Below are 72,089 nucleotides of genomic sequence, written 5' to 3' on the forward strand. Positions count from 1 at the left end.
CAGCACAATATTTGGCTCATAGTAGTAATTCAATAGATTTTCTATGGTGGCGCCTGGTGGCTCAGTTAAGTGTCTGACTCTTGGTTTTGGCTCAGGTCATGAACTCACGGTCTGTGAGTCCGAGCCCCACATTGGGCTCCATGCTGCTGGTGCAGAGGCTGCTTGGGATTCTCCTTCTCCTTCTTTCTCTGCCCCTCTCCCACTCGTTCTCTCTCTCTCTCTCTCAAAATAAGCAAATAAACTTAAAAAAAAATAAACATTCCATGACTTGATGACTTAAATATGCCAGGAATGGATTTGCAGAAAGACTTTAGCCTCTACAAAAGGATTTTTGTTGTGTCTCACAGTCATGCTTTCCTCTGTCTTTATCCCATCAGTGCCACAATCACCCCACTCCAACATCCCCCAGGCCAGGGGTCAAAAAGAGTGGAGTCTGAACAGTATATTGTCTCATGAGCCAAGGAGAGTATAATTCTGTCCCAATGCTTCTGCAGGCAGAAGCCAAAGGAGTTGTTTTCAGTGAAGGAGTTCATAAAATGTGAAGATACAAAGCACTGCTTCTTTGGTATCCATAAGACTAAGTGTGGTGTAGAAGGGGAAGAAGAGTATTCCTCCATGCCTAGAGTAGAACATAAACAGTTTTGGCACCTATCTTCAGGTAATGTGGTTTTTTTGTTGGTACCTTAAGTGTCACAGGTTTGTATTTTTTTATTTGTTTGTTTATTTAGAGACACAGAGAGCAGGGGAAGGGCAGAGAGGGAGACAGAGAATCCCAAGCAGCTTCCACGCTGTCAGTGCAGAGCCTGATGAAGGGTTCAGACTCATGAACCCATGAGATCATGACCTGAGCAGAAATCAAGAGTTGGACGCTTAACCAACAGAGTCACCCAGGCTTCCCCTTATTTAGATTCTGATTTGAACAAGCTAATAAATGGTTGAACAAACTAATAACTGAGCCACAAAAAAGACTTTTAAGGTAATTGGTGAAAATTGAACACATACTGGGTGTTCATGAAATTTAAAAATATAACTATGATAATTTTTTTTTCTTTTTTAGAAAAAGAGAATTCAAGCAGGGGAGGGGCAGAGAGAGGAAGACACAGAATCTGAGGCAGGCTCCAGGCTCTGAGCTGTCAGGCATAGAGCCCAATACAGGGCTTGAACCCACAAACCATGAAATCATGACCTGAACTGAAGTTGGACACTCAACTGACTGAGCCACCTAGGCACCCCTGATACTGGTATTTTTAAAGAATCCTTATTTTGTAGAGCCTCATGTGGAAATTCATATGGGTGAAACCATATGATATCTGGAAATTTATTTATTTATTTATTTATTTATTTATTTATTTGTTTGTTTATTTATTTTAAGTGGGCTCCACACCCAGTGTGGGGCTTGAACTCATGACTTTGAGATAAAGAGTCGGATGCTCTACTTCCTGAGCTAGCCAGGAGCCCCTGGAATTTTATTCAAAAGACTCTAGAAAATATAAATAGATTAAAAGTTAGTGAATGGAGATTAGAGTAGTAACATGCTAGTAATTGTAGATTTTAGGTGACCAGTCCTAAATGGTTTCTTCTGTTTTTTCTTATGTGTATTTGAAAAGTTTTAGGATAAAAAGTGAATTAAAAAAAGCTTTCTTTTACAGATGCACATTTAAAAAATATATTTTTGTGAACTACTTCCTTTCCACAAAAATTTAGTCTGTATGCTTTGGATTTAAAACTGTGGCAATGGAAATGGATTTGGTTTTAAGGAAAACAGAATCACCATTGAATTTCCATTTCCTTTTCAGCATTCATGACAAGCGTACCAATTCCAGAATCTTCTTGGAGTTAAATGACAAGAGGATCTTTACACTAGGTATCATGTGAGAAAGGCTTGCCTTCTCCAGGAACATCATTTTATTTCTTCAGCAGCAAATGAACTTCTTCTACAGGCAATTAGTGGGTGTTAGTAAACCCTGCTATGCTTGTATTTTAATCTGAAAAGTATGGGAAAAGGCTTTATTTGGTTCCATCAGCCTTTTATATATGTACTACCAGATATTCCATCTTGCTTGAATAGTTTGTAAACAAGCAACTCCAAATCTGAGTTGACAAAATTAATATTCTGTTTAATTCTGCCTCACAGAAATAAAAAATTCTCCAAAGGGTTTTTTTTCTTCAAAGATTTTTTAAATATAAATCAAATTAAATAGCTAAAAGTAAAATTCAATTCTTGAAGATTATTTTGTTTGATGCTATGAATTCTAATATGTCAAATGGTTCTACCAAAGTTCTACAAAGATTACAACTATCATGATGATAAAATGCAATCTCTATTATTTATTATTATTCACATTTTTAAAAGTTTATTTATTTTGAGTAAGAGAGAAAGCGCGATTGGGTGAGGGACAGAGAGAGAAGAGAGAGGAAGAATCTAAAGCAGTCTCTGCTCTGTCAGTGTGGAGCCCAATGAGGGACTCGAACTCACAAACCATGAGATCTTGACCTAAACCGAAACAAAGAGTTGGACGCTGAACTGACTGAGCCACCCAGACACCCCATATTATTCACTTTTTAATTAACATTTGTTAGCTAAAAATTGATATAACATTCTTCTTAAAGTTAGCAAATATTTTCTATTAACAAAATTCAGACGTTGAAGCCCAAACTTTCAATGGGACTGTATTTGATTAAGGTCTTTAAAGAGAGAATTAAGGTTAAATGAAGTAATAAGGATGGGACCCTAATCCACTATGACTGAGTCTTTATAAGAAGAGGAAGAACCCCCAGAAATGCGAGAGCACAAAGAAAAGGCACAGACAGAAGGCAAACATCTGCAAGCCAAGGAGTGAGGTCTTAGGAGAAACCAATCCAGCTGACACCTTAATCCTGGATTTCCATCTTCCAGACTGTGGAAAATTAATTGCTGTTGTTTAAGTCACCCCATCTGTGGTATTTTGCTTTGGTAGCCCTAACAGACTAAAATATCTGACGTATAGTAAGTGTTCAGATTCTGCCAGCTCTTGCTAATATCTATTATTTTCTAAGCCCCTTAGGGGTCTAGTACCTCTCTTGTTAGGTTCTCAAGGTTAAAAGGCTGCTCTAGGATGGAATTAAGATGACGAAGTAGTATGGGGACCCTGAACTTGTCTCGTCCTAAAAGGCTGCCCTATCTTCCATACTGACCTAAACCCAGGTATCACTTTTTACAGTTTTCTACTCTCTGAAGATATCTTTGATTCTGTATTCATTCCTTTAAATGGTCAGTATCATGTTTTTAGAGTCTCCATGTGGTAATTCCAATATCTGAATTCTCTGAGGATCTGCTTCTTGCTCATGGTAGTTAATTTTTTGAGGTGCTTGGTTACGTATGGTTCCTGGGCATTATGTTTGAAAATAAAATACTTTGAAGTTATGTTCTTCCAGAAAGATTAGTATTTGTGTGCAGGCATGTCCTGCTCAAGTTCATGTCTTGACTTTTTCTGGACTTACCAGGGAATCTGACTGGGCTATAATTCTACATGGGCTCTTTCTCAGTTTGAAAGAAGTCCCTGTTTATTGCAGGGATGATCCTTTAGAGCACAGCACAACCTCCAAACCCTTGTTCCAGAGCTGATGGATTTATCTGCCATGCAGTCCATAAAAATGTCAAATTCTACTCTCACTCTTGATCTTGGGAAAATGTTTTTGGCCAAAAGCAGCTTCCTTTTTAGAGTAACTCTGTAGATTTTTACTTTTTCCTTCAAATTTGGCCTAATAATTATTTTCAATAGCTTGCTATTTATTCCATATTTTTAAGAATATGTGGAAGCCAGACTGGAAAGGAAGGTCAGGGTTCTAGAAAGGTAACAAACACCTAAAGGAAACGTGGAAGGGAGAGAGAGAGTTTGGCAGCTGGTTCAGACAAAGAGTTAATCAGCTCCATTGAGTTTTTCTTCAGGGGAGTTATGGTTAGGAGGTAGGCTACAGGGCTCTTTGTGTCTCACACACATGAAATAAGAAGAAAAATTGCCCCTGGGCTGCATTCAAGATGTCAAAGCAAGGACATGATGGGTCTTTGGGTGCAAAGTTCCAGATTTCCCTGGGTCTTCTGGTAGGAGCTGTGATCAGCTGTGCTGACAACAAAGGAGCCAAAAATCTGTGTATCATCTTTGTGAAGGGGATCAAAGGATGACTCAATAGACTTCCTGCTGCTGGTGTGGGTGACATGGCGATAGCCACAGTGAAGAAAGGCAAACTAGACCTCAGAAAGAAGGTACATTCTACAGTGGTAGTTCAACAATGAAAGTCATACCAGAGAAAAGATGGTGTGTTTCTTTTTTTTTTTTTGAAAAGGATGTGAAGTTCATAGCAAACAATAAAGACAAAATGAAAGGTTCTGCTGTCACAAGACCAGTTTCAAAGGAGTGTGTGGACTTGTGGCCCAGGATTGTATCCAATGCTGGCAGCATTGCATGACTCTTTGGTATATTTCTTTTTAAAAAATTAAAAATGATTTGCTCCCCCAAAAATGGCCTTCCAAGAGTGAGAAAATCTACAGCCCAACAAACCAATCTTATGTTAATACTGACACCTGATATACACTCAGTAAATATTTGCAAAATGAGTAAATAAAGGTAATAGACTGATTACACTTATTTAATGCTCCTCCCCCCCTCCATTATCATCAACTAAATGACAGTAAAGAAATGCATAACAGTAAATAAAATGGGAAAGTGGTTGATTACTTAACCAGAGTTTTCAATGAACTTCTGAAAGATGGAAAATGTTTGGTAGTTTCTTGACAAATGATACTTGGAGAAGCTTTACAAGGAGTAGAAAACTATAGTGTGATGGAATCTGTCTTTCCAGTGGAAACTAGAGAGGCTCTAGTTGTGGAATTGCCATGTTCTATCAGGATAGTTGTAAGTTCACTTCTGAAATAGCTGTTCGGTTTGTCCTGACTTTACTCTCCCTGTAGGAACAGAGTAATTAAAAGCCCTGAATTTACCAGTAGGGCTGAGTGGAGGCAGTTTTCTAAAGAAATTTAAAGAACTTCCTAGGGAGGTCCAAGGCTTCTAGTATAAGAGTTCTAGCCCAGAGCAAAGTAACCCCCTCCCCACTCTCGACTCTTTAGTGGTTCTCCAAACTGTCTTCTTGCTCTCTATGTGAAAAGCCTAAATAAAGTTGGCCAACGAATACCTTTAACTCATCTGCATATACTAGTCAGGCCTACTGGAGAAACAGCACACAGCAGTAGAAACCCATGCAAGCATGTATAAATCAATCTACTCTTTTATAAACATAAAAGGACAAATATATATCCCAGAAATATGAAGAAAATTAACAGTCTAAATGCAAAAGAGCAAGATGAACAAACAAACAAACAAACAAACAGAAAAGGTGGCAAAAACAGAGCCAGTTTGTGATAGAGAACCTATAACACTAATAAAACTTGGGTATGGGGGCACCTGGTGGCTCATTCGGAGCCTGCTTGGGATTCTCTCTCTCTCTCTCTCTCTCTCTCTCTCTCTCTCTCTCTCTCTTCCTCTCTTTCCCCCTCCACCCACTTGAGAGCGTGCTCTCTCTTTCTCAAAATAAACAAACAAACAAACATTTTAAAAATTGGGTCTGTACTCTCTGAAAAGTTCAAAGTGATATTTTATTCATAAAACTACTATGGACTATGCCAGAAACTATGAAAAATAATCAGAAGACACAAAAACTTTTGAAAAAAATTATTTTTAAAAAATCAGTAGAAAGACTGCAAGAAAGTCTCCCAGAATGAGAAGGAAAAAGATAAAGATGGAAAGATGGTATTTAGAGGCTCATTCCAAGAACTCCAACATTTGACAAACCTATATTTCAGAAAAAGAGAACTGAAGAATTAGGGTGGAGGAAATTATAAAAGAAAAGAAATGTTTGGGGACTGAAAACAAAATTTTTATTTTATTTTATTTATTTATTTATTTACTTATTTAAATGCTAATTTACTTTGAGAGAGAGAGAGTGTGTGTGAGTAGGGTGAGAGGCATACAGAAAGAGAGGAGAGAAAGAGAGGAGAGACAGAATTCCAATCAGGCTCCATGCTGTCAGCACCAAACACTCAGGACTCAGAGCTCCATCTAACAAACTGAGATCATGACCTGAGCCGAAATCAAAATTTGGACACTCAACCGAATAAGCCACCCAGGTGCCCCTGAAAACAAAGTTTTAAATAGAAAATACCTATGAAGAATTGAGTAAGCTACATGTATATAATATATATATTATATATAATCTATATTATGTATAGAATATATAATATGTATATAATATAAAGTTATATATATAATTACGTACACATATGTCCTCTTTATATTTCAAATTACCAAGAATAAAGATAAAATTCTAAAAGCCTCCACAAAGAAAATCCAGGTTCACTAACAGAGTAATGAGTATCCAACTGGTATCTGTCTTCTAATTAGCAGCACTGGATATGAGCAAATAATAAAGAAATACGTTTATAAACTTCTGGGGGAAATGATTTTGGACTCAGTATTTTATGTCCAGTTAAATGTCAGTATTTCATGTCCAGTTAAATTATCAGACAATTATGAGGGCAAAGAATACATTTTCAGACATGCAAGACCTCAGAAAGTTTACCTCCCAATCATCTTTTTTTGAGGACGTTATTTGAATATGTACTTTAGCAAAACAAGGAATAAAGTGAAAGATGTGGAAAGCATTAAAACAATGAAACTAAGCCATAGGAAAATCAAGACAATGTTTGTCCAGATGGAAGCAGGAAATCAGAAGATTCCTGGGATAGTAATACAACAGGTAGTAGTACGTACAAGGTGGGTAATCTTCAGCATGTGGTGGAAGGTTATGTTTCTTTTACCAGCAAGGCAAAAGGAAAGCAATTAGAAATAACAGTGAAAAATAAGAGCCTTATTAGAAACAATGGTTTAGGGGCGCCTGGGTGGCTCAGTCAGTTGAGCTCTGATTCTTGGTTTCTGCCCAGGGCATGATCCCAGGGTTGTGGAATTGAGCCCTCTGTGGGGCTCTGCACTGACAGTGGAGCCTGCTTGGGATTCTCTCTCTTCCTCTTTCTCTCTGACCCTCCCCTGCTCAGGCACGCATGCTATCTCTCAAAATTAAGAAATAAACATTAAAAAAAAAAAAAAAGATTCTCTCCTTCTCTCTCACTCACTAAAACAAAACAAAACAAAACAAAAAAATCACAATCTACCCCCAAACAAAATAAAACAAGTTTAAATATAGTAAACTAAAATACGGAATTATTTGAATATATGATTGAATGTGAGAAGAGGAAATATTTTATCAATGTTTGGAATATCATTTTTTGATGGGTGCATGGTAATGATTTTGGACTTATAAAGATGTATATCATCTAGTTTACTGTTTAGTAAACAATGTTCACATCATTACCATAATGTAAATGCTGTCTTTTGCAGGGAGGGGTTCAATTTTTAAGATCATTCCTTACAAAACACAGAAACCTCAATTGGTTACAAAGCAGAATTAATTATTGGATTAAATTAACACATTTAATTAAATTAATTATTTTAATTACTATACACTTGGAAGGGCAAAATCAGAGGCCAGATGGAGGAAAATGCAAGAATAGCTCATTGAGTATGGAGCCAGTATATATTTTCTAAACTGATGGAATGAGAAGTCAATATTTCAGAATATAATGTTAATTATAAATGTAACCATTTGAAGGAAAACAGCAACAAGAAGTCATTACTTATATAATATTTACTGTGTGCTAAACACAGTTCTTTACATATGTATTAACTCATTTAATTTCCACAGCAATTATATGAAGTACTCAGATTTTCTTTATTTGGGAGTCAGTAAAACAGAGGCAACAGAGGGTTAAGTAACTTACCCATGTTTACCTAGTAATGGTGGATCAATAATGGAAATAAAGCAACAACTTAATTTGGCAGAAGGTGTGGATGGGAAAATTAGGATGATAAGTAATTTGTATTAGGGGTCAAGATGTAGTGCACATTAAACAAAGATGATAAATCTAGAAGTAATGAACTATTTAGAGTTATGGAGCTATAAAGGCAATTATTAGAAGGACTGGGGGCAGAGCAGCAGAGTATTTTCCGTTTTAAACATTTACTTAATATGTGCATAATAAGTTTTTCTTTAAATTTAAACTCATCGCTTCCTCCCAAACTTCCCACTCAGTCACATTTAATAAAATGTCTCATAACTGAAAGACAGCTTCCTCTCAATCTTAAGTATTAAATTATGGTCATACTTGGGAAGATTGCAAATAACAAAATAGAGCTCTTTTGTAAGTGGCCTCTTCTGCCATGTGTCTGCATAGAATTCGTTTTATGTTCATAAGAGATGACATTAAAAATATATTACAAAGCTTTGAAAGTGTGTCATCATATCACAGCAGTTATAAAGGTAGCATAGAGAAGATCTCATAGCCTTAGAAAGTTAAGATGATGGAGGCATTATAGCAAGAGCCATACAGTAAAACTACTAAAGAGTTAAAGATGCCAAATGAAAGAGAAACCAAAGCAGTCATCACAGAGTTGTAGAAAGAAAGAGAATGTTTATTCACCCTCTTTTTTAACCAATATTTCTTTATTTATATGTTCTTAATATTGATCAGATGTCAAGTGGTGGGCTTATAAAAAATTAAAAATACAACTTGTTCTTAGCTTACAGTCTAGCAGAGAATATGAAGGATGTGTGTATACATACCTTTTTTATATGAGGGAAATTGATAAGTACCATCAGGTGGTAAAAATTGGGTATGATATCAAAAGTAAGGGAAAGATGATCCAGGAGATAATAAAGAGAGCAATTTAGCAACTGTGTTTGCATTATGTGCTCCATGACACTCAGAAATCAAGGTAAGGTCTATCACTGGGGTGGACAAATATGAGTTACGAGATAAGAAAATATTATGCGATGCTGCTAATAAACCAACCACATGCAAAAGTAACATGTATTCTTGGCAAAAGACTCTATTTCCTCCCATTCTTTTTCTAGGACAGGATAGTTACCCACAACTCTGCTGGAGACGTGGCTTACCCAAAGCAGGGATACTATAAAAAGAATAAGGTAGGAGAAAAAAATACTACTCTTTGGCAAAATTACATACTAGATTCTGTATTAAGGGAAAGATTTGTTGTTTTCATGATTTTCATCTCAAGGTATTCAATTTTCCCTCTTCTCCATTGTGCGTAGGTTTTGATAGCCTGTAGTGCCCACAAACCTCCCACCCTCACTTTGTTTTCTCATTCTCTAGCTCAGACAGTTAGTTTGTCAGATTCAGAAGGACTTTGAGTCAGAGAATGAGGAAAAGGACGTAGGATGGTGGGACTGGGGAGGGAGAAGGTGGGAAGGGGTGAAGGACTGTATAAGGATCTTAAGGGAGGAGAGGAAGAGAGAGAGAGACCATGAGAAGGTAGCCTTAGTGCCCATCTGCAATAGACTCAGGATGATCTGACTAGTAAGAACGTGACTCCTTGCAGGTTTTTGCTCACTTATCTGTAAGATTTCCTTTCTCGTAATGGCTCAACTTTCTTTACCTTTCAAACATGGTTAAAGCTTTCATATTTTATGGTGCAATTAGTTGCATTCAATATTTCAGAGGATTTTGGAAATTGTAAATGTGGACTTTAAGTGAGGAGGGCAGTATCTGCTCTCACTGCATGGATTGTTTAATTTATACCCTGCTGTTCTTAGGGTGACAAAAGCTATTGAGCATACCCTCCACATTTTGCACTTTATAGAAAGGCAGAACTAAAATTCATCAGAGCATGTTAAGAAATTGTTGTGCAAAGATATTTTGAGTTTCAATTAAGCAGCTGTCTTATGATATAGAAGGCTGGCTTTGGAACAATAAAAAGAAGTGGTGTGGTGTGAAAGCCAAAAAGCATATCTAGGTAAGGTAGCTCCGCTGAGTTAAAACTGATTAGTAGAGTAGCCCTATGGGTTTTGAGTAGCCCTATGGACTTTCTAATGTTGTATATTCGGTCAGTTACTCATTGTATTTACTCCTTTCTCTAAATTACAATTTAAATAGCTGAAGACAGTTAACAATAATTACCAAATTCAATAATTATTAATATATTTACTTTGATGTTGTCAATTCTGGCCATTTATCTGTTCAAACAGCCAAGTCCCCTTTTATTTCTGTTATTATCTCTCACAGATAGATTTCTACATTTCCTGGTAGGACTCTGGCTATCTCATGGTTTTATAAAATACAGCCATAATCAAGATACATAGTTTTACTTTAATTTACAAGTTTGTATCCATTTAACATTTATTTTAGTTTTAAAATAAAATTACAACAAAAGCCAACTTAATGCATATACTTACTATATTTTCGTGGGCATATTTCTCACTTATTCATTAATTTATTCATTTAAACACTGTGTCAGGTATCATGCTAAATTCTATAAGTTGTCACATTTGCTAATTTTTAAAAATTAGCTCAAAGCCCCTCTCAATCTGTATTTTAATAACAATCTCAGGGCATCTGGGTGGCTCAGTCGGTTGAGAGTCCAACTTCAGGTCAGGTCATGATCTCGCGGTTTGTGGATTTGAGCCCTGCATTGGGCTCTGTGTTGACAGCTCAGAGCCAGGAGCCTGCTTCTGATTCTGTGTCTCCCTCTCTCTCTCTGTCCTTCCCCCACTTGTTCTTTCTCTCTCTCTCTCTCTCTCTCTCTCTCTCTCTCTCTCTCTCTCTCACTCTCCCTCTTTCAGAAATAAACATTAAAAAAATATTAAAAAAAAATAACAATCTCACCTATGAGGTAGGTAGGAGTGGACAGGCAATTCACCACGAGCCTTGAGCATCCATGTACATTCTTGCTGGGTATGCCAGAAATGCAAGGCTCTTTCTGTTCCTTCCCTGGGACATTTCTCAGGGTTGTGTTTGCAGTGAGTAACCCTGAAGGATGAGATAATGTCTCCCCCAGACAAAGAGTAGGTTTGCTTACTGCTTACTATAAAAGTGATGAATTCCTTATGCTCAGTATTTCTCAGCCTCAGTGGAAACTCACTGCATGCATAGCATCCACCCAAAACTCATGCAGCTTACTGTGCTGTAAAGAACAAAGTCCTTTCTTTCTAATCCATTAGTCTTGAGTTTTGGGCCAGGATCCACAAAACAGTAACATGTTAACTTATTAGTTTGTAAGAAGAGTAAAAACAAATTTTGCAAATCACTTTCTAGGTCCTCAAAACACAGACACCATTGCTTGGACTACTCAATTATGGATGAGCTTTAAGGAAAGGGCAACCAAGTTGTAATGATTTATTCAGTGCCTTCTACGTTTTAGGTGCTGAAATAAGCACAAACAGTTGCTATTATCCCTATTTTAGAGATGAAAAAACTAAGACTCATAGAGGTTAATAACCTTCCAGATCAGGGGCACCTGGGTGGCTCAGTTGGTTAAGCATCTGACTCTCCGTTTCAGTTCAGGTCATGATTTCACAGTTTGTGAGTTTGAGCCCCGCATCAGGCTCTGCACTGACAGTGTGGAGGGACCCTACTTGGGATTCTCTCCTTCTCCTCTGCCTCTGCCCCTCCCCCAGGTTTTTCTCTCTCTGTATCTCTTTCTCAAAATAAATAAATAAACTTTAAAAAATTAAAATGAAATAAACTTCCAGTTTAAATAGCTTATTAGTAATGAAGCAAGGCTCCAAATGCAAGACTTTGTAACTCTAAAATCCAGGTACATGCCATATATTTAGAAGAGAAAAGATATTGCAACATTATTAATTGCATCAATGTCCTATTTGAGATTTGGTAAGTTATAACTACAGAAATTATTTTGCAATGTCAGCTTGAAATAATTAAACCAAAAGAACAGTTAAAGAATATTTAAAAAAAAACCCTTTGTTAATTGGCTTAAAACACTTAACTCTCAATTGCATTCAATCTAGTACCTGTTCTAGTGGACATGAAAAGGTTTTATACCTATAATTACAAAATACCGAGTGGAACCTAAATGTTCAAAAGCATACAAATTGAGAGCATAGCTGAAGCTTCTTAAAGTGCTCTCCTCATGCTCACTCAGAAAAAAAACATTCCAAAATTTTGGCATCAGAAGTTAAGGATGTCCTCCTGAACTTTCTCTGGAGGTTGGGCTCCAAATCTGTGGTTACCATGGCAGTGGAAAACACGTTCACCACTTTTCATTGTGAAGCTTTAGCTATCTTACTCTCCCAGCAGACAATGGGTTCTGACAAGGTTAGATTCAGGTCTTACTTATTTTTCTAATATTATTAGTTTGTGCTATACCAGATTTCTTTTCTTTTCTTTCCTTCCCCTTCCATTTCTTCTTGCTTTCTTTTTTTAAAAGAATGTAATACAATGTTCCTCAAAGGCCAAAAAAGCACAATAGGAAGATCCCTTAATTAAACACAAGCCTTCATTTTGTATTCTTTGCATCATTGTTTTCATTTTCTGTGATTCCAAAGGAATTTTAAGTAGAAGGCTATAAGACAAAAATTTTATAAGTTAATGTTACTAAAAAATACTATAATATTGTGTAACAACTAATAACTGCTCCAATCCCTATAAGGGGAATTATTCTACCTAATTCCTCTTACATTTGTCACTCTAAAATTTCAGTTTAGTGATAGCACAGGGAAATAGTTACAATTTTTAAAAGTAATGCATATGCAATAAGACATATGCAATAAGACAAAATGTTTACCAAGTCAAAGTCATCTTATGCTTCATGTAGTTAACACCACTATTTGGGGCATATAATTTTATGAATTCAAAATAAATAAGCATTCTTTATTTTTCATTTAAGACAGGGAATTCTTTATTCAAATTCATCAGAGAAATGGACAGCTTGGATCTATAACAAAGCGTTGTGTTTTAAAGCATAGGTCAGTAATTGTATATGAGAATATACACTGCTACATAAAAATTAACTGTTCAGAGCACAACTTCCCAATATTCAAAACAGAATAAGCTTCCCTGTAAAAGCAGCACCTTGTGACATTGTTAATTTTAGTATTCCTCTCCTTCTTCTACACCCTTTCCTTCAACAGAATCCACACCAACCTCCTCATAATCCTTCTCGAGGGCAGCCATGTCCTCACGGGCCTCAGAAAACTCTCCTTCCTCCATGCCCTCACCCACATACCAGTGAACAAAGGCATGCTTGGCATATATTAGGTCAAACTTCTGGTCCAGGGGAGTCCAGGCCTCAGCAAGGGCTGTGGTGTTGTTCAGCATGTGTACAACTCACTTCACTTTGGCCAGGTCTCTATCAGGTACCACAGTGGGCGGCTGGTAATTAATGCCAACTTGGAAGTCAATGGGTCACCAGTCCACAAACTGGGTGGTACTCTTGGTCTTGATAGTGGCAATGTCAGCATTGACATCTTTGGGAACCATATCACCACAGTACCACAGGCAGCAAGCCACGTATTTACCATAGCAAGGGTCACGTTTCACCATTTGGTTGGCTGGTTCAAAGCATGCCTTGGTGGTGGTGATCTCTGCTACAGAAAGCTGTTCATGGTAGGCTTTCTCAGCCGAGATGACAGGGGCATATGTGGCCAGAGGGAAGTAGATGCGGGGATAGGGCACTAGGTTGGTCTGGAATTCTGTCAGATCAACATTCAGGGCTCCATCAAATCTGAGGGAAGCAGTGATGGAGGACACAATTTGGCTTATCAGCCTATTCAGGTTAGTGTATTTTGGGCATTCAATACCAAGGTTTATTCGACAGACATCATAGATGTGGCCTCATTGTCTAACATGAATCAGAGTGCTCCAAGGTGGTGTGGGTAGTGAGGATGGAGTTGTAAGGCTCAACAACAACAGTGGAAACATGGGGGGGCTGGGTAAATGGAGAACCCCAGCTTGGACTTCTTGCCATAATTGACAAAGAGATGTTCCATCAGCAGGGAGGTGAACCTAGAACCAGTTCCCCCTCCAAAGCTGTGGAAAACCCAGAAGCTCTAGGACCTGTGCACTGGTTGCCCAGTTTCTGAACTCGATCCAAGACAAGGTCAATGATCTCCTTGCCAATGGTGCAGGGCCCTCAGGCATAGTTATCGGCAGCATCTTCCTTGCCTGTGATGAGCTGCTCAGAATGGAAGAGCTGGCAGTAGGTGCCAGTGCAAACTTCATCAATGGCTGTGGGTTCCAGGTCTACAAACACTGCCATGGACACATGCTTGCTAGCACCTGTCTCACTGAAGAAGGTGTCGAAGGAGTCATCTCCTCTCCCAATGGTCCTGTCACTTGGCATCTGACCATTGGGCTGGATGCCATGTTACAAGCAATAGAGCTCCCAGCAGGCATTGCCAATCTCGATGCCAGCCTGGCCAGCGTGGATGGAGATGCATTCATGCATAGTTGCTGCTTTGCAACTGCTGAGCAGATAGCAGAGAGGAAGGAGAGGTTGGTGCTTCTTACAGTGCAACTCAGGCAATCAGTGTAAGAGAACCTGCCTCTTTTTTTTTTTTTTTAAGTCATCTCTACACCCAACATGAGGTCTGAACTCACGACTCCTAGATTAAGAGTCGAATGTTCTTCTGATTGAGCCAGCCAGGTGCCCCTAAATAAGCATTCTTACCAGATTTATAAAATCATATTTGGAAGCAGTGTATCAGGAGAGTAGGAATCTTTAACCAATATTTCCAAAAAAAATGTTAAGACAGCAAACTCATGTTCAGGTATTAGTTTTTTGTTTGTTTACTTCTTAAAACAAGTAAGCAAATATTTGAACCACGCTGTTGATTGCAATATAAGAATATAATATATATTATTCCTAAATAAATTATATGTACATATTATTTTTTATACTATGTCTTATGTTACATGTATGGATATACATCTATGTATATATACAAATGCATTTTCTCCTTATAATGCCTATGTTTTATGTGATTAAGATAAATCAAATCAAAAGTAATAACACAGTTATCGTGTACTCCTTTTACAATTGGATTGATTTTTTGTATAAACTTATATTGCAGTATAAAAGTTAACCTATTAGGTAAGGAGAACTTAGCACATTATGGCTATTAATATTAAAACAAAAAATATTTCAGGGCTCCTGGATGGCTCAGTTGGTTAAGTGTCCAACTTTGGCTTACGTCATGGTCTCACAATTTGTGAGTTTGAGCCCCACGTCGGACTCTGCTGACAGCTCAGAGCCTGGATCCTGCTTCAAATTCTCTCTCACTCTCTCCCTCCAAAATAAATAAACATAAAATTATTTTTAGTAAAACAAAATAAAAAAGTATTTCATGTATTTAATTTATGCTTACCATCAGATTCTTTTCAGTATTGTTGGGATACCTTTGTGGGCATTGGCCTCAAGATGACATCCAATCTGCTTTACTTCAATTTTTTTTTTCTTCAACTTCTTTTTAAATGATTTTCATCTTAAATTTTCATTATTAAATTTTCTTAAATTTTCAAAATCACTTAATAATAGCAAACTGGAGTTAGGATTTTTCCAATAGTTTTTATCTACTGAGACCATAACAAATAGTATGAGACCAAATAGTTGAGACCAAACAAATAAGTATGATTTAATCACCACAAATCATAACTCAGTTAAAGGAGGGCTAGTTGGAAAATTTGCTTTATACTTGACCCCCAAGTTAAAAAATATCAAGCTCAGGGTGCCTGGATGGCTCAGTTGGTTAAGTGCCCAACCATTGATTTCAGCTGAAGTCATGATCTCATAGTGGTAAGTGGTGGCAGAGAGTGGAGCCTGCTTGGGATTCTCTCTCTCTCTCTCTCTCTCTCTCTCTCTCTCTCTCTCTCTGTCACTTCCCCGCTTGTGCTCTCTCTCAAAATAAATAAATAAACTTAAAAAAAATATTGAGCTCATGGGATGCCTGGCTGGCTCAGTCAATAGAACATATAACTCTTGACCTCAAATCCATGAGTCTGAGCAAGGCATGGGTTGTAGAGATTACTTAAAAATAAAAAACATCTTAAAAAAAATATTGAGTTAATTTTCAGGTGACTGAAGATTGGAGTACTTGCTATTCTGGGCAGTATTACTGGTATTTGGTGGCAACATATTTGTGGAAAATGAGTAGCTTGATTAGGGAAAGAGAAGTGTGGTTGTCAAGCCTTGGCTTCCCCATGGAGGAGGATGTTAATTTCTTAAGAGTGATATAATCCATGAAGTGTATTCTTCTTGATAGGAAAGGACTTCATCAACCAAGAATACTAACTGCTAATGGTGATGGGTCTGGGTAGAGTTATTGGGACCTGAGACTTTTCAAAATTCATTCTTCTATCAGAGCCTAGGTTCAGTCAGGGTCTTGGCAGACCAAATTAAGGAAGGTTGGGTCCCAAGCCCAGATAGATTCAGAGGTTAGAAAAATCCTGGCAGTGCCTTGGTGGCTCATTCAGTTAAGTGTCTGACTCTTGATTTTGGCTCAAGTCATGACGAGATTAAGCCCCATGTTGGGCTCTGTGCTGACAGTGCAGATCCTGCTTGGGATTCTCTATTCTCTCTCTCTCTCTGTCCCTCTCTCTCTGCCTCTCTCCCCACTTGTGCTTGCACTCTCTCTCTAAAAATAAATAAATAAAATTAAGAAAAACTTAAATGAGAAAGATACTTAACCAATACCAAAATCCTCTTATCATAGAGGTGATGATTTTTTAAAATCAGTCTGTGAAGTTATTGCAATTCTTATTGTACTTCCAATGGAACCTGAAAACCCCAGTCGAAAACTCAAATGGAAAAAGCCAAGAAGAACCAGGACAATTTTGAAGAATATGGAGGATTACCCTTACCATTTATCGAGTCTTATAAGATATCTATAATAATTACGGGGTGCCTGGGTGGCTCAGTTGGTTAAGCGTCCGACTTTGGCTCAGGTCCTGATCTTGTAGTTTGTGAGTTAGAGCCCCGCATCAGACTCTGTGCTGACAGTTCAAAGCCTGGAGCCTACTTTGGATTTTGTGTCTCCTCCTCTCTCTGTCCCTCCCCTGCTCACGCTCTGTTTCTCTCTCAAAAATAAATAAACATTAAAAAAAAAAAAAGAAATCTATAATAATTAAAACATGTCCTTGTTACAATCAATTAGATAAGCAAAAGACCAATAAAAAAGAAATAAGAATCTAAAAACAGACCTGTGCATACATGGATTTTGATTTATGACAGAGGAGGTATTATTAATCCGTGGGGGAAAGGTGGACTACTCAACAAATGATGCTGGAAAAATTTACCCTCCATACAGGGGTATAAAAGAATATTTGGCTAACTCCACCCCCAAAAAGCAAATTCAGATGGAATAGATGGTGAATATGGAAAAGGAATGCTGGCATATTTATCTGAATATTTTAGCCACTGTATACTTGAAGAACGAGTTTAGTTTAGAGGGATTGTATATATTATGGCCCTGGGACTTCTTTCTGTGTATTGTTATTTTTCATCCTTCAAACAGTGGAATAATGGCTAAAGAAAGGTTAGGAAACAGGATTTCCAAGAAGGATTAAAAATTAACTTTAAAATAATCAAATCGCACATTAAAAAAAATTGAAACATTAGTTTAACTGAGATTAGTTAACTAAGATGTAATTAGTAACCGGTAAATTTCCAGAGTATTTGCCTTGTTTATAAATAGAAGAATCCCAGTTTAGGGGCACCTGGGTGGCTCGGTTGGTTAAGCTCTGATTTTGGCCTAGGTCATGGTCTCGCGGTTCCGGAGTTCGAGCCCCGTGTCAGGCTCTCTGCTGTCAGCGTAGAGCCTGCTTTGGATCCTCTGTTTCCCTCTCTTTATGCCCCTTCCCCGCTCATTCTCAGTCTCTCTCCTCTCTCTCAAAAATAAATAAACATTTAAAAAATTAAAAAAAGAAAACCCCAGTTTAGGGGATTAATTTAGGCAAAAAGGGGTACTTGTCGGCTTTTGTAAACAGACCCTAACATATCAGCAATACAACTAGCATCAGAGGTATCTGGAACCAGAGACTGAGCTGACATTAGGGTCTCCTTCCTACCCTTTCTATCTTTTTCTTCTCTCCCTAATTCATTTGTTTTTCCCTTGTTTTTGATCTCCACACCATCCCAAAGATTGACTTTCTTCTAAGGGCCAGGAAAACAGTTCTTAGCTCTTAGGCTCACGTCCTCAGAGATAAAGGGATTCTCTTTGAATAGCTCCAATTCCAGAAGTTGTTTCTTTCTCATTAGGTCATACCAGATTCTTCCTTTTGGAAGAAATAGTTTTCCTTCTCTTTACTTCTATAGTACTTCATCTGTTCTTCTAAGACACTTTATCATTCTGCCCTCTACTGCCTCCCTAGAGAGCTTATCTTTCTTAGTAGACTGTAAATTCCAAGAGGATGGTGATTATGATTAGGTTTTGTTCTTTGTTTTGTTTTGTTTTCTAGTTATTATAATCTATAACACTAACAGTAGTTAAGAGGCTTAAGAATATTTCAAATGAACATTTATTTCTAAGGCAGTATTCAGAGTTCAATCTATTCATCCAGAAGATAAACATTCTTCACATAGTTTTGTGATGCAGCAACTTTATTCAGCAGCATAGGGTAAGGTACATGCAGCCCATTGAGTATCTCACTGCAGGGAAGAGTACAGCAGAGTAACAATTCACCACTATGTGGGGGATGGGAATGTTGGTGGGGAGGGATACATGGAGTTAATAGGGCAAGAACACCATGAGTCTATAGTTAGTGATATAAGAGGTTCCAGCAGTCAGACATTTGGTATAGTGGTAGGAGTCACTGAGACTGGAGCACCTGGGTGGCTCAGTTGGTTAAGCGTCCTACTTCGGCTCAGGTCATGATCTCACAGTTTGTGAGTTCGAGCCCCATGTCGGACTCTATGCTGACAGCTCAGAGGCTGGAACCTGCTTCGGATTCTGTGTCTCCTTCTCTCTCTGTCCCTCCCCAAATTGTGCCTGTCTCTCTATGTCTCTCAAAAAATAAATAAATATAAAAAAAATTTTTTTTAAAAAGTCACTGAGACCCAGAAGCATCAATACAGATCTTGGAAAGGGACTGACAATGAAAAAAATGACCTAAGAAAGAATGAAGATGCCAGAGAGATAGCCAAGGATGACCTAAACTGGTAAAATACTCTAGCATAAAATCATCAAAGGGGATTTGCCAGAAATTAGCTGACAATGCTAGAATACAGTGACTGGTGATCCTGTGAACCAGAGGAAGGATTGAGTTTGAAGATGGGGACCAAGGGACTTCACCTATGTAAAAAAGACAGAAACAAGCTTGGGCCCTACGAATATAGTGTAGAGGCAATATCCAGAAACATGTTTGAGAAACAAATGGGTGAACACAGATGCCACCTCTCATTCCCCTCTATTACACCTTCAGGAATTTACCTTTTATTGTGAGTATGGAAACATCATGTGTGGTGAAATAAAAGGGGAACAAATGATACTTCTATCTTGAGTTGTTTTTGTTCTTCAGGATAATTTTTTCTCCTAATCACAAACTCCATCTTGTGAAAATTTATCTTCAATATATTGACAAATTCTTTTAATGTTTATTTGTTTTTGAGAGAGAGATAGAGAGAGAAAGTGGGGGAGGGGAGAGAAAGAGGGGACAGAGAATCTGAGGCAGGCTCTGTGCCGACAGCAGAGAGCCCAATGCGGGGCTCGAACTCATGTGAGATCATGACCTGAATTGAAGTCAAAGTTGACTGCTCAACAGACTGAGCCACCAAGGCACTTGACAATTTCTTTTTTTTGTTTTTTATTTATTTTGATAGAGAGAGAGAGAGAGAGAGAGAGAGAGCACTCACACGAGTGGGGGAGGGGCAGAGAGAGAGGGAGAGAGAGACAATGTCAAGCAGGCTCCTTACTGTCAGCATGGAGCCACTAACCAACCTGAGATCGTGACCTTAGCCAAAATCAAGAGTCAGACGCTTAACCAACTGAGCCATGTAGGTGCTATATGTTGACAAATTCTTAATAGAAAATATCAAACTAAATGACACCATTGGCAGGTTTTTTGGGGGGGCGTTATTTAATGTTCTTATTGCTTTTTTTGATTCAGGGTTTAGTACAGTGCTTTGCAGAGGCTGGTAAAATGTGTCACATAGTACCACCTTCAATGATTGAAGCTTAACTTGAATTAAGTTCTATCAATCATTGGTCATGTGACACAGAAAATATTATTTCATGTCTCTGACGTGGGATTCTTTATCTTAAAAATAGGACTGATACTAAATATCTGGTGGTTATGAAGGTGAAATAAAATGCTATGTTAATACCATTGATACAGGACCTGTCTTACAGTAGATGATGTGAATGCCAGCTACAAATAACTGTCTATGGAATTTAACAATTGTCCTTGTTTTTATCTTATTTTTGGACATAATAAATTTTTTTTAACACTTTATTTTTGAGACAGGGAGAGACAGAGCATGAACAGGGGAGGGCCAGAGAGAGGGAGACACAGAATCTGAAACAGGCTCCAGGCTCTGAGCGAGCAGCACAGAGCCCGACGCGGGGCTCGAGCTCACGGACCGTGAGATCATGACCTGAGCCGAAGTCGGCCGCTTAACCAACTGAGCCACCCAGGCGCCCCATGGAGATAATAAATTTTAACACTTGTTGGTTAACATACTATATTTACTAAATTCTTGGTAACTTGGAAACTGCAACGATATTTCCACTTCCAGTACATGAGGAGTGGTCCTGGGGGAAGTTCTGCTTCAGGTACTGATAGACGAGACCATTATGGTCCATCCTTCTGACTAAAATTGTTTTTAAAAGCTGAGGTTGACAGATAGTCAGTTTGAAGTCATTGGAGAGCAACCAAAGAAGTAAAAATTTATGGACCAAGATTGAGGAGAGGAGGGAAACCAAGAGCGGTGCCTGGCGCTGGAGACTGCTTTCTTCCTTAAGGTGGTTGTCAATTTCAGAAGCAGAAGCTGAAAATGTGAAAAGTTTGGTTTTAAAATTATTTTTGAAAAGGTAACATATTCGTAAAGTACAACATTTACAGTATACGTGGAGAATAGTGAAAGTTTCCTTTTCATTCCTCTTCTTTAGGTACTATTTCCCTTTCCACAAGGCAACCAGGATTACGCACAGTATATCCTTGTGTATCTGAAAATTAGATTATTCTTATAGTAAAAAGTGCTATATATATTTCCAATGAGTGGCATGGCAGATCCGTCAGTATCTGTTTGAAGCCAGTTTACTACTCAGAGCTATTGCTCAGGTTAGTCACCTTCAACCAATATTCTTAGATATTTGTGTAAAATATATTGAGGGGAAACTCATTTCAAAGTAAATATTGTATGTAGACACTAATCCACTTATTTATTTCCATTTGTAACTTAGCCAATGCTCCAAAAATAAATTGTAGAATACTTTCTGTAAGTTTTGTAGTTTTCTTCTGTCTCCTGTTTTCTTTTATGAATTTTCCAAACAACATAAATTTGTGAGAGCCTTGATAGGCATTGTGTGTGGGTCTTGCAAAAATACTCAATGGTATTTGACCAACTGATGCCCGAGTGGCTCAGTTGGTTAAGTGTCCAACTCTTGATTTCAACTCAGGTCATGATCTTCCGGTTGGTGAGATAGAGCTCCACACTGGGCTCTGCACTGACACCACAGAACCTGCTTGGGATTCTCTCTCTCCCTATCTCTCTGCCTCTCCCCCTCTATGTGTGCTCTCTCTTTCTCTCTCTCTCTCAAAATAAATAAACATTAAAAAGATACTCAATGGAGATATGTTGACACAATAAAACTTCTTAAAACTTCTATAACTGTTGTCTACAATAGAGTGGGGTCCATTTAACTTTTTCTTAGTGTTAGTTGCCTAGGAAAACCTGAATTAATTATAATTTATTCTATTGATGACTTAATCCTGCTCAAGTTACCCTCCTAATGTTTTAATTAATATCCTACCTAAATTTATGCTGTTTTTTGTTCCTCTTTTGTATTCTTCTGTTTTACCATCTAGCTTTAATATTAGGAGCCTCCTGTTTTAATTTCCCACCCATTCTAATTTGCCCACTTATTGAGTGCTTTTAATTTTTAATCAACCTTTATTTTTAATATCAATCTGCTTCTTTAAATTTTAATTTATTTCACTAAAAAAATTCTTCTCGACATGATAGACACTTTTCCAAAGAAAACATCCAGATGGCCAACAAACGCATGAAAAAATGTTCAGCATCCTCATCATCAGGGAAATACAAATCAAAACCACAATGAGATACCACCTCACACCAGTCAGAATGGCTAATATTAACAACACAGGCAACAACAGATGCTGGCGAGGATGTGGAGAAAGAGGAACCCTCTTGCACTGTTGGTGGGAATGCAAACCAGTGCAGACACTCTGGAAAAAAGTATGGAGGTTCCTCAAAAAATTAAAAATAGAATCACCCCACAACCCGGTAATAACACTACTAGGAATTTATCCAAAGGATACAGGAGTGCTGATTCTTAGGGGCACATGCATCCCAATGTTTATATCAGTGCTACCAACAATAGCCAAATTATGGAAAGAGCCCATTGTCCATCAACTGATGAATGGATAAAGAAGACGTGGTATACACACACCCACACCCACACCCACACACACACACACAATGGAATATTACTCAGCAGTCAAGAAGAATGAAACCTTGCTGTTTGCAACAAAGTGGCTGGAACTAGAGGGTATTATGCTAAGTGAAATTAGCCAGTCAGAGAAAGACAAATATATGACGTCACTCATGTGTGGAATTTAAGATGCAAAACAGATGAACATAAGGGAAGGGAAGCAAAAATAATATAAAAACAGGAAGGGGGACAAAACATAAGAGACTCTTAAATATAGAGAAGAAACTGAGGGTTGCTGGAGGGATTGTGGGTGGGGGGATGGGCTAAATGGTGAAGGGGCATTAAGGAAGACACTTGTAGGGATGAATACTGGGTGGTATAGGGGATGAATCACTATATTCTACTCCCAAAATCATTATTGCACTATATGCTAACTTGGATGTAAATTAAAAATATAATACATAAATAAATAAATAAAACATTTAAACTTACAAAAAAAGAAAAGAAAGAAATTCTACAATCCAGTGTGTTCAGGGGATTTTCTTAGGAAAATGGTGCCATGAATAAATAAGTTTGGCAAACAATGACTGAAACCTAGATATTATTTACTGCTATATCATTTAGTGCCTTTAACATCCTAATGTGAATTTTGAATCTTTCCAAGAGTACAATATAATATGTAACTATTGAATAAGTCAGTTCCTGGAAGGAAATAGGTGGTACATTCACAGTGGGTAACTGAGAAACATTTAATAGAAGGAAGCCAACATGGGAGAATAGAGTACTGTTACCATCTCCAGGCCTAAAGAGGCAACTAAATGGAGATGACTGTCTCACAGAAGCTGTGACTCTGGTAGGAAGACAGCCAACTAACTAGTGGCAATCCAGCAGAAGGGAAATAAGAGAGTCAGGAATAACTGGCTACCTTCATTTCCCCATCTCCTTTAATGTCCAGCTTATCTCCCCATTCTCCCTCAGCCCTCCTCCCCTTAGCCAAATCCAAGAGGAAGGCAGAGAGGACAAAGGAACCTATAGTCCATACAGATCAGCTCTTTGGGCACAGAGCAGAAGGGAGACTGGTAAAGAGTGGGAAGCAAAATATTCTGTACAACTGTGGATTCCTTTTTTTCACAGATGACTGTTTGGGACTACAGTATTCTGCAGAACACATTTTCAGAAAACTTGACATTATCCATTTATAAAGATATCCAAACTGATACAAATGAACACATGTTTTAAAAAGCGATGACGGAAGGTGCCTGGCTGGCTCAGTCCATTAAGTGTCTGACTCTTGGTTTCACCTCAGGTCATGATCCCAGTCAGGGGATGGAGCCCTGCAAGGCTTGCTCCCTGCTAGGAAGGCACTGGGTGTGTAGCTTCTTTGGGATTCTCTCCCTTTCTCTCTGCCTGTCTCCTGCTCACAAGCGCTCTCTCTCTCTCTCTCTCTCTCAAAATAAATAGTTAGGGGCACCTGGGTGGCTCAGTTGGTTAAGCATCTGACTCTTGATTTTCGCTCAGGTTGTGATCTCACAGTTCACTAGTTCAAGCCCTGCAAGGGGCTCCACACTCACAGTGGGAGAATCCCAGCTTGGGATTCTCTCTCCCTCTCCCTCTGTCCCTCTCCCACTAGTGTTCTCTCTGTGTCTTTCAAAATAAATAAATAAACATTTTTAAAAAGGCTGTTGGGGTGCCTGGGTGGCTCTGCCAGTTGTAGCTCCGTCAGTTAAGGGTCCGACTGTCTTGATTTAGGCTTAGGTCACGATCTCACAGTTCGCAAGTCAAAGCGCGGCATCAGGCCTTGCACTGTCAGTGCAGAGCTTGCTTGACGATTCTCTCTCCCTCTCTCTCTGCTCCTCCCCCACTCATGTGCACCTGTACACACACACATATTCTCTTTCTTTTTCAAAAATAAATTTCAAAAATATTGACCTAGAACTTAAAAAACAAAAGGCTGCAAACAAACATTTAAAAAACACTCGTATAGAAAAAGTGACAATGGAAGAATCTACACTAATATGAAATACTCATTCAATTTCACTTTAATGAATCAAGTGTTGATTTTGGAAGGAGCAGAGTATAATTTCTCCAACAAAATGGTAAGATAAACAACATAATGTCCATTTTCTTTTGACTTATGAACTAGGATCACAGAGTTGGTCATTTTTGCAGAAATATTCCAGGGCTTTAATTTTCCCAGAGATCTTTATTAAGATCTGGTTATTCGGATAATTTGTCTTGAAGCATCTACTATGGCATCCATATAAATTTTCTTTTTTCCAGTTTTTAATTGATTTAACTCTACCAGAAACTCATCTGATAATAACTCTTATGGTGATTTGAGCAGTTCTTCAACAGCACTTTCACTGACTTCAGGCAATCCTGAAACTTAAATTTCACTTGCATATGTTTACATTGTGTGACTGGCTACACTGGCAAGAAAATGACCAACAAATGGGTTTGGTTCTAATACACAACGCTAATGTTATTTAGGGAGAAATACTCATAGACTAATTTTATAAATGGATGTTCATTAATGAAAATACTGCATTTTGCTTCCCTAGAACTTAATTTATATAGGGGATCAAATAATGAATATACACCTTTAGAGCCCTTAGTCCAAAGGAGTGAGTAAGAGTTCAGCTTCTATCTGATCTCATGAGATCTGGATAGGTGTGACTCACTATAATTCTGTTCACACTAGAAGCCCAACCATACTGTTGATAAGACAGAGAACTTCACCAATAACTCCCATTTCTTGTCAGCCAAGAATTCAGTCTGAGGGAAACAACCCATCAGTTGGTTTCTCTGATTGTGACAGCGCAAAACCTATCCTCCCCCCCACCCCCTTTTTAACATATTTAAATACCTGTTTCTTTTGCAAAGGACAGTGTTTCAGGGCAATATCTGCCAGGCTATTTTCCTAATTTGAAGTCAGTCATTAAAAAAGTTAGCATACTAAGAAAAACAGTCTTGTAAGACAAATTGTTCTGTTTTACTAGTTAGTATTTTATGACTTATTATGTTTGCTGGGATTTATTCAAGTATTAAATGCCAAATATGATTACTAGGTGCTTTTTGTCAATTTAATACATACATATTCTTTTAAGAAAGAAGCGGTTTGTTTGTTTGTTTGTTTTTAAATAGAGATTCTTCTAGTTTGTTGGCAGGGCTAGAGGCAAGAAAGCAAAATTCTCCTAGCCTTGAGAGAGCTATTGAGTCTTTCAATTGACTAGAATCAAGAAATTGTGTGTTAACTCCATAGACATTCATGGAGTGAGCATTATGTACCATGTGTTTGGCACTGAAGATGAAGTAGTGAGGACCAACTTGGTCCCTGCCTTCATGGAATTTAGGCCAGCAGATCAAAATTTAAACCTGAACTTCTGGGTATAGCATAATAAAAAGTGTTTCTAAGCAAAAACAACCCCTCCCTAAAGATTCTGTGTTGCAAAAGAAGTGTATTAGACTGCTTCTTTTGCAAAAGTATATTCAAATAATTTTCATGGGTAGCTATCAGCTGAATGTCATTAAAACACAGATTCACAGAAAGCAATATATTTAAACATTAGTGATAGTTGTAGTCATGACTGATACATATGCTGTGCATGAAAATTAATACTGCCATGCTTGTTTGATAGGACTTTTTGGTGCATCTAAATACTCAAATCCATCACAGAAGTGCAGCTTAAACAGCAAGAACTTGATCGGATGAACTTCCAACTTGGCATTGAGTTGCTTAACAAGTTGCACATACAAATCAAGTTGCTCTTTATGGAGAATCTAAAATTACCAATGGTTTCTATTTGGAAAATGATTCTGCCCACCAATGCTACCTCTTGATGGATAAAAACAGTTCATTCTGACAGTGTAATCAATGCAGATCGTTTTTCTGACTATGTTTTCTTCCTTTGAAAATTTCTTTTATACCTGCACAACATAGGCAAAGCTATTACTAGTAACTTTTCATTTGTTGACAATAAGTGGTATCATCAATCCCAAGCATTTGTGACATATTAGATGTGAATATTACAAATTTATCACAAGAGAAAAATATTATTTGTTTGGTGACTTACTTTATTGAAATCCTTCTCACTATTCTCAGTTTTCATACAGGTTGCTTCTTAGTACTTTTTAGGTTTTGATAAGTTAAAGAGAAGCAATTTGCCTCACTTATTGCTTTGCACTCACCTGAGAGAACTAATTTCCATGATAGTATGGAAGGTCAGTTAACAGGGTTCACAAAACTAAATAATATGCTGTTCTTTTGAAATCAGGCCTTCTTGGGGTGGTCTTATTATCCTATCTGAAATATGCAAAAAAAAAATTCCCAGACTCAACAGAAAGTAAAATAGGGGTGTCTGATGGGCTAGGTAGGTAGCACGTGTGATCTTGATCTCATGGTTGTGAGTTCAAGTCCCATGTTGGGTGTAGGGATTACTTAAAAATAAAATATTTTTTAAAAAGTTTATTTATTTTGAGAGAGACAGAGATAGCACAAATGAGGAAGGGGAAGAGAGAGAGGGAGAGAGAGAATCTCAAGCAAGCTCCACACTGTCCATGTGGAGCCCAATGCAGGGCTCAAACTCACAAAACCATGAGATCATGACCTGAGTCAAAACCAAGAGTCAGACACTCAACTGACTGAGTCACCCAGGGGAACCCAAAATAAAATATTTTTTAAAAAGAAAGTAAAATAATTTTTCTAGCCCTCTCAACATTTTGTTTCTTTCACCTCTTTGTACAGTTTTCTTATGTTTTTAGGTTTTACCCAAAATAAGTGAAAGCAAATAATTTTTGAAAGCAAATAATGATACAAGAAATCTTTAGACATGTTGAAACTGCAGTAATCAAGTGGCTTTTCTACCTTACCTGTATTCACTAAGATGAGGATTCTCAAACAAGCCTGCATCAGAAACACTGGAAACCTTGTTAAAAACACAGGTTGCTAGGCCCTATCTCCAGTATTTCTAATTTAGTAGATCTAGAGTGGTGTCTGAGTATTTGAATTTCTGAGGAGTTCTCAGGTGCAGCTGCTGATCCTAGGAAATCCCTTTCAGAACCACTGCCTTAGAAAAAGCTATTTGAATGTGTAAGGAAATGAGAATGTTGACATGGATCTATTATATGCAACCTGAACCATAGCTTCTATGGTAACCCAGAGGACCTGCCATTTACCAAGGCATTAAGAAATAGGTTGGGGAGGGGCTGATTTCAGCTGATCTCATGGGTCATGGGATTAAGCCCCCTGTTGGGCTCTGCACTGGCAGCACGGAGCCTGCTTGGGATTCTCTCTCTCCCTTTCTCTCTACCCTTTCCCTGCCCATGCTCTCTCCCCCTCTCTCTCTGCCGTGAGTGCTCTCTCATAAAATAAGTAAATATTTTTTAAAAATGAAGAAATAGGATGGGGATGTTGACATCACTTTCTGTAATGAGCCCTGTGGTAGGTGTCTTCTGTATACAAGAAATAATATTGCGGGGGGCACAATATTATCAGTTGGTTGAGCATCCTACTTCGGCTCAAGTCATGATCCACAGTTCTTGGGTTCAAGCCCCACATCAAGCTCTGTGCTGACAGCTCAGAGCCTGGAGCCTGCTTCAGATTCTGTGTCTCCCTCTCTCTCTGCCCCTCCCTGGCTCACACTCTGTCTCTTTCTCTCTCTCAAAAATAAATAAACATTAAAAAAAATATTTTTAAAGGATAAAACCAAAAAAAAAAAAAAAAGAAATAATATTGTGGGATACCACAAAGGAATTGGATTGGCCAACTCCAGGGGAACAATGAGATCTTGGAGAGTTAGAGGTCAGGTGACAGTGCTGGATAGATAGAGATAAAATAGGTGAAATTACTACAATAAGCCACAGGGATGAAATGGTAATTAATATTTTGTTTCTGGGTTCTATGGTGGTGACTAATTCCTCATGGAATTCCCAGAAACAAAATGGATGGGCAGCTTACCAAGGTGCCACCTGACATATAGATATAGGTCTTCTGGCCAGAAGACATAATTCAATTCCCTGTAGTGGGATTCATGATCTCTTTCAGTTCCCAAATCTAAGCCAGTTCAGAGTCTGAGGGAGTCCTGGTCTCTTTAAGAAAGGACCTTGCCACTCTTCTATCAGTGTTTATGGTGAATTTTCCTTCAAACCTTCCCGAGAGTCAGTTTAACAGTTGACTCTGCACTGAGGAAAGGGAAATACCCCAAAATTCTGGGAATTATATTAGATAATCACTCTGAACTTACACTGAAACCAGAAACCAGAAATACCATTATGGTCTTTCAGTCAGGGTTTGGGTTTATGAAGGCCAGAGAATGGATGGAAGGTAAGCCTAATCCCATAAAACATTGGGTCAATGTGGTAGCCAGTTTCTAAGATGGCCCTAATGATCCTTATCTCTTATTATTTATTCCCATTAGTGATCCCTTTTTATATTGTGTCAGGGTTGGTCTCCATGACTAATAAAATATGGCAGAAGTGATGATATATCACTTTTGAGATTAGATAATAAAAAAAGACTGCAGCTACCATCTTGGGTTCTGCTCTTTGGGAAACGAGCTGCCACATCTTGAGGACACCCAAGCAGCCTATAGAAAGGAAGGAAAATGAGGTGTTTAGCTAAAGCCAGAGAAATTGAGGTCAGCCAACAACCACTGAGTAAACTTGGAAACAGATCCTCCAGTCTTCTGATGACTATAGACATCCTGAGCCAGAGCCACCAAGCCAAGTAGCTAAGCTACTTCTGGATTCCTGACCCACAGAAATAGTGAGATAAATGTTTGTTGTCTTAAGTTGCTAAATTTTGAGGTAATTTGTTATACAGCAATAGATATACTTAAAACAACAATACCCTACTGGGTTATTTGAAGCAACTGCCTGATAAAACATCATTATATCCAAATATATTTTGATGTGCATTGCTAAATGATAATTTATCTTTTTGAAACGTACCACAATATTATTACCATACCTAAAAATTGGCAATAATTGCCTAATGTTATCCATTCAATCACTGTTCAAATTTTGCTGATTGTCTCCTGAATTTTTTCTTTAGTACTTTAGAGAGAGGGTCAGGGAGAGAGGCCAAGGAAGAGAATTATTTTAAGCAGGTTCCAAGCCCAGCATGGATCCCACCTCAAGGCTCGATCCCACGACCCTGGGATCATGACCTGCACAGAAATCAAGACGCTCAACCAACTGAGCCACCCAGGGACCCCAATCTCATGAGTATTTTTTTAAAATTGTTAAAGATTCACATAAATTCCATGCATTGCAATTGGTTGGCTTTTTTTTTTTTAATTTATAGATTCTCTCTCAATTACTTTCTTTTCCTTTGTAATTTATCTGTCGAAGAAATTAAATTATTTGTCCTTATTTGAATTTTCCTTATTCTGAATGCTGCCTACTGCATTCACATGGTATCATTTAACATGCTTATCTGTTTTGTTTTTTGTGTTTTGTGTTTTGTGTAAAGTGTTAGTGATAAAGATTTGTTCAGATCAAGATTTGTTTATTCATTTATTTACTTTGGTAAGATGTCATCATAGGTACTCCTTTTAAATTCTGAACCATGTCAATATATTTAAAAATAAACATATACAATTTTAAAACCAGTTTTCTTTCTGTGAAAAAAAACAATCATGGTGCTTGGGGCACCTGGGTGGCTCAGTCGGTTGAGTGTCTGACTCTTGATTTCAGCTCAGGTCACGATCCCAGGGTGCTGGGATTGAGCCCTGTGTCGGGTTCCTCGCTGAGCATGGAACCTGCTTAAAATTCCCTCTCTATCTCTTTCTCCACCCCATGACCCTGGCTTGTTCGTGGACATGTGCTCTTTCTAAAAAATAAATAAATAAAAATTAAAAAAAATTTTTTTTAAATCCTTAAGAAAGAAAAGCAATCACGTTGCTCAAGTAAAGCATAGCCTGAAACTTCTCCAATTTATTTGCAGACACTGATTAAGCATGATTTCATTTAAAAAAGGTGAGATTTGCTTGCCAATCCTTAGAGAGCTGGTCTATTGAAAGTTATGATGCTAGGGGTGCCTGGTTGGCTCAGTTGGGAAGGCATGTAACTCTAGATCTTAGGGTTGTGAGTTTGGGGCCCATGTTGAGTGTAGAGGTTACTAAAAAAAGGAAAGAAACTTGAAAAAAAAGAAAGCTATGATGCTAATGAGTGATACGGTAAATAAGCCAATACTTTAGATTTGATAGATTTCTGGAGTGAGCCTTTCAGGACAAATATTCTTCCTCTCCCCCACTTTTTTTATTTTTTATAAGTGTTTATAGATTTGTAAAAGAAAGAGGGTAAGTGGGAGAGGGGCAGAGAAAGAGGGGAACAGAGGTTCCGAAGTGGGCTCCCCTGACAGCAGCAAGCCCAACTCAGAGCTTGAACCCACAAACTGTGAGATCATGACCTGAGTTGAAGTCAGATGTTCAACCGACTGAGCCACCCAGGCGCTCCTCAGGAACTAATATTCTTAGTAGCTGGATTTGATCCTAAAATGAAAGGCCCTATGTGTTTTCTTTTCTTCAAGTCACCTGCATATCAGAACACACAATTTCTTACAAAGTTATACTTTTTTATTTTCTTTCTGTGAGTCTTAACAAAAGTATATGTGGCAAAGATATAGCTGGTCTGAGATCAATATCAACCTCAGAACACCTTTAGCATTCTACGGTTTATTTAACTGGAATATCTTGTCAAATCTTTGACAAGACTAAATGAAATTTCTAGAAATCACTTAATATTTTTCCTGATAAGGGATGTGTATGTTTATTTAGATTTTTTAAAATGTTATGTGCCCCTCAAAGGAACAGTTATTTCTTGAGCCCTGTGAAATATAGTTTGGTAGTGAATTCAAGATGGATTTACCTCAAGTAACTAAGGAATGGAACAATAGCTGCCCTATTTATTGTCTTTCCTAGAGTTAATCAAAATGGAACATATGCATTAAATAACATAAAATATGGTAGTGCTTAAAAATTTTATGTGATGCAAATGATAGAGATTTTAGTCATATTTCTGTCTATTCTATAGATATCGTTAAGTGAAATAATTTAGATAGTAAAAAAAATACAAAAAAAAAAACTCACAAAAAACAAAAAACAAAACCTGGAGTGCCTGGCTGAGCATACAACTCTTGAACTTGGGGTTGTGAGTTCAAGCTCCATGCGGGTGTAAAGATTACTTACAATAAATAATATTTTTAAAAATCCTAAGACACTCTTGATTGCCTATCCTACAGCCACTTCTGTGAACTTCCTTGTACAGAACTCTTTTTTTGTTTGTTGTGCAACAGCTCCAGAGAATGAATCATGTTTGATCTAAGCCATGGGAGAATTTTACAAATACCAGGGCACAAACCCAGAGCAATTAAATCAAAATCTGTGCAAGTTGGGCACAGGTGAAGATATGTTCTAAAAGCTTCCCAGGTTATCCTTATATGCAGACAGGAAGTAGGACCACAGGGCCAAACCAATTATGGCAATCCAGTCTCTTTTTCAGTGGCCAGAGGAAGATGTGTAAACGCTGTTTTGTCTGAAGAGACTTAAGGAAGATTCTGCTAAGGGCTTCTGGTAAAATTTTTCCCTGAAATAGGATAAGAATATAAAAAGAAAGATTTTTACGTGCCAATACTCCTGCTACTTGCTTGTGGCAATGTCATGTGAGAGCATAATGGTTGGTTGGTGGCCATTTGCAGCCATGAGGAAAGATATTATTGAAACAATAAAGACAACAGAGCAGAAAGACCAAAAGATTCCAAGTGTATCAGTAGGAAAACAGACGCAGTGTGAATATAATGAGGATTGGGTATTAATTATAATAAACCCGACCTTACACAAATAGAAGAGTTTCAAAAGTAAAGGTTTGGTAAGGGAGTCAGAGAATCAGAAAAAGAGATAAGGTGTGAGTGGACAGATTGGAGAGAAATCCAACAAAGCAAGTTCAATTGCTTGCCAGGGTGAGACTGCACAGGGAGAACTCACAGAGAAGTCTCTTCAACTTGTCACCCTATAGGAAATAGTAGCGTTTGTGTAACTATCACCTCTGGGTCTGCAGCTGTGTCCAGTGGTGGGTCAGGGGCTGCTATTGGTTAGTAGGACCAGTAGGTGGCAAAAGAGGCAAGACACTGATTGGGGATTAAAAAAAAAAGACAAGGTAGGACTCACTAGGTACCTCTACCATCACCGATTCTGACAGCAATGACCTTCTGAGCTTAATGGTTTCAATTCCATGCACTTTGATACAAACTCTGCTTTTGTCCAATTCTAACCTGGAACCATGTGGGAAAAGGGATTCTGGGAAATACACTTCCCAGTCTTAGCCAAGAAATGGGATAAACAAGCTGTAATCCTTCTGGAAAGTCTAAATTTAATGGTTCAAATCAGTAATATAGACAAATGTCATTTGCAAATGACATATCCCATTACATCAGTTACCTTTTAGTTTTGCTGATTGTTTCCTTAGCCGTGCAGAAGCTTTTCATATTGATGAGGTACCAATAGTTCATTTTTGCTTATGTTTCCCTTGCCCCTGGAGACATGTTGAGTAAGAAGTTGCTGCAGCCGAGGTCAAAGAGGTTTTGCTTGCTTTCTCCTCTAGGATTTTGATGGCTTCCTGTCTTATGTTTAGGTCTTTCATCCATTTTGAGTTTATTTTTGTGTATGGTGTAAGAAAGTGGTCCAGGTTCATTCTTCTGCATTCTATGTCCAGTTTTCTCAGCACCATTTGCTGAACAGACTGTCTTTATTCCATTGGATATTCTTTCCTGCTTTGTCAAAGGTTAGTTGGCCATATGTCTGTGGGTCCATTTCTGGGTTCTCTATTCTGTTCCATTGATCTAAGTGTCTGTTTTTGTGTCAGTACCATACTGTCTTGTTGATTACAGCTTTGTAATATATCTTGAAGTTCGGAATTGTGATGCCTCCAGCTTCTGTTTTCTTTTTCAGGATTGCTTTGGTTATTAAGGGTCTTTTCTGGTTCCATACAAATTTTAGGATTGCTTGTTCTGGCTCTGTGAAGAATGCTATTGTTATTTTGATAAGGATTGGATTGAATATGTAGATTGCTTTGGGTAGTATCGACATTTTAACATTATTTGTTCTTCTAATCCATGAGCATAGAATATTTTTCCATTGTTTTGTGTCTTCTTCAATTTCTTTCATAAGCTTTCCATAGTTTTCAGTGTATAGAATTTTCATCTCTTTGGTTAGGTTTATTTTATAGTTTTGGTGCAAATGTAAATGGGATTGATTCCTTGATTTCTCTTTCTGCTGCTTCATTATTGGTGTATTGAAATGCAACCGATTTCTGTTTTGGGTTTTCCATACAGAGTATCATGTTGTCTTCGAAGAGTGAAAGTTTAACTTCCTCTTTGCCTATTTGGATGCCTTTTATTTCTTTGTGATTGCTGAGGCTAGGACTTCCAATACAGTATGAATAATAGTGGTGAGAGTGGACATCCTTGTCGTGTTCCTGACCTTTGGGGGAAAGCTCTCAATTTTTCCCCATTGAGGATGATATTAGCATTGGGTCTTTTGTATATGGCTTTTATGATCTTGAGGTATGATCCTTCTATCCCTACTTTCTTGAGGGTTTTTATCAAAAAAGGATGCTATATTTTGTCAAATTCTTTCTCTGCATCTATTGAGAGAATCGTGGTTCTTGTCCTTTCTTTTATTGATGTGATGCACACATTGATTGATTTGGAGATATTGAACCAGCCCTGCATCCCAGGTATAAATCCCACTTGGTCGTGGTGAATAATCCTTTTAATGTATTGTTGGAACCAGTTGGCTAGTATCTTGTTGAGAATTTTTGCATACATGTTCATCAGTGAAATTGGTCTATAGTTCTCCTTTTTAGTGGGGTCTTTGTCTGGTTTTGGTATGAAGGTAATGCTGGCCTCATAAAATGAGTTTGGAAGTTTTCCTTCTATTTCTATTTTTGGAACAGCTTCAAGAGAATAGGTGTTAACTCTCCTTTAAATGTTTGGTAAAATTCCCCTGTAAAGCCATCTGGCCCTGGACTCTTGTTTTTTGGCAGATTTTTGATTACTAACTTGATTTCTTTACTGGTTATGGGTCTGTTCAAATTTTCTGTTTCTTCCTGTGTAAGTTTTGGTAGTGTATATATTTCTAGGAATTTATCCATTTCTTCCAGATTACCCATTTTATTGGCGTATAACTGCTTATAATATTCTCTTGTTATTGTTTGTATTTCTGCAGTGTTGGTTGTGATCTCTCCTCTTTCATTCTTGATTTTATTTATTTGGGTCCTTTCCTTTTTCTTTTTGATCAAACTGGCCAGGGGTTTATCAATTTTGTTAATTCTTTCAAAGAACTATCTCCTGGTTTCATTGATCTGCTCTACTGTTTGTTTGTTTGTTTGTTTATTTCAATAGCATTGATTTCGGCTCTAATCTTTATTATTTCCTGTCTTCTGCTGGTGTGGGTTTCATTTGCTGTTCTTTTTCCAGATCTTTAAGGTGTAAGGTTACATTGTGTATCTGAGACCTTTCTTCCTTCTTTAGGATTGCTATATACTACCCTCTTATGAGCACCTTTGCTGCATACCAGAGGTTTGGGGCTGTCATGTTATCATTTTCATTGGCTTCCATGTACTTTTTAGTTTCCTCTTTAACTTCTTGGTTAACCCATTCATTCTTTAGTAGGATGTTCTTTAATGTCCAAGTATTCATTTTCTTTCCAAATTTTTTCTTGTGGTTGATTTCAAGTTTCATAGTATTGTGGTCTGAAAATACACACAGTATGATCTTGAGCTTTTTGTACTTGTTGAGGGGTGATTTGTGTCCCAATATGTAATCTATTCTGGAGAATGGTCCATATGCACTCGAGAAGAATGTGTATTCCACTGCTTTAGGATGAAATGTTCTAAATATATCTGTTAAGTCCATCTGGTCCAGTGTATCATTCAAAGCCATTGTTTCCTTGTTGATTTTCTGTTTAAATAATCTGTCCATTTCTGTAAGTGGGGTTTTAAACTATCCTACTGTTATGGTATTATTATCAATGAGTGTCCTTATGTTTGTGATTGATTGGTTTATATATTTGGGTTCATCACGTTGGGGGCATAAATGTTTACAATTGTTAGATCTTAGTGGATAGACCCCTTAATTATGATATAATGCCCTTCTTCATCTCTTGTTACAGTCTTTATTTCAAAATTTAGCTTGTCTGATATAAGTATGGCTATTCCAGGTTTTGTTTGTAACCATTAGCAACATTAGATGATTCTCCATCTAATGGAGAGTACTCCATCTAATGGAATAAAGGGATGGTTCTCCATCCCTTTACTTTCCATCTGAAGGTGTCTTTAGGTCTATAATGGGTCTCTTGTAAACAGCATATAGACAGATCTTGTTTTCCTATCCATTCTGTTACCCTATGTCTTTTGATTGGAGAATTTAGTCTATTGACATTTAGAGTGAGTACTGAAAGTTATGGGTTTATTGCCATTGTGTTGCCTGTAGAGTTGGAGTTTCTGCTGGTGTTCTTTGGTCCTTTCTAGTCTTCGTTACTTTTGGTCTTTTTTTGTTTTCTTTCATCTTTTCTCCCCTCAGAGAGTCCCCCTTAAAATTTCTTGCAGGACTGGTTTAGTGGTCATGAACTCCTTTAGTTTTTATTTGTCTGGGAAACTATCTCTTCTTGTATTTTCAATGATAGCCTTGCTGGATAAAGAATTCTTGGCTTGGCATATTTTTCCAATTCAGCGCATTGAATATAGCCTGCCACTTCTTTCTGGCCTGCCAAATTTCTGTGGATAGGTCTGCTGTGAACCTGATCTGTCTTCCCTTATAAGTTATGGACCTTTTTTTCCCTTGCTGCTTTCATAATTATTTCTTTGTGTATTTTGTGAATTTGACTATGATATGCTTTGTTGATGGTCGTTTTTTGTTGAATCTAATGGGAGTTCTCTGTGCTTCTTGGATTTTTATGTCTGTCTTTCCCACAGGTTAGGAAAGTTTTCTGCTATGATTTGCTCACATAAGCCTTCTACCCTTTTCTCTCTCTATCTTCTGGGACTCCTATATTTCAGATGTTATTCCTTTTTAATGAGCCATTGAGTTCTCAAATTCTTATGTTGTGCTCTTTTGCCTTAGTTTCCCTTGTTTTTGTTTTTGTTTTTTTTTTGCTTCATTATTCTCCATAATTTTGTGTTCTATATCACTGATTCGCTGCTCTGTTTCATCCATCCTTGCCACTGTGGCATTCATTTGATATTGCATCTCAGTATAGCATTTTTTATTTCATCCTGGCTAGATTTCACTTCTTTAATCTCCACAGAAAGGAATTCTATGCTTTTTTCAACTCCAGCTAGTATTCTTATTATTGGGATTCTAAATTCTAGTTCAGACATCTTGCTTATATCTGTGTTGATTAAGTCCCTGGTTGTCATTTCTTCCTGTTCTTTCTTTTGGAGTCAATTCCTTTGTTTTGTGGTTTTGGAGGAAATAAAAGAACTAATAAGATTGCGGTGCCTTGATGGCTCAGTTGGTTAAGTAACTGACTTCAGCTCAGTTCATGATCTCACAGTTTGTGAGTTCAAGCCCCACATGGGGCTCTGTGCTGACAGCTCAGAGCCTGGAGCCTGCTTCAGATTCTGTGTCTTCCTCTCTCTCTGCCCCTCCTCCGCTCACGCTCTATCTCTGTCTCTCAAAAATAAATAAATGTTAAAAGAAATTAAAAAAAAGAATTAATAAGATAAAAAGCTATAATTAAAAAAATAAAAACAACACAAAAAATCAAATAAAGGAAGCTAGATCCTAGGTGTGTTGTGGTCTGGTTGTTGAAAGAAGCTTGATGGAATAGAGAAAAAAGGGAAAGAATAGAAAAGAAAAAAAGTAAGAAAACGTTTAAAAATTTAAAAAAATGTATACAATAAAATAGAATAAAATGAAATGAAGAGAGTAAAATAGAATTTAAAAATTTACAAAAAAATAAAAAATGTAGTAAAAAGATTAAAACTTTTTGATAAAATGGAAAATAAAAATAATTTTTTTCTCTTTCTGTATGCAAGAAAACAAAACAAAACAAAAAAACCCTGAATAGATGGACCAGTGAACAGAATGAAATTACATCCAGTTTCCCCTAGAAATCACACTATGAAGCACTTTATAGTCTGTACACTAAGCAGGCAGAGACTTGTGGTGGTCTCTAGGGCATGGTTGGCACAGTTGAATGGGGCTTGGTGTAATGGCTCCATCCCACACTAGGTGGTGCTACTTAGCTTACTGGGGTGAATCAGTGTGGTGTTGGTGGTGTGTATGCATATGCACAGGAGAGGTGAAAATGGCATCACTCGCTTTCCCAGTCTCTAGCTCCAGAACTCTGTGCTCTCACGCCTGGGCAATCAAGCACCCCTCCTTTGTCTCCAGCTTCCATCCACTTCCTGCTTCTACATTGTCTGTGTCCAAGCCTTCAGCCTGTCAGGCGGCACCTCCTTCCAAAATTTTATCTCAGATGGGGCTGTTTCCAAACCCCTCACTTCTGAGGTCCCTGCAGCTTAGACCTGCTCTGACCCTCTGGGGGAGAATCTCGCTGAGCAATGGCCTGGTGCCAGCTTGCCCCCAGGAACGTTCCTGCGATCACACTGCTACGGAGGCTCAGATTGTGGCCAGGTGCCAGCTTGCCCCAGAAAGAGTTCATGTGATCATGTAGCGGCAGCGGTTCAGGAATTATGGTAAATGACAACACACAACCAGTGCCAGGTTTCAGAGCAGGTTGGTGTCTTTGTTCCAATACCAGCAATTGTGGCTTTTCTCCAGGGTCTGCTGAGGCTTTGCCTGTAGGGAGGTTATATAGCCTCTACCAAATGACCTCCTAGCAGGGGAACAGCTTCTCCCTGTGTGGCCCACAAACACCTTGGACTTCACTGCCTGTTCCTGGGGATTCGACCTTCCCATCAGAGCACCACTAGATATTGAGCTGTGGAATTTGCGAGTCTGGTTTCTCCTGTGTATAGAGTCCTAGTGGTAATGAAACCCTCTCCTTTCTCCCCTTCTTGTTCAGTCACTTGTGGGTGTTTCCATTCTCTCTCTCAGCTACTTTTGCAGGGGGGGGGGGGGCGGTGGGAGGGGAGGTGCCTTTCCTGTACTCTCCATTCGCTGTCCTCTCTCCACCAAAACAGCTCCCTACTCTCCGTGGTTTCTCTCACCTCCAGTTCACCTCTCCACGCCGTGTACCTGCTGAATTCTGTGGCTCGCTATGCAGATTGTTATGTTAACCCTCAGATCAATTTTCTAGGTGTGCAAAAATGGTTTGGGCTTGATCTAGCTGTATTTCAGGGACTAGAGAAACAGAGAACTTCCATGCTACTCTGCCATCTTGGCCAACTCATCTGGATTATGAAATTTCTGGCCTTGAAACATACAAAGCCAAATGTAATGGTTCGTAGTTTTGATGATTAAGGGTAATTATAAATACATGTACTTGTTCTGTGTTCTGTAGCACCGATGTGTCCTAAATGGCTACTCTTTGAATTCAGCTTAGTTTTTTTTTTTTATTTGTTTTAATGTTTTTTTTTTTATTTTTTTTATTTTTTTGAGACAGAGAGAGAGACAGAGCATGAGCAGGGGAGGGGCAGAGAGGGAGACACAGAATCTGAAGCAGGCTCCAGGCTCTGAGCTGTCAGCAGAGCCTGAAGCGGGGCTCGAACCCATGGACTCTGAGATCATGACCTGAGCTAAAGTCGGATGCCCAACCGACTGAGCCACCCAAGCGCCCTGAATTCAGCTTAGTTTTTACAGTCCAAGTCTGTCAACATCAGCTTGACAAGTAGATTTTATCTGTGTGCTTCTCTCCCCATGCTCTGCATCTTATCTATTATATCTAGTCTGGCAGGAAGCCAAATTATCAATGCTGGCTAGTTACTTGATAGTAAGATTAAATAGGCTTTATTTAAGCACCTTTGATTCAATAAGCACACACTTTAATGCCTAAACTTCCTGACATCTATTTTGGTTGCTTGGAACTTGACCTCCTATGCTTGATATTTCAGCTATGTGAGACAGTACTGTGGATATACTCTTTAGGGGAGCCTGGCTGGCTCAGCCTGTAGAGCATGAGAATCTTGATCTCAAGGACGTTGACTAAAGCCCCTCATTGGGCACTGGGCTTAATTTTTTCTACTTTTTAAACTTTGAGAGGTAGTGGTTGCTGCTGTGTATTTCTGCCTTTTCAGCACAATAGAATTGCATTTGGTTGCTGGGTGGCTATGTGACCAGTTCTGTGCAGTGAATTTGATAGAAATGTTATGTAGGATTTCTTAGTCAAGAACTTAATTATCAAAGCCCTTTTGGCCTTTTGTCACCACTAGCATTGTTCTAGAGAGAAGATGCTCTATCAGTTTGGGTCCCTGTGATGCATATGAAGTTCAAGGAATAAATCTAAATTATTTTCAGGGTTGTTTCTGCAGCATTATTTTAGCCTATCTTGACTTACTTCAAAAAAAGTGCAAAAAAAGTAAAACATTCAATCTAAATGAAGAACTTTACAAAAATCACATGGCTTTCACATAGAACACTTTGTTAAGGAAAATGAGTTCCATAGGCAGTTCAAGAACTCATAAAACCTTTTGTAGTCAGGCATACGTAGCCATAGCTGTGTGGTGTTGTACAGTCATGTTTGAATCTCTGCATTCTATTTATCAGTTACCTAACTGGAGGCTTATATCCCTTATGTATAATATTGGGAAAACAGGATTTTAAAATAACTGAATTATGAAAATTACCTGACAGTAAGATCTTTAATAAATGGTAGCTATTATAACAGCTATATTAATTGGTTAGTCTGGCAATATAGATCTAATTGTAGAGTTACTATTAATCCTTCCATTCATAACTTAATGCACATAACTGGCTTAATTCATTGAAGGCAAACATTTATTTTCCTTTTCTTTCCAAGATTCTGTTTAGGCTAGTTACACCAAACATAATGCAGAAACATTGTGTCGGACATTTTTAAACCAGTCTTTAATTTCCAATTCAGGTATTATCACTCACACACACACACACACACACACACACACACACACACACACTCTCTCTCTCTCTCTCTCTCTCTCTCTCTCTCTCAAGAAAGTCAGGGAATATACAGTATAAACATGTATAGCATATCCTACCTTCATGCATTCTTTTTAAAACATACTTTTAAAATGAAGTTCTTTTAAAAGAATTAGAAAACGTAGAAAGAATTACTTATTCTGCTACTTCCCTTTGAAATTCCATTGTCTTAAATTCTAATAGAAAGTGTTCTTAACTATGGAAAGGGCTGGGATATTCACTGGAGACCAAAATCTGGTGATACCATCTTTTATGTTCTCTGCTGTACTCTCAAATGCCTAGAAACAGTAGGTATTTGTCAGATAAATAGAATGACATTTAAAAACAAATCCCAGAGATAAAGGTTCTGAAGCCTAGTTGGGGGACCACAATATCATTTTGAAGTGCTCTGGCTAAAGAGGGGATATGACCAAATGTAATCACATGCCTGGGCTGGATACTTCTAGGCATAGAGCTGTGTGAAGGTGTGGGAATAAGTGCACTGTTCTAGAAAAAGGGGGGCATTAGGAGCAATAACAAATGAAGGTTACAGTATACTGCAAAATGACCAAGCTCATTTTCTAGGTTTTGCTTTCAACTAGAAGATTGCACGGTCTCCTATGATTCAGTAATCATATTACTCCTCAGCATTATGGTTCCTAGACAGGCCTAGTCAATGTTATGATTTACATCATCCTATTGAGGGAAATTGTTATCCAAAACCAAGTAACCCAATTCTTGAACACCATCTGAAAACTTTTTATATTCAAGACCTCATTATTTCTATTTTATTTCTTATTAGATATAAGGAATCTTCCAGAATGTATTGTGGGTATTCCCATAATTAGTCATATTTACAAGACACAAAGTATTTGGGTAAAAAGCAAATTTCATCATTTGTATACTTACAGATGAGGTTTATAAATTGATTTTAAGCACCATATATATACAATCCAATACTACAAACCAACAATGTTTCAAACTCAAGATGTTTCATTAACCATGATGCCACCTCGTCTCAATAAACAAATGCTGTTTTATGGGCTATGTGAGAAAGCAATCATCATTTAGTTATCAATTACACAAAATTATCTTGAAGGGTAGACTGTATTTAAAAAAGAACAAAACAACCAACAAAGCCAGGCTAAATAACTAGCCCCAATTACAAAAGATCAAAGACATAAAGAACTAAGGGTCCCCAGAGACGCCCTCATTCCTTTTGCCTTGGCTCTAAGTTTCAAGAATGGTGCTAAACTGGCATGAAGAGATGGAAGCAAAATCTTTAAAACACAATGTGGAGTACCTTTTTGAATCTTACTCCGTTGTAACTATTTAAAAAAAAGTTCAGATAAGGACATCTGTCCTTTTTTAGATTAACATGAGCTATACAAAAGAAGCATTTTAGATTATTGAAAGAAATTTAACATTTATTAATCCCTCATGTGCCAGATACTCATGTTCAAATATCAAAACCTACAAAGGGATCTATTATTTGTAAATGATAAACCGGCTCAGATGTTGCTCAAAACCAGTTATTAATTGTTGGAACTGAGCTTCAAATTAAGGCCTTCCTCTAGTTTAATTCAGGATAGCACACTGGTTGGCAGTGTACTAAGCCTGTAAAAAAGAAAGTCTATAATGGAAAGTATTTTTTAATATTAAGCAGTTCTCACGACCTTAACAAATTGTATCTATAAAGAGCTTACTAAATGTCAACTTCATTTAATCCTTCATTTGTTAAAGGAAAAAAAAAAGACGACATACTTCAAATGGCACTAAGTGAAGCATACTTCATTTATATCATTTTCTACAAAATAAGTTAACTTTAAGCCAAACAATTTCAATGATGATAAATGCATTTCATTATTTATTTAGATGTTTAAGCTCTCGCACTAGATTTTTACAAGCTGGTGAACACTGACAAATTATTTCTCCCACAGAACTATAACCACACATTCCCAGACAGTATAAATATATGGTTGAACTAACATTAATACACATCACCATTTTATCAATTACATAATAAAACAAATTATCAAGTATCCAAATATTAAGTTACACAGCTCAAAAGGCATATAAAATATTAGATGTCTGCTCAATTCATTAGCAGAAACCCACTTTTTTTTTTTTTTTTTTTTGCAAGAGAGGTTGGGAAGAGAAGGAAAAAAAATCACACTTCAAACAAAAATAAGTTGGTAAACAACTTCAGATAAGAAAAAAAATACAAGAATTTCAGAAATTTTATGATTAAGAATTGTTTTAGCTACAATAACAAAGCATCTCTACCTTTTAAAAAAATATTTACTAAATTAAAGAGCATATTCTACATGTTCTGCACAAGACAAAGGCAACATTTTACTAAAAATACTTAATAGCCCCCTCCCATTCTTTTTTTCAGGCCCTCCCTGTAAGTTGCACCCCAAAGTGCAAACATTAAAATTAACTGTAAGGCTTTTTTTGTCTGGAGACATTAAAGACATGTGCTTCTGTACAATGTAGATTTTCAAAATGGAGGTTTTCCTTAACAGCACAAAATAAAATTTGTAGAAAGACATGAAACAATCATTGTTAAGACTTGGTAAAAATCCAAAAAAAAAAAAAAAAGGTTGAGCAAACCTGATGTATACTGGTACAAATGTGGGAGATGTAAACATAAAGTGAGCAGGCAAATAACCATATAGGCCCTAATTTCTATGTTTGAAATGACTGAAGGAATAAACCACATAAGGTCCAGAGTGTTCATAGTTCCTGGGATTTTAGTTCTGTATAACACTAAAAATATACAAGTATTGTGCTGGGTATTTTGGCACCTAATCTTTCTAAATTTCATATATATTGATAAGATTCTGGCAGGGGAATAGATTTAAAGACATAACTCAATACTGCATGATTTCAGGAAAGGTCAATTGGTACAAGTGATAAGCACATTTTAAATGTTGAACAGCAAGAATCTTTTGCTAAGTGTCCAAAACAGGTTGATCGTAACCCAAGCATAAGGTTGCAATTCCATCAAACTTGTGGCCTGATAAAACTGCTTTCCAATACTCCTATGGAAGCTTCATTAGACTTATTCACTAAGCCAACATGTTGGCTACTATGTATGACAAATTAGGTCCTGTTTCAAGTTCCACTTCCAAGGCAATGACATCAGGCACCCCAGTTTTATTGAATGCAACAGTTGTTTCTATGACCATTGGAGTCTTTGAAGCGCAGCCGCATTTTAGGACGATATTTCTCCAAATACAAAAGCTGCTTGCTGTTAAAAGCTCCACGCCGCTTTCTGGATGGAGAAAAACAAAAGATGAAGCAACTAAAGCAAAATCCCTCTGTATTTCCATTTACCATGTTATAGGTAATTAATTATCTCTCTTGTGGCAAATAATCTTTTGATTAGTATGCTGTGACTTAATGCAGAAATATGGATAGGCATACATGTGTAAATGAAAAAAGGGTAGTAAAAAGTTCAAAATCTTAGGTGTTTAGTTACAATAGTCAAAATTTATATATCCATTTACATGAGGTGTAAGAAAAGACAAATTTATTGGATTAGAACCTCTGTAATATGAACAATTACATGAAATTCAAAAAAGGTAAGATCTTTATTTCCTGGCTTTAATACTGTCTTAAAAATGAACTTAATGGTTAGGTGGACCGTGGGGGAAAAATTGTAATATAATTAAACTCACTAACAATGATGAAAAAAAATTCATTACACACTTACTGTCTTATGAACTGTACTGCATCTTCGTATTTCATTCCACCTTCAATTAATGCTAGGGCAACAAGCACTGGAGCTCTGGTAAGGTAAGAATTTTGGTAAATCACTTAAAAAAAAAAAAAAAAATCCTAGGAAATTCAATACTCCAAACATTCCCCAATCCAAAAGTACTATAATTTACTACCCTTCCTATGTAATACCTTATAATAAATCTTGACTTCATGTTAAAAAATTAATAAAGTATCAGCATTTTCCTACCAAACCCAGATTTTTACCTGGAACCAAAAATGAAATATGCCTTGAACTGTTGCAAATAAGTCTAGAAATTAAGATTTGTATTATCGGAGGGCAATTTTGAAAAAATTTAGGAGGGTAAATCTTGATAAATGCAGACAATTTTTTCCTGAATTCCAAGCAGTGAAAAGTATATTCCATTAAAAAAAAAAAATTGTTTTTAAAGGTCACGAACTCCTCTCCTAAAGATCTTCTGCAAATGTTTGCTTTAACCCCCCTGCCCCCAATCACTGGGCCATCAGTGTTCATTTTACTTCCCTCCACTAGAATAGAACTTTTTTTTTTGGTGGAGGGCATGGAGGGCAGTGGTAGTGATGCACAAATCTGGACATGAATATTTTGGTATTACTGGGTAAGGAGTTCTCATTGTATCAGAATTCAGGATCAAGCACTCTATCAAAAGCACACCATATGCAATGCAAATTACCTTAGAAATGATTCATAGTTCTTTTTCGCAATGAGTTTGGACCATGACTCTAATACCATTGATATAACCTAGCACACACGATTAACTCTGTAAATAATTGTGCCCACAGAGACAAGTGTAAATTACAACTATAGTGTCTGTTAGTTCCAGACTGGAATAATGTACTGGAATACATTATAGTTACATTCATTTATCTTTTTTAAAAAATTTTTTTAAAAATGTTTATTTATTTAAGACAGAGAGGGACAGAGCATGAGCAGGGGAGGGGCAGAGAAAAGAGGGAGACACAGAATCCGAAGCAGGCTCTAGGCTCCGAGCTGTCAGTACAGAGCCCAATGCGGGACTTGAACCCACAAACTTGAGCTGATGTTGGGTGGTTAACCAACTAAGTCACCCAGACACCCCCACCTACTTTTTAGTTTTAATATGTAACGTAACAAAGCAAAATGACTCAAAAAATGATAACGGAGTCTTTACTAGAATCAAAATCAAGTTTTTACTAGAATTAAGACCAATACCATCAAATGGATTTAAGAAATTCTCTTACCTCCCAAGACCTGCAACACAATGAACAGCAATACAACAACCAGGTTCTTCACGAAACTTAATTTTTACAAGACTTAACCAGTCATCAACAATCTGGTTGGATGGTGGTGCACCATCATCAAAAGGCCAATCCTAAGTCAAAAGAATATTTAAACAGTTTAGATTTTTTAATACAATACCAAACTAGTAATTCTAAGTTTCTAACACTCCAATGTCTTCAGAAGCATTTTAATATGTCTAAACATGTGTTTTATGAAACCCTACTGTCAATGAAATGCAAATAAATGCTGAATCTTTATAAAGATCTCATTGCTTCAAAGCTTTACTTAGCTTTCACCTTTACTTAGAAATTAAGATAATGCATTCTCTTGTAATAACTTAAAAAAATTAGGCATTTTGAAGTTGGTCATTTTTTTTGTAGCACAGTATCATAAACACATAGGAACTATTATATACTTACGAGAACATGGATGCCTTCTTTCTCTACAAGAGTAGTGTCATAAGTTGCTTCACATACTCTTACTATTGTGGTAACACCATACTTCTTAAGTTCCTGGATAAAACATACATAAAACACACTTAATAAGTCTTTACAACAATGTTACTATTGCTCACCAACTGTCCAACAGGTATTGCTAGTTAACAGAAATTCATTCATGGAATCACTGATATAACCTAGGTATGTTTAATAGGGAAGTGAAATAAATCAATGTATCATTTTTTCATACCCATCCACTTTCATGACTAAACTCTGGGAAGTGAAATCTTGTTTGAAGTGACAATACCAGAGCAGCATAAAAAAGGGGAAATACTAAACATCACATATTTTTAACAAATGAGACGTTAAAAAAAATCCTATGGCCCTTCATACATGGAAGTTGTTTATAGTCATGGTAACACAAGCTGGATGGAGATCAAGTACTACCAAAAGAGGATAAGAAGCAATTCAGGGACAAAGATAAATAAAATAGAACCCAAAGGAATCACTCATGACTATAAGTAATCTGACCTGACATGATTACATTAGTTCCTTAAACTTTTGCTCATTTGCAGTACATACTGTAATTTAGAACCTTAGAAGTAAATTCAAAGACTCTAAAATCCCGAAACTACAGTGTAAAAAAACCAACATCATTTAAAACTACAGGGTATAAGACTCATAATCCATTATTACTAATTATAATTGATAGCTAAAAATTGGCTTCTAAGCATCAAATAGGGTCCAAAACATAAGCTAACTTTGGTTATGATATTAGTCATTAGGCTAAGCAGATACATGAAAAAAGTCTACGTGGTAGCCTTCCTCCTATAAATTTCTTGTGAAAACCATACTGTTATACCGCCCTCACAGAAATTTAAATAAGCAAACTGTGAGGCATGAACAACTAAATTATCTTATTATAAATCCAAACTAATTCAAGTACATGTCCTTCTTTAGATGTAAAAAATAACCTAAAGGGAAAAACCTGATATTTCATTTCTGGGAATTGAACTGCAGTTATACCAACAGAAATTTTCTTTCTTTTTAACATTTATTTATTTTTAAAAGAGAGAGAGAGAGAGAGAGAGAGAGACAGAGTGCAAGTGGGGGAGGGGCACAGAGAGAGGGAGGCACAGAATCCGAAGTAGGTTCCAGGCTCTGAGCTGTCAGCACAGAGCCTGACAGGGGCCTCGAACTCACAAATCGTGAGATCATGACCTAAGTGGAAGTCGGACACTTAACTGATTGAGTCACCCAGGCGCCCCGCTCCAAACAAAAATTTTCTAAACTACTATTTTGTTAGATAAAAAGCCCCACCACCAAACTGTAATCAATATAAGAGTATCAAACCTTACCTCTATAAATTTGTTTAAGGTCGCATTGGTTGGATTGTGTGTAATGAGAAATCTCATGTTCTTGTATGTGACTTCCACAGGAGCTGGGCGGTTCATTCGAGCCATGTTAATTTTGTTAAAAACACTCAATAAGGTTATGAAAGAATTTTAAAAATTGAAACAGAAATGATGCAAAGAAACTGAGTCTACTTCGATATACTCCACTTGAAATTCTCAGTGCTTTGAGTATGAAGTTGGGAGTAATGGGAAATGAAATGAACCTCCTAACAAGAAGCAGCAATTCTTCAATCCAGTAATACTGAGGCAATAGAAAGGAAGTGCACTGAGGTTTACCCCATCCAGATCAGAACTCTTGTAAAATGCTCTGTGGATTTCAATTCAACACTCTGTGTCCAGGTTAACCACTCTTATGGGGGCTTCTTGGTGGAGTAGTAATGAATTTCTACAGTTCACTTGTCTGCATAGAGGTCGTGCTGTGCCTGGCAGTAATCTCCACTGCCCTTCAGAAACTCCATAAATGTGTGACCAAGAACACCACAGAACTGCTGTTTAAAAGAAAAAAAGAGAGAGGGAAAAAAATTGTTTTCTAATTCAAAGGAATATGTTATACTTTTGTAGTATTTAAGTGCACAACTATCTTCAAATATGGGCCCAACCCACCTCTTCAACTTTTACTGAAAATACAAAAATATAAGAGTGATTACAGATTAAAGCAATAACCATAAAACAAGCATTCACAAGTAGATTACTTTAAATTGAAATTACTGCCCTAAAACAGAAAACCCTCAAATACTATTGTTACCTTTGGTCAATATCACTTACATGTATTTTTCAATTAATTATTCATTTTAAATAGTTATTGGCTTTACACTGTTATAAGCTCTACCTACGAACAGCTTTCTATGTAGAGTTTTCCAACTAATAAAATATTTTTACATATTGTAAACTTCATGAAAAGTTTGGAAGCTGTTAGTTCTTGCATAGTTTACTTACTCCTCTAAAGACTCAACCTATGTGTGTGTGTATATATATATATATTTTTTTTTTTAACCTTTATTTTTAAAGTACTCTCTGCAACCAACATGGGGCTCAAACTTACAATCCTAAGGATCAAGAGTCACATGTTCAACTGACATAGCCAGCCCGGCTCCCCTCAACCAATATGTTCTTAAGAGGAAAAACAGAAACTAGTTTTCAAATTCTTCCAGATACACTATCTCATTTGATTCTTAGCAACCTAATAATTCCCTTTCAACAGATTTTCCTTATCTGAGTCTTTGAAAGTCAATCAACTTATTATATGAAGTATCATAAGGATATACATTTATTAAAAAAAAAAAAAGACTTGTGTTTGCATGTGTGCTTAGGAGTAAAGCCAGGAATAAGAAAAATTCATAGGTTAATAAAAGCACCAAGTACCAGGCACTGCCTCAAACACTTTATATGTATTTCCAAAGGCAAATTACCCAATAAAATGTATTCTTTTAAGAATAAAAGATTCCCCTAAATTTAAACATTTAAAAGGCTTAAAATTAAATTCAATCTATCTGCTATTTTCATTTTGCAACTTTAAATAGCATTTTGCACCATGCCAGTTATAGGCTCCAGAATAACTTTGCTACATTTTGAAGAATTCACATATGGCAAATCATTGAAACATCAAGTCAAAAACCCAGTTCATTTTTTCTGTCAAAACAAAGGAACTAGCCTCAGGAGTCATTTCTTACAAGATTGTCCCAGAAGAAAGAGGACTTTCATTATTCCAAATTTGTTTAAATGAGCCCTCAGAGGTTATTCCTTCACCTATTTGCTAGCTGGGTTAAAACATTAGTGACTACCATTAAGGACTTTGCTCTACTACAGCAAACACAGACTGCAGTAATCTGGAAAATAATTTCAATTATATGTTTTCCTCAAATCCTAAATATTATTTCCTTAGAATTAAAAAAAAAAAAAAGTGATTCTGGCAGCTTTTCCATGACATACAAGGAATTTAAGAATCTTTGTAAAGTGTTAAGTGCAATGACCCGTGTAGTTCGGTATTCTGATTTCCAGATACTCTTTTGTCAACTGAAAGCAAATATGTAAGACAGTATTTCACATCACGATTTCCACATTTAACAGCTAAAATTCTCGTCACAGCTGAGTCTGGACACATCTCTTCATATAAGCAACTTTCATCACGGAGCAAAGAAAGCAACAGAAATAAATCACTTAGTGGAGCCATCCAGTGGCTGGGGGGGAACTTCCACCAAAACAGCAGTCACCACAACTACCTAACACCTTTCCTTACTGCCTAAGACATTTCCTCATTACCAATTTCCTTTCCACAGGAGAAACTATCCACAATAGGCTGCTCAGAAATACCAAGGAATGTCTCTCCCCTTCCACCTAGCAGTGCATATAATCACAATAATATACACAGAGGGAAGAAAGCAGTTTCTGTGCAGAAGCTTAAGTTGGTCTGTCAGACTGCAGTCAAAGCAATTAATCTGCAGGACCACTTTGTCCAGTAGTTCGTTGGAAAGTTTGTTTCAGATCTACTTGTATCTTAGGTAACGCACCTGGTACAGAGCATATGTGAAATGCATGGGGATGATCTAGCTTTTCGGTTTTCAACCGATTTACTGCCATCAAACAAAATTCGTATAAAAAGAATAACAGGAAGCATTGCCTCAGAATCTGGATCCCAAGCAGGTCGACGGTTCCAACTACAGTGCAAATAACAACTTAATACTCTTGGAATGGCAGAAGGCTTCCACCGACAGAAGATAAACCTCAGAATTCTGGCTCTGGTTGCCTGCCGTTGCCACAAGCCAAAAGCAGGCAACAACACATTACACCAAGGATTTCAGGAACAGTTCTAAATAGTCCCCTATTAAAAGGCGCCATCCAGGGCCCCAAAGATTGGCAGGGAAAGTGCATACTGGTGCCCGGCCGTGGACTCCTTCGCTTCAGTGCAACAGTAGTCCTGGCAGTTTCCAAGGCGCTCAGACCCAGACCATTTCTCCACCGACTTGTCCCAGAGAAAGGACAAGACTCGACTTGTTCCCATTATCCAGAGCCCGAAGTGGGGCGTTAAATCCGGAACAGCTCGAATTACCAGGTGGAGACTGAGGGAGCAGGGCGGGGCAGGGAGTCCGTGTCCTCACCTAGCAGAGCCTCGCACTAGCCCCCGTAAGGCTGCAGCTCGGCGAAAGCCCCCGATGGCCGCAGCTCAGCACACGCTGCCGTGCGCGCCGGGGCCCGCCCGCGGCGCTCCCTCTCCGCGCCGCAATCACGGGTTCGCGCCGCGCCTTCAGTCAGGCGCGGACGCCGAGGCCATTTTGTCTGAGGCGCCGGTCGGGCCGCGGAGCACAGGGGTGGCGGCACCAGGCTCCTGTCCCGCTCCGGGCCGCGAGCCCGGAGACCTCCCAGTCGAGACCGTTATCAGCCTCGCCCGCTGCCCCGCCTACTCCACGGCGGCCCGGGTCTGGTGGCGACCCCGCCGCCGCGCCCTCCCCGTATCCGGCTCCGCAGTGACACGCGCAGCCCTTGCCCCACCCCGGGCCACGTCTCCCGCTTCCCAGGCGGGCCGCTCTCTTTCGGCCAAACAAAGGGGACTCGGGACGCCGCGGAGCCCGCCGGGCCCCGGCCAGGCGCGCCAGACCCGAGGGCCAAGGGCGGAGGCGGCGGTCACAAAGCGGCTTTTGTGCCGCCCCGCCCGGCCTGCTGCGGTGGCCGAAACCGCCCCCGCCCGCCGCGCAGGCCCGGCCGCACCGCCCCCACCGTCCCCGGCTCGGCAGGGATGAGGAAGCCGGTGCCTCTGGCAGCCAACCGCCACTCCGCAGCCCCGTGGACCCCAGCGTTCGCCTCCCCGCAGCCAGCCCCACCGGCCGGCCACAGGCCCGTAGTCCGGACCGCTCCTGCCAGGGACCCACCGGAACTGCGTGCCGGGGCGGTGGGGAGCGGACGCCGGGCTCCGAACAAAGGCGACGGTGGGGATGGGGGGGCCGGCCGTGGAGCCCCGGCCCCAGAGGCGGCTGTGCGACGGATACTCACAGGAATATGTTTACTCATTGAAGATTGTGGCCTAATCATACAGCCGGTCCCGAGGCGGCGGCGACACAGGCGGTGGCGGCGGCTGCAGGGCAGGGGGTAGCGGTGGTCTTCGCGGGGCGGCGGCGGCTTTGCAGGCGGCGGCGGGGGCACCAGACTCTACCATGCAGTGAGCGGCTCCGAGGAGAGCGCGTAGCCCAGCCGGCCCGCAGTACAGGGAGCCAATACACGCGCCGAGGCGCCCTTGCGTCACAAACCCTCTGTTTTATAGCCGGCACGACGTGTGAACTCCCGGCCACCAATCACCGCCGGGGGCCCCAGGCCGAGCGCCGACGAGCGGGGGCGGAGACCCGCCCCTTGCGGACGTCACCGCGCGGCGGCCGCTGCCGGTGTGAACCGGTTGATGAATGGCGAAGCGCTGGAGTCGTAGCGTCTCTAGGGCGGGGGAGGGAAGGGGCAGTGGAGGGACTCAGGGGTGGACGAAGTCTGGGGTGGGGAAGGAATGGGAGCGGGAGAAGATTTCGATCGACTGTAAGGAATCACGCCGGAAGCCCTGGTTGTCATAGTTAAAACCGCCGAGGAGTGCGCAGATGTCACATGGGGAGCTTTGAAGTTGCCTCAAACTTAAAATGCAATCCCTTTAGGGCTGGAACCGTGCCTTAGCCCCGACCCTACTTTCTTCTGCCATAAGTCAAACCACAGTCATCTTTGTCAGCGGTTTACTTTGGCACCTGCGCCACTACGATCTCCGTCATCAAATAATATTTATGTCGCACGGCCGCTGTACCCGGTGACTCAACACCTTGAATGCCACGGCCCTAGGCTCGGACAAGGTGGATACTTGTCGCCGGGGGCACTTTCAAGCGGGGAGAAACTTCGCAAACTTCTGCTAGGGGAGACTGGGAGAGTACCTTGTGAGGCAGATAAAGCCCCATGCTTCCTATAGTCTTTTTTGGTCACGCCTCCATACTACACACGCGGGCGACTGCAGTTGGCTCAGTTGTGGCATTTCGAAATCACATGCATCCTTTGTACTGCTGCTCACTTGATGTGTTGTCACAGATAATGAAAGGTTAGTCACTGCTAGAAGGAAGCGTTTTAAAAATTAAGAATCTTTGGTTATGTCAAGGACTGCTGTAATTCTTTGCGTCAAAGCTAAAGCTTGCTTGCTTGCTTGCTTGCTTTCCTTCTTTCTTGTTTTGTTCATTTTCAGTTCTGTTGTTCCACTGTTTTCATAATTTAGGCCCTTAAGAAGTAAAGCCCTTAAGAAGTAATTGTTCTGTGTTGCACAAGGGCAACTTTGTCACAATCTGGAAACCCTTTCTCCTCTACTTTATGGAGGGACTAAACAGGACTACCTGCTTTGAAGAACTCGGTTTTCTACTAACACTGAGGCCTTTTGTTTGCTGTTTTCACAGAGCAGTAGATTGAAAACGGCTTTAGGGATCAAACTGTGTTCTCGGTCAGTGTAGTGCACCATTTTAGGATTTATTAGTACTTCTATTCAGAGACGGTGCTTGGGTAGTTATTCAACATTCTTATAAACATATACTCTGTAAACAAAGTAAGTAAGCACTTTTGAAAAAAGGAATTGGACCAGGCTCTTACCGAAGCAAAAATAAAATCATCTTCATTTTAAAGAAATTCCTCTCCTAGGAAACTTTGAATCCATCTAAATCAAGGAAAACTACAGAGCTGAGAAATATATAATGTCCTTTTACAAATACACTGTAACAGAAGTAAATATTTTAAAGTGTTATGTAAAAAAAAAAAGGAGCATTAAAAAAAATCTTGGGGTGTGAGGGACCTTCCTAAGTAGGTCAGGGAACTCAGTCACACAGAAAAGGATTTTCATTATATAAAAATTAAAAACTTCTATATGGTAAAAACTTTTAATAAAGTTTAAATATTAGTGCACACTACGAGAAAATATTAACAACATGTCATGGGCAGAATTAACTTCATAATAAATGCAAAACTTGACCAACATGTACAATAGTGTAGTTGAAAAACATTCAGTCAGCTATTCTCACTCCAAAGGTGGTCAACACAGTGATGCTAATTGGAATGGTGGAAAGTTTTTCATGTAATGACTTTTCAAAAAATGAATGTGCTGGACAAGATATAAATTCAACAAATAGTAAGCAGAGACAAATCAGCCTTAGCCAGTTTTCTTGCAAAACTTGTGATACAAGTTGTGAGCCTCGTAAGGCACACATCTTGTAATTGCCGAAAGTAGTACTGACATGAAATATCCAGTCAGTTAACGTTCATCAACCTCTAAAAGCCGGGCCCAAACTCACAAGTGGATTAATCAGCTTCCAGACGTCTTAGCCTCTCAGATGAGGTACCACCTTCTTCTATTTTGAAAAGGACATAGGTCAAGGATGAAAAACTAGAGAAAGCTTTTGCTGTTGAGAGAAAGGACACACTTTAAACGAGATATAAATATGGTCTTGCTCAGGGTAGTCATGGGCCTGTCACTCTGGCAGCTGTCATGTTTACAAGTGTCCTGTGCCACTGTGGTTCACTGCTGTGCTGAGGGTGTCTGCTCTAGTCAGCCCAATAGTTTAAAGGTGTTGATTCTCACAGAGCAGTAGTCCATCCCCACATCCGTCAGAGACTCCTGTGGTCTGAAGACTCACTAACCTCTATTGATTTGCATTTGGAGCATCAGCACCTGCACTTATTAGCAAAAGGTCTCCAGACTGAGCCAACGTGCTTGCAAATAGTGGTCCAGACATCTACAGGTAAGAAAACCTAATGCTGAAAGCCAGTGCTTTTGCTAAGCTCTAGAAGAAGCCCTGAAATGAAAGACTTCTTCTGCCACTAAACAAGACGCCCAGCTATAAGTTACTTTACTCAGCAAAACATGTCCTTGAGCTCATCAAGGTAGGTAGGACTTTTTATCAACATATTCAAAATGCAAAATCCGACAGTTGGGAGATAAAAATGTCTCTAAGACCATTATGAGGAAGATCCTTATGGAAGAGGAAATACCGCAGAAGACAACAAATCAGCAAATCCCAATGTTGATGAACAGAGAAATCCTTACAAGTGTGGCAGATCTCATAGTAAACATGGGATGATTTCAGTTATACCAGACATATAAGAGGAATGGAGGATTTCATCCCTTTCAATCTCCTTAGGTCAATTGAGACAATACAATGGTGATTTGGGGCTGTGAGGAAGTCTGATTAAAAACATTTAATAGGGGCACCTGGCTGGCTCAGGAAGTAGTGCACTTGACTCTCAATTTCAGGGTCATGAGTTCAAGCCCCACATTGGGTGGAGCCTACTTTAAAAACAAAACAGGGGCGCCTGGGTGGCTCAGTCAGTTGGGTGTCTGACTTCAGCTCAGGTCATGATCTCACAGTTCGTGGGTTCGAGCCGCATATCAGGCTCTGTGCTGACGGCTCAGAGCCTGGAGCCTGCTAAAGATTGTGTCTCCCTCTCTCTCTCTGCCCCACCCCTGCTTGCTCTCTGTCTATCAAAACTGAATAAACATTAAAAAAAATTAAAAACAAAAAACAAAACAAAAAACCTTCACATTTAATATGGTATGTTTATTACCATCACAATGATAGAAAGGTCAAATGTGACAATACCAACCCAGAAACAAACACTAGACTTCAATATATAATAATGTGCCGAGTATACTTAGTAGAGGCAAATACTACAGTGGGTGTTTGGATACCAGTTCAGAGGTCAATCTTAAGTATATTCCCATACTTAAGAAGTGTCCTAAAAATTTAGGGACACAACCGTAATTACACCACTGTAAAAGTTTTGTTTCCTTTTGCTGTTATAGAAAAACCTATTATATTTTATATCTAAAATTAATCTTCCTATGTGATTGTAAAAAAAATGTTAAAAAATGTAGAGTACACTTAAATTTCTGTGAACATGTAATTGTCAGCATGAATGTTTAAAACTGAAGCATGCTCTATGTTAAAAAGTTTTCTTTCCTTAAGACACTGATTTAAAGTTTTATCAAGTCTTTTTTTTATGTATTTGTATGTATTTTTGTGTATTTATTTTACTGAGATATAATTGACATACAATATCATATTAGTTTTAGGTGTCCAATCTAATGACTCAATATTTATATATATATTGTGAAATAATCCCCACAGTAAGTCTAGCTAGCATCCATGGCCATGCATAGTTACAATTTTTTTTTTTTGTGATGAGGATATCAAGTCTTTTTAATAAGTTTGATGAATAATAAAACCAAACAATAGTACCACATCATTTCTGTGGGAATTTTAGACACAGAAATCTCCAAACAAGCACTTAAGCTTGTCACAACAAACCCTTCAAGGTCAAAGTCCATTGGCTAATCACTGTACTTGGGCTATTGTGTTTTGTATATGTCAGACATAGAAACTGTCAGAGACCTAGGTGGATGCTAAAGATGTAAATATCTTTAGGTAAGTGAGTCCTGCTGGATCAGAAATAAACATTTTATTAAGTCATCAAACCCAATCATTAGAAGTAATATTTTCTCAGTAAAATTAAGGAATTTTCAAACAACTTAAAGAAAATTGTCCACTTTAAGAAATAATTCTCTTCAGTTAATCTCTATTTTGTCCATCGTCTGTACCTTTTTAAAAAAAATTATTTATTTGAGAGAGAAATTGAGAGATTAAGAAAGAGGAGGAGGAGGAGGGGCAGAGAGAGAGACTGAGAGAGAATCCCAAGCAGGCTCTGTGCTGCCAGTTCAGAACCCAAAGTGGGGCTCAATCTCGTGAACCTTGAGATCATGACCTGAGCCAAAATCAAGAGTTGGATGGTTAACAGACTGAGCCACCCAGGAGCCCCATCCCTCTACTTTTCATAACTAATTTTAATCAACTTAAATACAAACCTGGAAATTGCTTAGGTAAATTCAAATCAGATGAAAATGTGTTTTCACCTTAGAGATCTTGCCACTTAATATAGTATTTACTTCTGTGGACGTTCAGCATGCATATTACAATGTGATGGACAGATTAGTCAAAATAATATTTACATTTGCATGTTGGAAAGAACTGCTTCCTTGAGACAGTGAATAAAGGACTTATTATGGACCTGTAATAATTCATAGCATTTTCATAGCATGCCATTATTATGACTGATTCACATACTGTTACCTGGAAGAATTTAGCTTGAGAAAACTCTTCTTATTTAGTGAACTTTGAAAAATTTCTTTTGCTGTTCTAAAGTCTGAATGAAAATCCCTTGGGAATTGGAAATCAGGAGGGCCATACTTTCCATAGAACAGTTTAGAACATATTGAATTATGCCAGTCTGGAGTGAGTAAAAAATTGCTTAGGAAAGGAGAATTTAATCTGGACAGAGAAAGGGAACGGAGTATAAATAAATTTTAAAGGTTGGTTATGCATGCTATGGCAAAGCTGTCACTTGACAGGTTTAATTTACAGAGTTGGCGTTTAGGCTGCAGATAATCCAGACAGACACTGACCTAAGCAGCATTACTGGGGTAAGCCTTACATAAGGAGAAATGTTCTTGAACAGTTTCTGACAAACATAATAACCTTTATTTAACTAAAAGCTACAGTAGCCATACTTTTTTTTTCCTACTCTAACACAATTTTTTTTTTAATAACCAGGCATTTTGAACAAACATTGCTATCTTAGTGCATTTCTCATTGTAAGATACTGAGTACGAGTGAAATAAATAAAATAAGCCAGCAGAGAAGAATGAGCATCATATAATTTCACTTATATGTGGAATCTAAAAAACAATGAACAAACAAAAGCAGAAGCAGACTCATAAATACAAAGAACAAACTAGTGGTTGCCAGAGGGGAGGGGGTCTTGGGGGGTGGGCAAAATAGGTATCGAGGAATGGGAGTTATAGGCTTCCAGTTATGGAATGAATAAGTCAAGGGAACAAAAGCTAAAGCATAGGTAATATAGTCAGTGGTATTGTAATAGCAGTGTTTGGTGAGCACAGCATAATGTATAGAGTTGTATAATAATTTTGTTGTGTACCTGAAACTAATGTAACATTGTGTGTCAACTGTACTTCAATTTAAAAAAAGGAGGAAAATTGGTATAGTAGCATTTTGAGATTTTTTTCTATTTAAGGACAGTTGTCATATTATATAGCCCTTGAATCCTCACACATATTAATATACATAGTAGACACTCAACTAATATTTTTTTGGATATGATCAGGTTACTTTTTCACTTAAAATCCTTTTGGGGCATCCCAGTCCTAGTTTTCCCAGTCCTAAATTTTCTTTGCAGGCACCTTTAACAATTGTGTTTGCTGGCGTTTTGTCCTTCTGTCTCTAGGCCCCATTCTGTATGCTCCCTGGGGTTTTCACCTACCATAGCTTTGGTTCTTGATCTTCCCTCCCTCCTCAACACTTCCGGCACTCTGCTCTCTTATGAAGAACAATGTAAATGTTGTTTTTGCCTCCAATATAACATATACAGACGAGGAAAGAGAAAATAGCAAGCGACTAAGCAAAGAATAGAAGTATAAGTTGTAATACGTGTTGCGAAGGAGGTAAGCAGAATAGCTGGTGGGGTGACTTACTTTAGGCAGGGAAGTCAGGGGCGGTATCTCCCAGGAGACCCAGACCTAAATGACAAGAATGAGTCACGGTAAGAGGGAGAGGAGGAGAGATATTCTTGGTGGAGAAAAATGACAAAACAAATAACTGAGGTGGGAAAAGGTTGGTGGTGCTCAAAAAGATGAAAGACCTGAGGAACTTCAGCACAATAAGGGAAGAAAGACAGGTGTCGGCCTGGAGATCTGGCAGAGACCAAATCATGCCAGCCTTGGTAAGAATTTGGATTTTTATTTTAAGGACAATGAGCAACAGCTGTAGAACAGGAAATATATGTTTTAAGAACATAATTTTTTTTATTCTGTGGAGTGTGGTTTGGAGGGAGTCCTAGAGTGGAATTAGTGTCATGTGGTCAAAGACTTGAGGTTTCCTATCTTGCTAAATGGGGGAAATGATGGTGTTGACTATCATAGGACAGCAGAAATGGACAAAAGTGGCTAGATCAGAGATACGGAAATACAATTGAGAAGGCTAGAATCACAACGTGCCCCGTGGCTTCTAAAAATTTTTGTTAATATCCCAACAAGGATGTAAGTCCATTATTGTAAGCCTATTTTATGCTATGATACTGAATTGTGGAGGCACACTGACATAAAGTTCCAAAATTCACACGATCGTTTTCATTAGCACTATGTTTTTGAGGACACACTAGAAGCTTAAAAGAAATAAAGGTACTCAAAGTATGCTTGGAGAAGGGCACTATTTGTGAGGATTTTAAGAAACATAAGAGTGGGAAATCCTAAAAATTGTATATTTAGGTTTTCAGAGAACAATCAAACCCCTGATATATAACTATGATAGTAAGAAAAGCTAAAACTTATTGTGCCCTTATTGCTTTCCAAGCAGCGCTCAATACACATTTGCATTTAATTAAACTTGTTAGAAAAATCGGACTCTGAGATAGAAATTTGTTAAAGGAACCAACCCATAATACATGACAGAGTTTGAGATGTCTATGTAATGAAACATCTGCATAATGGCATATTCTTCAGATATTAAAAGTATCCTTTAATGATTTTAACTTGGAGAAAATGCTTACTTTGTAATGTTAAATGAAAAGAAACAGAATACATGTTATATAATTTGTATGATTACAACTATGTAAAAATACAAGTTAAAAATAGAAAAAAGTATAAACTAAAATGTTCACCATGTTATAGCTGACATTTAAGTGTTTTGCAGAGAGATGTGATGAACAGTTTTTGTTCTTCATAAATTTGTGTATTTTCTAATTTCTTTCCAAAAATGCTACTCTTATAAAGGGGAGAGATAGAAAATGAAGGACTAAAGGAATTTAATCACATCCAATATTCTTAATATTTTCAGAATTTCATGGAATATTTTCAGAAAATGAGTGTCTAGAATGTTATTTACATAGAAGCAATTTGAAACATAACTGTACGATGACTATTCAGAAGAAGAAATGGTATTGTCCAAGAAAATGTTGTTCTCATAGGTCTGTAGCCTTGTTATCCCTGCAGCAGAAATGGAGGCACCAGGTTATGCTGGTTATGCTAAGCTGACTCCAGCTGTCAAAACATCACATACATTCTTGTTTTGAGCTCCCAGGGAATTAATCTCATTATAATTTGTTTTTAATGTAGATTTATTTGCCATCAGATGTGGGAATGTAATGCCCAACCAGTTATAAGCTCTCTGGGAACTTGAAATAAAAGGAAATATGGTTGCCTTCAGACAATTAAAACAGAAACACTGCCATAATGAAGGTGATTATATACCATATTGTGGTTATAAACCAAACGATGGCCTATAAATGTATGTCTAACATTTGGAAACATCTAAAACTTGAGTCAAGGTGATTTGAATGCAATCTTTAGGGAAGTTGTACTGGAATGTGTAAGCTGAAACAGAATCAATTTTTGTATCTGTCCAGAGGAAGATTGTGAGAGCAGAAGGAAGAGGATAACTATGTACTCAGAAGAGTAAAGTCTAATGACTTGAAGGTTGTCAGTGTTTATCCATCTCTGTCTAGGGAACACACACTGAATCTGTACACCATAAGCATGCTGGTTGTTGCAGAAATCTGTATTATTATAGGATGGTATTAATAACATCAACTGACATTTATTGAATGCTTACTATGCACTGGGTACTGCATTAAGCACTGTTTCAACCTTTTGTAAATCTGTCTACATTGATATTATCGCCATTATAAAAATCAGGACATAGAGCCTCACAAAGTTTAAGGTCACGCAAGTATCATATGATGCAATTGGGATTTAAATCCCAGTGGCTTGAGTGCAAGAGTCCCTGCCTCCGCCACTCTGCCAAGCTGCTCTCCTTGTGTTGAAATATCCCTTTAAGGTTATTTACTTTTTTATGCTCTGGTTTTTTGCTCAACCAACTTTTATTTTTATGTATTTATTTTTAGTAATTTCTATATCCAATGTGGGGCTCGAACTCGTGATGCCAAGATCAAGAGTTGCATGTTCTTCCAACTGAGCCAGCCAGGTGCCCCTCAACAAACTTTTAACTGTCATTTGGATTCCCATATATTCTAATTCTAGAAGGAATTATCCCATTGCAAATGAACTTGCATTCTGGGTTTATATGTCATCTTTTGATGAGTTGATTAAGAGTAAATCATAAAATATTATTATGTAGTAAATTACTGAAAACCCATCTCTTGTTCTCATGAATATTTCAAGGGAAATTGCCTTGTAGGTAGTGCTACTCAAAGTGTAGTTTGTGAACTGGTGCCAGGTATCGAAGAGACAAGTATAGAAGTTGAGAGCAAGCATTTAGAAACTTTTATAGCAATTGATAGGGTAATTTTATGCCTATCAAATTTAATTTTTAAAGTTAGATTTGTATTTTTAAGTATTTAAAATTTTTCATTTTCTAGTCATTGTTTTATTAAGAAACACTGCTGTAACAAATGAATACTATGGAAATTAGTTATAGGGGCACCTGGGTGGCTCAGTTGTTTAAGTGCCCAACTTTGGCTCAGGTCATGATCTCATGGTTTGTGGGTTTGAGCCCGGCATTGGGCTCCATGCTGACAGTGCTGAGCCTGCTTAGGATTCTCTCTCCCTCCCTCTCTCCCTGCCCCTCTCCCATTTGCAGACTCTCTCTCTCAAAAATAAATAAATAAACTTAAAAAAAGAAGAAATTAATTATAAAAAGCATTACTGTGAGTACTTTCTTTAGTATTTTGTGAATGAGCCTACTCCACGATCTTTTACAATATTATTTATTCTTGGTCTGTCCATCCTGGGTTGCTGTCATCAGGAAGAAAGAAACTATACTGTTTCTCAGCTTCCTTCAGTAAGCTTTAAATAAGAACTATGGTTGTGGTTTTACAAATATATGAACATATTTGTGTTGCTACATTAGTGTGCATCTGTCAGGACAATTTAGAGTTACCATAGCACACTTCCATAGAGTTCAAAAGGGAACTGAAAATATTATTGACAACAGATGACAGTGAGGAAAATTATGTCTATAACAAACTTACAGACCAATGATTATATTACTTTTTGTTGCTATTTAAGCTTTTTTCCTTTTATTTAATATTCATTGTGTAAACTAAACTCACTATTTTAAAAGATGTGATGGATATGTTAACTAGCTGAATTTAAATAAAAATGTAGAAAGAAAAAAAAACAGAAAAATACTTTGAGGATCCTTATAACATTTTCTGTAACAGCATTCTGAAATATGAAGCTTGAGCCAGGTGTCACCTTGTGAATGCTTCTAAGAACTTCTACAGATTTCTCCAGAATAGATATTCATCATTGACCAGAAAAATCTCCAGTGTCCTTTTAAAAAGGGAGCAACTCAAGAAAAATGGCTCCAAGAAGTCGAGGAATTATTAAACTTCACAGTTAAAAACTAGAGCCAGGGGGTGCCTCGGTGGCTCAGTCAGTTAACTGTCCGAGTTCGGCTCAGGTCCTGATCTTAAAAATCCTCCAGTGGCCTTCAATTAAGTTTTGGAGAATTTCTAAACATTTTAGCAAGACATTTGAGATGCCAAAATCATGTCTCTGCCTTACCTGCCCTACCTTCTGCTCTGCTGTTACTCTTCTAGCCTTTGAAACCCATTGTGATTTCCAAAATGTATGCTGTGCTTTCTCACACCTTCATGTCTGCAACTCCTTTTACCTGGAAAATTCTGTTTCTACTTCCCCTAAAACCTCAAAATTAATTCTTTTGTGAAGTCTTCTTGACCTTTCCATCAACATGGATACTCCATTCCCTGTGCTTTCATAGTAACTTGTACATACCTCTATTGCAGTATTTATGGCATTATGGTAATCATTTTTGTAAACTCCATCTGTCTCCTTTATATATTATGAAACTCTCCAAGGCAGAGGAGTGCCTGTGCCTAACACGGTACTTGGGACATGGGAGGTATTTAATGAGCAGCTAGTGTATTTTGTGCTATTATTGTTTTGTGCTTGATGTTTGGATGACAATACTAGTGTTTGGTAGGCAGAGAAACCCTGAGAAATAGGATCTGGCAGCAGACAATGAGATTAGAAGGTGAAATCAAGAAAGTGATGATGATAACAGGCTGGCTTATCTTGGATGGTATCATCCAAGAGGACAGATTGTTTACTAGCTTTTTATTTTTATTTCTTCTGTGTTTGAGAACTTCTCCTAAAAGACTATAATTCACTTTTACATTAATGTTTAGGGTAGCCTTACTTTTTACTCCTTGAAACGAATAACAAGCAAAAGAACTGACAAATAGTATCAGTGACTCAGGAATAAATTATTGATCTTGTACAGATTCACCCAAAGTGATAGTGACATGCTGATCTCTTTGGCAGAGGCTTTGAACAGAGAATTCTAGACTTAACTTCCCCTTTAGTATCATCCTCCAATTTGTGCACTATAAGGCAGACAGAAACCATGCCTTGAGAAATTATTTAACATGGCAAACCTAAAGCAAGTTTATTGTAATATTTTTTTAAAGTGTCATATTGTTTTAATGTGATTAAACTTTTAGATTAGAAAAAATGTGAAATGGATGAGTGGACCAACTTTTGGAAATTTAAGGGAAACATTTCCTTTGTCTTTATTTTGTTTGTTGTACTAAAGAAATGCTAATTAACATTAAAATTTAATTGGGCAGAATGTGGCACATGTTCATTTGGCTGTTGGGTAATCTTTACATACACTGAAATTGCTGACCAATAAGTGATATGGATGGCTATTTAAGAACACATTTTACAATGTTTTTATTTTTTAATTTTTAAAAATTAAAAAAAAATCTCAGCCACTCTATTTTGTTTTATTTTTCTAATCCCTACACCCAACATGGGGCTCAAACTCACAACCCTGAGATCAAGAGTCACATGCTCTACTGACTGAGGCAGCCAGGCATCCCCAGATTTCACAACATTTTTAATAGTTTTCCTTCAATTAATTTATTTTGAGAAGGGAAAATCCTGGCTGGTGACTACTGTACATAGAGGGATTAATTTAAAATGGCAGATATCTTGAGGTATTTGCATTCTATCTAGAGTTTTATCCTGCAACCATGTACAAAATTTATATTATGGAAATCATTAAAAATGGCCCTTCATGGCTCTTAGTTGCTTTTTATTCTTGGACCCTTGGCTTCTACATAACAATCTTTCATTTAGAACATTTTTTTAATGTTTACTTATATTTGAGAGAGAGAGAGAGAGAGAGAGAGCAGCAGCAGAGAGAGAGGGAGACACAGAGTCCAAAGCAGGCTGTAGGCTCTGAGCTGACAGTTCAGATGCAGGGCTCAAACCCACAAACTGTGAGATCATGACCCGAGCTGAAGTCAGATGCTTGACTGAATGAGCCACCCAGACGCCCCAATAATCTTTCATTTTTAAGGGGCTTTTATCTTTTCAAAGCACTCTAACCACATGGTTCTGCCTCTCTCTCTGCCTGCCATGGTCACTGTAAGGGGAAATTTGAAGTGTTTATATCTGCATGCTGTGTTGGAGGCACTGAGATTCTGAGCTGTTGGAATGCTGAAAGGCAGGAAATGCAGCAAGGGGTTGGAGGATGGAGTTTTTCCAAATATAAGAGGATGAAACCAATTTTGAGCCATGTAAAGATAGAACTGGAAAGGCCCGGAAGTTAATCCAATTATGCCTCAGAGAACAGACCTCTGGAGAGGATAAGTGACTCATCCAAGTGCTCACTGAAAGTGGCAGTCATCTCAGAGCCAAGGGGAAGTCCTCCTAACAGGAATGTACTTTGCATTTCCATGCAATTTGACTCCTCAAATAATTCCCTTTGTATTATCTGATCACATCTCTTACCTACTCTAGCAAGGCATTGGGAGGAGAATTGGCTATCCCACCTTATATAAGGAGAGATTAAAACAGCACACTTAGTAAATAAAGGAACCAGTCAAAATTGAAAACTGCTCCCAGACTCATTATTCTTTCCATAATTTCAGGATCCACGTGTCCCTTAAATAATGCTCAAATCTTCTCTGATGCCCTGGCTCCTTAACCCTTTAGAGGTACTGCGGCTGATTCTGATTATTTACAGGATGAGGTCTGTGAATCTCTAAACATTTTTTTTATTAGTTTTCTTTTTATTTTTGATTGGCAGAGAGAGACAGAGTGCGTGTGGGGGAGGGGCAGAGAGAGAGGGAGACACAGAATCCGAAGAAAGGTCCAGGTTCCTAGCTGTTCGCACGAAGCCCGATGTGGGGCCCTAACCGAGGAACCGCGAGATCACGACCCGAGCGGAAGTCAGACACTCAACCGACTGAGCCACCCAGGCGCCCCGAAGTCTGAATCTTAAAAGCTGAGGGTGCTGGCTGCTGTAAGCTCATCATTACTTGGCAGAGTCCAAGCACACCTTTGGTCATACAAGATAGGTATGTTACTCAGGAAGACAAAATCATCCATTTCTAGTACAGTGGGGCACAGAAGCTTCCTTGTGGTTCTAAGAATTATGATCGCATTAGCAGCTACAGCAGTAACAGTAATAATTCTGATATCCCAGACCCCATGTTATTTCTACAAATGTGTATCTGAAGACACAGGAGAGGAGCTGACAGTGATTTCAAGGATTTTACCTCCTTTAGGTCTATATCAAATGAGTGTTGACAAGAAAACCCAATTCTTTTTTTTTTTAATGTTTATTTTTGAGAAAGAGAGAGAGAGAGAGACAGACAGAGCACAAGTGGGGGAGGGGCAGAGAGAGAGAGGGAAACATAGAATCTGAAGCAAGCTCCAGCTCAGAGCTGTCAGCACAGAGCCTGATGTGGGGCTTGAACTCACGAACTGCAAGATCATGACCTGAGCGGAAGTCCCAACACTTACCCTACTGAGTCACCCAGGTGCCCCAAGAAAACCCAATTCTTAAATACTCTGATTTCCAGGGAACTCTTTCAAGGTCCTTGTCTGTACTCTGAAAAATCTGACTCAATCCTTTAGTGATGGAGAAGGTTGCCATGGTGAGTCATACCCGTATCTCCACCTATTTTGACAGCCTCTAAAGTTTCTTTCGAGCCTGTTTCCTTTGCTGAGCCAACTATGTTCTCCTTGGAAGAAGGGAGGAACAGTCAGCACTATGTCTATTACTAGAAATAAACAGCAAGTTGTTCTGGGAGTGAAGAGATGAAAAGAAATGGAGGTACAAGTTTCCTAGGAATACATGGAATCATTGCTGCCTTGCTTAGCTCTGCTCCAATATCAACCACAAGTTAACATCTTTAGCAGAAACCATACTGTGTGTTACAGAACTGCCCAGACTGCCCCTAAAAACATTTTTCTCCTTATAAGATCTTGACAATAATTTCTGTTGACATTTTCTATGCACTGGTCTAAGAGGTGAGTGTGCAACCATGATAAGGATGCTGTCCTCAAAAGCTACCTGTTATGTAAACAGCTACAATACTGTGCAATAAAAGGTATAATGGATGTTTTCTGTCATGTGCTATGGGAACTCTGCAGAGTTCTGCCTAGTTCTGCCTGGAGGGTTGGAATGGGGAGTAGAAGTGAAGTCAGGACAGTATTCCTAAAGAGGGACTGGAGTGTAGAAGAAAGAGTATGAGAATTTTTGGTCCCAAGTTTTGAACCACATACTCCCAGTATTATGGTAATTGGATAAAAAGAACATAAATGGTTTTCATATGTGTTGAGATTTTCCACAGGGATCAGAAACTTGACAAGGATAGAGAAAATTTCTACTATAATGAAATGTACTTGGATTAAAAAAAAGACTGCAAGACTGAATTATAACTAAATACATTTCTGGTGAGAAGAATTGTAGTCTTTTTATTGCCTCTGCTGTGAGAAGTCTGCCATCTGTTAATCTGAAAATTTGTGCTTCCAGTATTCTGTTTAAAAAAAAAAAAAAATTAGAGGTGCCTGTCTGGCTCAGTTGGTAGAGCATGTGACTCTTAATTTCAGGGTTGTAAGTTTGAACCCCACATTGGGTGTAGAGATTACTTAAAAATAAAATCTTAAAAAAATTAAATCACTAAATTATCCCTCCTGCCAAAAAAGGATTGTCTATGGAAGTTTCTAGATTGATAACTAGAAATTTCCAGCTGTGCTTGTAAGTTTCTTAAAATAAGGCCAAGGAATATGACATCATTAACGTCGATAGCTTGCTATTATTCTTTCTTATTTTCTGCTTCAAACAACTATAACCATTATCTTCTAAATATCTTGAATCAAATAAGTTACTTTTATCCCATTGCAATTACACTCCCAAACTGGACAATAGTTTTGTTTAACTGTTCACACCATAATTTCTTCTTCCTTTCCCTTGTCCTACTATCCCTTGTGATTTTTATTTTACTTTTAGAAAATATTTATTTACTTATTTTTGAGGGGTGGGGGCAGAGTGCAAGGGAGAGAGAGAATCCCGAGCAGGCTCTGAGCTGTCAGGGCAGAGCCTGGACATGGAACTCAGACCCACAAACTGTAAGATCATGACCTGAGCTGAAATCAAGAGTCAGACAACCAACAGAGCCACCTAGGTGCCCCGCCCTTTGTGAATTTTAGATCATGCTTTGCCTTTTCTTGCTCCTTTACACAAAAGCACTGAATTCAGATTCCCTTCTGATCTAATTAGAAATAATGCAATCAATTCTTCACCAGTAAACTATACATTCCTTAGCTGTGACTCCTCATTGGGGCATCTAGATCTAAAATATGTACTAAAGGCCAGAGAAGATTGACAAATCTAGCTACACTGTGACACTAAAATAGCTGTACTACATGACAGGATTCCAAGCTGGCTGTCATTAACCCATCTTAGCCAACAAGAACTCTATTTTTAGGTTACCCATGTAATTGGTTATTTATAAGGAGGAAGCACATTGACATTTGGTTTTCACTATGGAGCATGGAGACCAAAACTGTGTGTGCAATCCATTCAGTTATTACAGCAGGTTCTATTCAAATTTGAATAACAAACTACCTTTTAAAATGGAACTTTGATATCAAGAGGTTGCATTCAGTAAAGTTATAGCACACGACTATTGGGGACCTATTTGATTAGGCAAAATATGTAGTTTAAAGTTGAATAGAATACTTTAAGGAAAAGATAGTTTGAGTTTAGTCAATATTCTAAGATATACATCTTTTCTTTACTACTTTAAACTTTGCAGACCAGTTAAATACAATCTGGTAAATTTGTATGAAAAGTTCTATACAACTATTTATGTCACATAATCCTGCTTTTGAAACAAAATATTTGTATAAACATAGAAAAAAAAGCGTCTGGAAAGAGATACATGAAAATGTATATAGTGACTATTTCTGAAGTTGAATAAATTATGGACATTTTATTTTCTATTTTCTATTTTTCTTTATCTTTCAAATTACCTACAGTGGCTTATAAGCCACTGTTTTTATATATAACAAGGACACTATCAACATTTTTTTAAAGGTCTAGGTAATTATGGTCAAGTATGTTCAGTTAGATTCCCAAAGAAAAATTAATTTCAGGTTATAAAAAATAAATTGTGGTTCACTTTTCAGTTATCAGATTGATTGCTTTTTTTTAAATTATAGAAAATACTGATTTTTAAACTTCCAGTGATGAGATATTACATTATTACATAGCACAGCTCTTACTGGACCTGGTTTCAAAGTTTGATAATCTTAGGTTAATCAAAATATAAATTTTGTGACCATAGTTTCTCCAATTATCTGGGATAGGTCCGATGTCACATATTTGTCTTACTGACTGACCTTATATTTGGGCCGTAAAATATGATTGAACACATGTGTAATCTGGAGATTAGATTACTTCTTTATAAATTGAAACTTTTTTTGATAGAAAAAGTAATCATGTACACAGTTCTACAAATCAAACACGATAGAGATGCTTAGAAACAAACCCCCCAACCCACAGATCTACTTCTTAGAGAGAACCACTGTTCTAAAGGCTGAGAAGCTTGACTTTGGGGCCCTCTTAACACACCTGGTGGTGTGGGTCCACTCACCTTGTCTCTAAAGTGTTCTCTTGGGGTCGGTTCAGTCAGTTATCAGGAGAAAGTTCCACACTTTGTGGCTTTTCTCTCAGCTCTCCAGGTGGATCACCCAAGCCTCTTCCAACTCCTTTTATAATCCTGAAGGAGTGGGCAAACTTCTCCTCCTCAGAGATTAAATTATCTCTAAAGGAACTTATTTTCACACCTCTGTTGATAGCTCTGCTTGAAGAGGCACACAGAGCTCTTTGTTTTGAATTTATTATATAGATTCAAAAAGCAAACACTGTGGGTTATATGCTTGCTGTGTGGTTCCTACTTCCCAATAAGTTTTTTTAATCCTTCAAATCTTGTCAACATTTATCTCTGGTTGCCCGAGGGAAGGGGGTGTGTGTGTCAAGGTATGGGCAAAATGGGTGAAAGGGAATGGGACATACAGGTTACCAGTTTCATAACTGGCCCAGAAATAAGTCACAGGACTAAAAGATACAGCATAGGGAGTATAGAAAATGATATTATAATAGCATTGTATGAAGATATGTAGTTATACTTGTGATGTACTTGTGGTGAGCATAGCAGAATGTATAGAGAAGTTGAATCACTGTGTTGTACACCTGAAACTAATGTCATTGTGTGTCAACTATACTCAATGATGTATATGAAAGGACAGTTCTCAAATAAAAGGTGTTTTTTTTTTTTTAAGTTTATTTATTTGTTGAGAGAGAGAGCGAGCACAAGTGTTGAGTAGGGGTGGGGCAGAGGGAGAGGGAGAGAATACCAAGCAGGTCCCTCAAATAAAAATTTTTGACAGAAAATAAGTGAAGGTCAACGATTACCATTTTAAACCAAATCTTCTAAAAGCCCTTGTTTCTGGCAGGGCACCTGGGTGGCTCAGTCGGTTGAGCGTCTGACTTTGGCTCAGGTCATGATCTCATGGTTCATGAATTAGAACCCCGCATCCAGCTCACTGCTGCCAGCGCAGAGCCCGCTTTGGATCCTCTGTCCTCTTCTCTCTCTGCCCCTCCCCGGGTCACTTGCTCTCTCTCAAAAATAAACATTTAAAAAACAAAACAAAAAAAACCCTTATTTCTGGCAACATCTTTTTGAATAATCTTTCTTTAATAACTCTTTATTTCAATCCATAATGCTTATGAGTCTTAAAAACCTATTGAGATCACTTACTTGTTCATTAAATAAATCATTATCACGAGTCAATTAGGTGTATGGATCTTGTGACAGAAGGGGAAATAGGGTGATATGAGACCACCTTCTGGTTCAGGGAGCCTACTATCTTTGTGTCATTCCTTATTCAAGAACGCTTCTCAAAGACAAAAAAAAAAAAAGAACTCTAAAATACTGAAGCCTTGATTATCTCAGAACTCTGAAACTACTTTCTCAATTTCTTGAATTAAGAAAATAAGTAAATGTATTTTGCATAATGGAATCAGGTTTTTCACTGCCAGAAAAGGGGAGTTACAAATGTGGAACATGGGAAGGCTGGGACATTGGATTGGGTTTTGAACACACCTAATGTCCAGATTTTGGTTTCTGAAAAGCATTCTTCTCTAAAGGAAAACAAGCCTCTTTGGAGAAATGAATGGTTCCTGGGCTGAGTCTGGGAAAATACAAAACGAGTCTAGAACAACTTGAGCTAGAAATTTAAAAAGTGCTCAGAGATTAAAGGAAACCTATGTAAAGGAGTTAGAAACCAGCTTGAATGGGCTCCTACTGGCCAAATCTGGGATAATTTGGTATCAAAATAAGTAAGGATAATAATCTATTATAAACCATTGAATAAAATGAGAATCCATGTGTCCATATTGAAATACACATTTGAGGGAGAAGAGAAAGATCTTCCTTATTGTACAACGCCAATTAGTATATGTGGAAGAAGTGGAATTAGCAAATCATCATTTGGCAACTATCATGGTAATAATTCAGAAAATAATCACCAATGCTAAATCTAGTGAGTGAATGTTTGATGTGTATAGGGTATATAGTCTCAAAGTATCCCGCTGGAGACACTTATTAATTCCAAAGGAAAAAGTAGTTACTTTAGTGAGGGAAACCTGATAGTTTCCCTTGACAAAATGAGCAAGATTAGTATCATAAATAATGGGAAAAGCTCACAAGTGCCTCCCGGTAGGGTGCACAGAGAAAAAAACAATGCCACTTCAGGGGTATTCTTGCAAAATATGCATAACCCAAATCTAATCCTAGGAAAACATTAGACAAACCCAAACTGAGGCATGTCCTAAAAACAACTGCTTATATAGTAGTCCCCACTTATCTGTGGGGTATATCATCCAAGCCCCTTAGTTGATGCATGAAACTGCAGATAGTACTCAACCTTGTATACAATGTTTTTCCTTTATAAATTAGGCACAGTAAGAAATTAGCAACAATAATTAATAATAAAATAGAAGAATTATAATACCATCATGTAACAAAAGTTATGTGAATATGGTCTCTCAAAATATCTTATTATACTGTACGCACTCTTCTTGTGATAATGTGAGATGATAAAATGCCTATGTGATGAGATGAACTGAAGTGAATGATGTAGGCATTGTGATGTGGTATTAGGCTATGATGGTCCTTCTGACAATACATCAGAAGGAGGATCATCTTCTTCTGGAACTCAGTTGAACGTGGAACACTGAAAATGCAGCAAGTGAAATTGTGGGTAAGTGGGAACTAGAGATAGTACCTATTAGAAAAACCAAGGTCATGAAGGATTAGGAATAACTGAAGCACTGTCAAGATTAAAGCAAACATGACATGACAACTGAATACAGTCTACAATCCAGGATCTTCTTTTGCTATAAATGTTATTGGAACTATTGGAAAAATATGAATGTCTGTGAGTTAGCTAATATTATTGTATCAGGTCTAGTTTCCTGATCTTGATAATTGCACTGCAAGTAAGAGAATGTTCTTATTCTCCTTTTCAGGACTCTGGGGTTTTAGTACAATAAGGGGTTAAGGGCATCATGTTTGCAGTTTACTTGTAGTTTAGAGAATAAAATGATATGTATACATACATATAGTATTGTGATAGAAATCTCATTTTGTGTCTAACTTTTTTTCAAAACCAAGACTAGATTTTAAGAACTATCTATGTTTCTATGTGTACATCTAGTCTTCTGTTTCTTCTGAACGCATGATGGTATTTCAAGGAGTAATTGCTTCTACCACATTGTGTTTATGCACTCCCCAGTCATGGATACTAGATTGCCTCTGACTTTCATCACAATCTTTAAACAGGTCCCCTTTTTTCTTAGGGAATGATAGGAGCTAAATTGCAGGGGGCACAGTGTATACCTATATTGATTTGACCAAGAAACTGGATTGTTTTCTAGAAGGTTACATCAATATACTCTTCCACCAGTAGACACAGACATTCCTGTCTCCCTCTGTATCTCAAACCCTCCAGCACTTGGCACTAGCCAGCTTCCTAATTCTTTTTTTTAAAATTATTTATTTATTTATTTTTGAGAGAGAGAGAGGAGAAGAGAGAGAGACAGACAGACAGAGTGTGAGCAGGGGGAGGGACAGAGGGAGACGGAGACACAGAATCTGAAGAAGGCTCCAGGCTCTGAGCTGCCAGCACAGAGCCTGACGTGGGGCTCAAACCCACAAACCATGAGACCATGACCCGA

General features: G+C 38.1%; 2 protein-coding genes and 2 pseudogenes across 3 annotated transcripts; 1 reads left to right on the forward strand and 3 right to left on the reverse strand.

Moving 5' to 3' along the window:
• The first annotated feature begins 4,018 nt into the window (after positions 1-4,018).
• LOC106988922 (60S ribosomal protein L23-like) lies at positions 4,019-4,489 on the forward strand (annotated as a pseudogene).
• Positions 4,490-12,768: 8,279 nt separating this feature from the next.
• Positions 12,769-14,348, reverse strand: LOC106988926 (tubulin alpha-1B chain-like; annotated as a pseudogene).
• A 28,063-nt stretch (positions 14,349-42,411) lies between these two features.
• On the reverse strand, positions 42,412-47,521 carry PTP4A1 (protein tyrosine phosphatase 4A1). 2 transcript variants are annotated; one of them, XM_053222619.1, is made up of 5 exons: positions 47,389-47,521; positions 46,013-46,105; positions 45,554-45,684; positions 44,289-44,363; positions 42,412-43,843 (listed from the first exon to the last, which is right to left on the reverse strand). In XM_053222619.1, exons 1-5 carry the CDS (start codon positions 47,491-47,493, stop codon positions 43,642-43,644), a joined length of 606 nt encoding a protein of 201 aa, XP_053078594.1. In that variant the 5' UTR covers positions 47,494-47,521; the 3' UTR covers positions 42,412-43,641. The 2 variants fall into 2 exon arrangements, with proteins under 2 accessions (XP_053078594.1, XP_026913304.1); XM_027057503.2 differs by having other exon boundaries at positions 42,412-43,847.
• A 271-nt stretch (positions 47,522-47,792) lies between these two features.
• On the reverse strand, positions 47,793-51,622 carry LOC113598556 (uncharacterized). The gene is made up of 2 exons (XM_053222620.1): positions 51,430-51,622; positions 47,793-47,933 (listed from the first exon to the last, which is right to left on the reverse strand). The coding sequence occupies exons 1-2, from the start codon at positions 51,466-51,468 to the stop codon at positions 47,838-47,840; spliced, it is 135 nt and encodes a 44-aa protein (XP_053078595.1). The 5' UTR covers positions 51,469-51,622; the 3' UTR covers positions 47,793-47,837.
• Between the last annotated feature and the right edge of the window lie 20,467 nt (positions 51,623-72,089).

The sequence above is a fragment of the Acinonyx jubatus genome, chromosome B2, assembly GCF_027475565.1.
Source record: "Acinonyx jubatus isolate Ajub_Pintada_27869175 chromosome B2, VMU_Ajub_asm_v1.0, whole genome shotgun sequence".
In the NCBI taxonomy this organism is placed as follows: domain Eukaryota; kingdom Metazoa; phylum Chordata; class Mammalia; order Carnivora; family Felidae; genus Acinonyx; species Acinonyx jubatus.

Excerpts from the sequence above, each read along its gene's own strand:
- PTP4A1 (XM_053222619.1), bottom strand. The coding sequence starts at position 47,493 with ATGGCTCGAATGAACCGCCCAGCTCCTGTGGAAGTCACATACAAGAAC. Across the intron at positions 45,685-46,012 it reads AAGAAGGCATCCATGTTCTC|GATTGGCCTTTTGATGATGG; the intron begins GTAAGTATATAA and ends CTTTTGACTTAG. Across the intron at positions 43,844-44,288 it reads GCAGTACAGTTCATAAGACA|CGGCGTGGAGCTTTTAACAG; the intron begins GTAAGTGTGTAA and ends CCATCCAGAAAG.
- LOC113598556 (XM_053222620.1), bottom strand. The coding sequence starts at position 51,468 with ATGATTAGGCCACAATCTTCAATGAGTAAACATATTCCT. Across the intron at positions 47,934-51,429 it reads CAATGAGTAAACATATTCCT|CAGTTCTGTGGTGTTCTTGG; the intron begins GTGAGTATCCGT and ends TCTTTTAAACAG.